The following is a 72089-nucleotide window of genomic DNA, read 5'->3' as shown; positions in this document are numbered from 1 at the left end:
ACACTGAAGATGACCAAGTTAAAAACAAAAGACCAAGTCCGGACAATACCGACTCGGATTAGAGAAGACAGTTGGGACTGAAGCACCGTGCAGGGTCACTCCTGGCACTTTCCAACTTCCCGAGAAGAACCACTTGTTCTTCTAGTTCTTGTTGAAGGTCAGGATGTCCGTGATCAAGGCCTTAATGGTTTCCCTCCAAGTGGAAAAGTACCACCAGTCCTCATGGAGAGGGTTGGACTTCACTTGGTATAAATGGAGGAACTTGCTCACTGTGAGGTTGGGCTAGCCAAGCTCGGACCAAAGGACTTAACATCTGACTAATGCTCTCCATGCATTGGGAATCAGCTGCCTTGGAGCCAACCCCAAATGTGCGAGCACCCGCCTTACTATTTTTTGCAGAGGGAGTCTCAGGCTGCATTAGAGGGCAACTTAGAAGATGGTCACTGCTCCCTCAGGAGGATTGTTTGGAAGCTCACCTGGTGAGGGAGCTCGGAGTACCACATAGTTGGATATGTGGTATCCTGACCTGATCCTCACTAGGTCGTCCTCCCTGAGGATGGATTCCTCAGGTCCCTTCTCCACGCCCTCATCTACCTCATTAGAGGATTCGACCAACCCTTCCTCTTCGAGCAAGTCTCCCTATGTCCCAGCTGACCGTTTCACCGGGGTCCTCTCTAGCACCCGCGATTCTTGCGATGCTCGGAATTCGACTTCACTCATCATCATCAACATGGACGGCGGGTTTGACATGGGGCGAAGATCACTCCCCCCGCTATCAGTGCTGGAGGCCCCCTCCTGAGAACTCGGTGCTTCCGACATGGTAGATGCTTAAAAAAGTCGAAAACTGTTGAATGGGAAAGAAGAAGAAAATGGAGCGGGTGAGATAAGAAGCGGAGCTCACCGGAGGAGTAATGCTGTTGGTAGTTTAGAGCAAAATGGTCATCAAAAATTGCTTTTGCCAAGGTCAAAGTGAGCCGGGAGCAAAGGAAGGAGTGCAAAGGAACTCAATTCGGAGATTAGGGTTTCCCTTTTACAAGGAGGCCACGTGTATGTGCATTTAATGCCCTCATTAATGCGCGGCCATACAAACGCCCCCTCGACTACCCCATTTCGACATGTGGCACACCCCACTCGCCGCATGCGTCCACTACCGAGGACGGGCCGCGTGTCACCTTCCCATTGGTTGGGCACTGAAAAGGAGGCCTAATAGGACACGCTGCCTCGTACAACGGCACGCCACCTCGACAAGTATTGTATCATGATTACTGATGTGCCTAGATCCTTGCGCTTACCGCCTTATTTAGCATTAGCGACGGGATGATCCGACCTGACTGCGTCTGACCTACTTCCCAAGCCTATTTCACCGATTTGAAAGTAATGGGGGGCTTACTGTTATGGGAAAAAATGGATCGACCTAGATAGGAAGATCGGGTCGAGATTTGGCATAGCCCAATGCATAACAGAGGACAAGGAATCCTACAGCCGAGTTAAGGAGAAAGCTCGGTTCAACATAGGTCGGCACGACCAAGGCTATCAGGACTCATGAAGAAGTTGGAGGCTACAAAATTAGACATCACAAAGACCTTCTGTAAAGATGTTCTTCCTTATTGAAAGGATAGGTTGGTAGCCGGTGAGAAGCTCATCCGACCTTATCTGCGTTCGTAGTTCGACCTTATCTAAGGGAGCGATCTGAAGTCTTCTCCGAAGATCATGGAAGTTAATCCGCGATAAGCTCAGGATCTTGAGATCTCTGCTAAGGATCTCAGGAGACTCCCCATATGTTATGAATCCTAATCCATCCACAGCACATACCTATTAAACCGGGCGGATCCCTCTACGTCGCTATTCCTCCTTAACTATAAATAGGGGGATCTCCAATGGTGAAAGGTACACGCTCACTTACAGTCTCTACTTTAAGACCATTTTTACAAGACCCAAATTCCTGACTTTGGCATCGGAGGATCCCCTGTGCTAGCCAGGGTCTTCCTTGTTTTGCTCTTTGTGCAGGTACTTCAGGGTCCAAGAAGGGTTAACCAGAAAATTGCATCAACATTAATGGTTGGACACATATTGTTTGCGACACCCTTTTGCAGAAAGTTCCATATGCTTAGAAGCTAGGTGGGGCCCATTATAATATTTATGATAAATCCATCATGTGCATCCATTTTTCTAGCTTATGTTAGGGAGTCCGGATCCTCTGTTACTAGGTAAACAGAGATTTCCTGTTATCCTAATCCTCATTGTTCCACGTCACCACTCACTTAAAAAATAAAAAATAATAAAAGAAAGCTCCAGACACCAAACCATTATAAAAAAAATAAAAATAAAGGAAAAAAAAACAGAAAAAGAAAACAGGAAGGGAGGGAAAAGAAAAAGAAGAGAAGGGAGAATCTCATCTCCTCTCTCTCTTCTATTGGGCCGTTTTCCTTCCTTCAGAAGATTTACGAGGTTAGTATTTGAATTTTCATATATTTTAGTTAGATTTTCCTTTAAATTTAGACTCCACATTCTTTAAAAAGATTCACTGCTTTGATTCTTCTCTATCATTTCACCGCCTTTCGACAAAATCAATACAGTTACCCTGTAGTTTTTTCCAACCAATGATGGATGGAGTATCAACAAAATTTTGACAGGGAGATAATCTTAACTGTCTGATTTTTTTTTCCATTTTCTACCGGACCACTCACTTTTTTATTCTTAACCATCCATTTGGTAGACTTTGATTGGATGGTTAGGACTGCCTTAATTAGTGTAGTTTTAGAGATTAGATATGGTTCAGTTAAAAAGGAACCAACAATTTGAATAGTCTGGATTGCTGTACCGGTACCACCATGTGATGGACAGGGAACCAGATTGGGTGGTGAAGCCAACAATAACGGGACGGCTTCGGTGGATCAACCAAGGTGGGTGGGACCCTTACTATGGGGCTCACAATGATATATGTGCCTTAAATCCACACTGTCCAACCATTTTGACAGCTCATTTTAGAGAATTATCCCAACAATTAAGCTGATCCAAATATTCAGTGGACCACACCATATAAACAGTTTTGATTAAATCCCAACCATTGAAACTTCATCGATTCCACCGGATTGTTTATTTGACTTCCAACCTGTTTATAAGGTCACAGAGACCTTCATCCATGCAAATATCATCTAGATCCAAAGCTTTCATGGCCCACAGGAAATTTTTAGCGGTCAATTACCATTGTTTCGTGTACTATGATCCATCTAAGATTTGGATTTTCTTCATTTTCGGATTATGCCCAAAAATGAGCATTTAATACAAATGGATGACATGGATGTAGTCAAATATATCACTGTGGGCCGTACAATCAGGGATCCCACCCACCTCGGTGGATCCAGGGATTCACGGAAGCTGCACCCTTTTGCCGGTTCATTTTACGCGTGAGCCCGTAATTGAAGCGAGTCTGGATCCTCTATTATCTAGTAAACAGGGATTTCCTGATTGCCTAATCCTCGTTGCTTAAGGGCGAGTTATTTTGGTAGACGGGCCCCAAATGATTCATGGCAAACCTCTTCGGGAAGATTTTTACAAGGTTGTGTTGAATTGCCCCAGCCAGACGGATATCATTCGACTTTAGGCGAAGTTGGAATTGGCTCATTTGTTGCATGGCTTTGAGTCATGGAGTTTTTAAAACTATAACTCAACACCATGAAGACTGTAACCATAACTCTCCATCAATAATTCAAAATCAAACCCTTCTTTATTTTTTATTCTTTACATGTCTTGGGACGTACTTAACAAACATAACAAATGGTGTAAAGCACCTTATCTTTGGTGGGCCACAAAAAGTCCCTCTCATGCCCATCTATTTTATACATTCATTCATGGAATTGATATCTCCACCCACCTTAATTGATTTGATTGTGCTCACTTGTCACTTTGTGATCTGAAATATTACATTTCCATTCTCAAAGAATAGAAAATGGGCATACAAGAATATTAAGCAAGGTAAATTGAAATATTTCGAAACTGATGCATTATAAGTTACCTTCCAACCACTGATAAGTTCCAACTAGCATTGTGTCTCAAAACCCAACCTGTCCCCATATGAAAGGAAAATTGCATATCTTTAGCAAGAATTGTTTAAAGAGTTGTCGCATGTCAATTTCTGTTTCTATTGGATTTGGATGCTACCTTGTTTCTTTTAATTTTTATTTTTTCTTATGCTAGAATATGGGCTTCAGTATGTTATGTTACATGAGTGCTTCAACTGGACCCTGGTACCTGCATCAAGGTACAGGTATGAGTGGTATGGCTCTTTTGGGTCCTCCCAAAGGTTCATATTCTCTTGTTGCTAGTTAAAATACATCACAGAGCTTTCTTATATTTTCAGCAAGATCCCTTTGTCGGGGGAGTCTGGATCCTCTGTTACTAGGTAAACAGGGATTCCTGATTGCCCAATCCTGATTGGTCCACGTCGCCACTCACTTTTTAAAAAAAAAAAAAAAAAAAACTAAAAGAAAACTACGGACTCCAAGTCATTATAAAAAAAAAAACAAAGGAAAAAAAAAACCAGAAAAAGAAAACGGGAAGGGAGGGAAAAGACAAAGAAGAAAAAGGGGAGAGTCATCTCCTCTCTCTCTCTCTCTCTCTCTCTCTCTCTCTCTCTCTCTTCTGTTGGGTCGTTTTCCTTTCTAGCGAAAAGGCGAGAGTTGTAAAAATTGCAGAAGATTTACGAGGTTGGTAGTTGAATTTTCATATATTTTAGTTGGTTTTTCCTTTAACTTTGGACTCTACATTCTTTAAAAAGATTCACTGTTTTAGAGAAAAGCGACGGCTGCTTCCGTTGGCAAGTTGTTGGATTCTTCTCTGTCATTTCGCCACCCTACCATAAAGATCACATTGCACAAAAATCAGGCTCTGAGTTAAACCGTAGATTGTTCATTGATTCCATCAATGTGGCCCATCTTATTAGAGGGCCAGCCAGATTTTTGTGTAAGCTGATTTTCATGCTGCGGCCTACCGTTTTTAACGTTACGGATTTCCTACGACCAGGAAAAAGCAATGTCCTTTCGGCTGTAGCTCATCAATTACTCTATATGATGGTCCAACGGCCAAGGATTTGCATACTATTGCTAAGGCTTTTTGTGTAAATAAGGCCCACTGATTGAAATCCCTACCGTTGGACTGATGGGTCTCGCCATGGATGGTGGATCCCCCAAGTCTCCCTGATGGAATATATCTGAATCCTTCTTTAATTTGTGGCATAAATGGTTGGGAATAAAGCAAATAGATTGTCCACATTTGATACAAGTATAATAATTATTTTATTTTATTTTAGTCCGGATCCTCTATTATTTGGTAAATAGGGATTCCCTGATTGCCTAATCCTCTTGCTTTTGGATGTTTTTGCCCATAAATCATTTTACAGACTGTAAATGATTTGTAGCATTTACAGGCAAAAAGTTTGGATTTCATTTACAGGCTTGATTGGTTCTCCATTTACAGGACTTAAATTTTTTTTTTTTTTCAGGCTATCCAAATGCACACAATCATTTACCTATAAATCATTTACTGCTTAAATCTTGTGCCTGTAAATTATTTGCAACTTAAACCATGCCATAAAGGAAGGATGTCTCCTCTTAAAATGTTCACAAGCCCACTTTGATGATCATTCTAGGACATTCATTAGGCCATTCAAAGCTCTAGTGGACCACAGATTATATAGGATTTGGGGATGATTTTTATCGATTGCTCTTAATGGTGACCCCGTAGATTTATTTAAAGAGTTTTTAGATTTATTTGAAGTGTTTTATGTTAGATGACAGATTATATATATATATATATATATATATATATATATATATATATATATATATATATTATGGTTCAACAGTTATTCAATGAAAAAGGAGAAGGTTGCATTCAGGAACCCAGATGAGTTTTACTTTAAGATGATCAAAACAAGAACTGTAGATGGAATCCATAGAACCGAGCAATATATATATATATATATATATATATATATATATTGGGAATTGTTATCGGCACCCGTTTTCACAGAAAGTAACCCATCCTCCCAATTTTGGTTCTAGTTCAAAGTTGTATGATCGTGTAACCAAAAGTGGAATAGATGGTGTATTTATCAGTTAAAGTGGCCGTAAACAATGGGTCCATCTCCCTCCTTTGATCATACTAACTGATGATCTTTTTTTAAGAGTGAAGCTAACAAAAACACTTAAGAGGAACTCATGCTGATGAAGACACAAGATATAGGATACGTCCTTCAGAAAGTTCAGAGTGAGAAGAAGGTAGATGAATGTTGTCATGTAGGGATTTGAATGCAGTTCAGTACATGTTTTATCTCGTTTTTGGTTAGTTCAGTTGACAAAGCTTCGTTGTTTGCTGCAGAAAATTAAAAGGCTAAGTTCCATGCTACATTCTCTTGATAATCAGCTACTAAACAGGCATGTTTATTATGCTGAAGATAGGTATGACCTTTCCAACAATTAGTATGCAACCTTGAGAAATAATATTTAGTTCCATGCGTATATCACTACCCAAAGCATCTATATTGTTCCTTTTAGAGCGTTTTCTTTTCTAATGAAGTAATGGTAAGCAACAGGGCATACAATTTTTGGGATGTATTTGTGAAACTTGAAGCTATTGTATTAATACTTGCAATATGTTGAAGATCAATCATTTAATACCATTGCATGCAGGGCACAATTGTATGCTACATGGTTCCTCTACTTCGTATTGTTGTTCAAGGCTTGGTCTGAAAATCAAGAGGAGCTGAAAGCTTTTCTGTATTTGAGACAACCCAATGGGGTTGAATATATAGAGATTATAACCATCTATATAAGGAAAACAATAAACTTAGAATCCTTTACCTATGGAAATAAACTATAGAAGGTATACTAGGTATACAAGGTATGTTAGTTGTCTAACATCCCCCCTCAAATTAATGCTGGTCATCGACAAGTAATAGTTTGCCAACTAGAAAAGAGTGACGTGTAGAAGTGAGGGACCTGGTGAGACTGTCGGCAATTTGATCATGGGATGCAACATGTGGAAAAAAAATGATCCCAGACTGAAATTTCTCATGGATAAAGTGACAGTCAACTTCAATATACTTCGTCCGTTTATGAAAAATCGGGTTAGAGGCAATCTGAATGACACTAAGATTATTGACATGGAGTGGAGTAGGTCGTCAACATAGACCAGAACAATAACAATTTCGTGAACAGTGGAGTGCAAAAATAAGGATGGGTCATGACCACTTTGAGTAAAGCCAGCACCTGTAACAACATCGTGAAAGTGTGGAACCATACTCGAGGTGCCTGTTTGAGGCCGTACAGGGCTTTCTTTAGGTGGCATACCCTATTGTTAGGGATTAAAGAGCCAAGAGGAGGTTTCTAATATACGGTTTCTTGGAGGTCTCCATGAAGAAAGACATTTTTCACATCCATCTGAGCAAGTGACCATGAGTGAACAGAAGATATAGCCAGAAGAGTACGAACAATTTTCATCTTGGCCACAGGAGCGAAAGTCTCATCACAATCAATTCCGTATTCCTATTTTTATCCCTGAGCGACAAGTCGAGCCTTGTATCGATCCAATGATCCATCAAACTTGAGCTTGACAGAATAAATCCATTTGCTACCAATTAGCTGTTGGTTAGCAGGTTGAGTGACAATGTCCCACGTATGATTATCATTCAATGTCGCAAGTTCTTCTGTCATAGCCTTCTTCCAACAATCATGAGTGGCTGCTTGAGAGTATGAAGTAGGAATAGAAACAGTATCCAGAGTAGCATTCATGGCAGACATAGAGCATATCAAGCGATCAGGCGCTCGATGTTCACGAGTGGAACGACGTATCGAGGTGGGTTCAGGATCTACAACAGGTATAGTAGGTTCGGGTTGAGTAATAGGTATTGGATCTGTAAATGTCGACGTGAGTAAACCTGCAACAGACGAAGGAGAGTACTTGAGACAAACGAAATTTCTAGAAAGACGGTTAGACCAGGAGAGTTTTGAGTGTGCGGAGGAGGAAGAGATGAATGAAAGCAATGTGTTCAAGAAAAATAACATGTTGTGAAACCTGAACATGACGAGAAACCGGATCATAACATCGAAAACCCTTCTGAGTTTCCCCAAATCCCAAGTACATACATTTGACTGATTTTTGAGATAGTTTGTTACGTTCACGTGAAGCCAGGTGAACATAATAGAAACAACCAAAAACATGAAATGTGGGATATGCAGGAAGTAAGCCGGTGAGAACAAAGTAGGGAGATTTACTGTTCAAAACTTTGGTTGGCATCCGGTTAATCAAGTAGACGGAATGTAACATTGCTTCCACCTAGAAAGAATGATGAACACTCATAGCTGTCATCAGGGTCTTGGCAGTTTTAACAATATGATAATTTTTTTTTTCAGCCACCTCATTCTGTTGCGGAGTATTATAATAGGTGGTCTGATGAATAATCCCATGACCTTGAAGAAATATACGAAAATCGGTTGAGAGATATTCCCCTCCTGAGTTAGAGCGGAGAGTTTGAACTAGAACCTGAAATTGAGTCTCCACGATAGAGTGAAATAACTTGAATTTTTCAAAAACTTGTGACTTCAATTGCAGAAAGTAAATCTAAGTGTAACGTGTGAAATCATCAATGAATATAACATAGTATCGTAACCCAGAGAGAGACATAATTGGTGAAGGACCCCAGAAATCCGTATGCACAAGTTCAAACATAGAAGATGATTTTGAAGTGCTTAGAGAAAAGGGAATATACTTACTTTTTGAAAGACAATAGGAAGAATAAGAATAATCCAAATCATTTTTATTAAGAGAGATATTCCCTAACATGCCAGACCAAATTAACTGAAGTAACTGATCGGAATGTGGATGACCCAGGCGAAAGTGCCACAGTTTTCACAATTTATTTGCCGAACAAATATCTGATGAAGATGGAGAAAAGAAACAACGATCCGGAGTGACAGATGAATCAAAGTCTAGCATGTACAGACGACTATGCCACCTACCCATCCCAAGTACCTTCCCCGTTGCCAGATCCTACACAAAATAACAATTTGGAAGAAATATGATTAAGTAGTTATTGGATGTGAGTTGACCAACTGAAATTAAATTGGAGGAGAGGTTAGGGACATGAAACACATCACGAAGGGTGAACTGGCGATGAGCAAAAGGAGAGAAAGTTAATGATCCAACGGACTGAATAGGTAGTCTAGTGCCATCCACAGTAGAAATAGCCTGATTGCCAGTGTAGGGATGAATGTCATGAAGATGGGATACATCATCGGTCATATGATTGGAAACACCCAAATCAAAGAACCATGTAGAAGATGGGGATATACCTGACATACTGACCGCAGAAAGGGCCTGAACGTTTTGCTGGAGCATCGCAGGAGTCAACGGAGATAAAAGACCTTCAACAGAAACAGTAGATGAAGAATCACTAACAGACGGTTTGAAAGAAATAGTGGCAACAGTAGCAGAAAGAGACGACCACGACCACCATGTTCATGGCTGAAAGAAGATACATAGGCACGTGTACGGCAGTCCTAAATACCATGACCAGTCCATTAATAATAAGCGCACCATTCCTTACATTGAGCGACAATATGACCCACCTTGTTGCACCCGTGACAAGTCAAAAGAGAGGAAGCAGAACCATGTTTTGGTGGAGTGGTGGATATAATAAGCACCATATCAGATGAGCCCGAAGTTGAGGAAGGAAGAGAGAGAACTTTTAATTGTTGTTCCTCAGCCAATAAATCATTAATAACCGAATTCAATGAAGGAGTAGGCTTACGGGTCAAGAGAGCAACCTGACAATGCTTAAATTCCGGACGTAGCTTCATAAGGAATTGACGAACTTGCATACTCTCGCACATAGTTTGAAATATTTTAAAGTCATGAGGAAATGTTGGATCCATCATAGCCATCTCTGTCCAAATTGTGATAATTTTGGAGTAAAATGATTGAATACTGTCGTCACCTTGAGTAAGGTTAACGAGATCCTGTTCCAGGTGGTATAACCGAGCTGCATTACTCTGTTGATAAATCATCTGGAGATGTTCTCACATCACCGTAGCAGTGCGATGAGGTATGAGGCCAACAGTAATGGAGCGATCGACCGAATCGAGAATCCAAGTAATAATCCGTCCATTGTTCATTTCCCAATCAGCTAATTTATCGGCCTCTGTGGAAGTGAAGATAGTAACAGATCCATCCAGTAGTCCCCACAAACCATGACCCTTGAGGAAATTCTTAAAATGGATGGCCCATAGAGAATAGTTGGTACCATTAAAACTACAGCGTGGGGCCTCTGTATGTGATTTGTCCATTGATCTGAAGTAATGGAAAGCACAAAAGAAGGTCTTAGATGTACCGCACAGTAGGAGATACCCAAGGGATTGCAGTTTTTGGATTTGGCGGAATAGCAATAGCAACAAGAGCTCTGAATCGAGAAAAGATAGATCAAAATAGAGGGGCGTTGGATGTGGAACAGAGAGTGCTGAATCTGGATCTGGAACAGAGGGGCGCTGGATCTAGATTAGGATCTAGATCGAACCAGAGGAGCGCTGGATCTGGAACAGAGGGGAGCTAGATCTGGATCTGGACGAGCAGAAGAGAAGAAGGGCAGGAGCACTGGATCGGACGAGCAGAGGGGCCGAACGAGAGCAGGTGCACCGGATTGGACGAGTAGAGGGGTCGGTGCGCTGTATCAGACGAGCAGAGGGGCCAGACGAGTTTAGGTGCACCGGATCTAGACGAGCAGAGGGTCAGGAGCACTGGATCTGGACGAGCAAGGGCCGAAAAATGCAAGGGAGCAGAGGGGCAGAGGGGCCGGGCAAGCAGAGGCAGTCGGATCTAACAGGTGGTGCCGATTTTGGATCAGTGAAGCTTTAATACCATGAAAACCAAGAGGAGCTGAAAGCTTTTCTGTATTTGAAACAACCAATGAGGTTAAATATATAGAGATTACAACCATCTATACAAGGAAAACAATAAACTCAAAATCCTCTACCTATGGAAATAAACTATATAAGGTATACTAGTTATACAAGGTATGTAAGCTGTCTAACATGGTCTAGTAGTCTGTGAACTACTGAAATGAATCTGCACTCCTACAAGCTGGGTGCCCTGTGCAAGTGGTTGGAACTGTTTAGGATGTAGGTCCCACCATGAATGTGTCATGGGAAAAGTATGGGCTGCCACAGGTGAACCAAGCCACTTAATTTTTGGGCAACCAAAAGCCTACAGAGGTCAACAGTTTACATTCATGTCTGTTATTTGAATGGTTAGGATAACTTCTATGTGGAAAGTATATGTCCTCTATCAAATCGTACCGTACATGTAACGCCCCGGTTTTCAGGACCCGAGTATATGACCCGTGTCCCAAAAACCCGAGTGTTAACTTTAAAGGATGGTCGAAGTCGAGTGTACATTTTTTTTTCCTTCATCAGAGTATGTAAATGAGCGTAGTATAGACAAATCGACATAAAGGAAAATTTCATTATCATTCAAATTTACAAGAAGCTGCCCATAATGACTTATACAAACTAATGTCTCTAAATTTAACAAGTACAAGATTTACAAGAATTTAATACATGAAGAATGACGGAAAGCATATAAATGTCAACAGCAAGATCACGTAGCTCTTCCAGGTAAATACAACCATGCATCCCTGGCGACCGTACCCTGCTCCTCATCAAGTCTAAACATACATATCACTAAAGCCACCTGTATTACCTGTACGGTTGTATATTTGATGGATGAGTGGCCAACTCAGTGTGAATTCCCCTCAAGATTACACACCACTGCATTAGGTAAGAGATAGTATAAAACATCCAGACAACCAAAACAGAGTAAATGCAGTCTTATTAGGTGCATGGATGCATGAATGCAATCATCGACCCGGGTAAATCATCCGGACGGTCGGAGCCCCAGGAAAAACATCCAGACAGGCAATGGGGTCGTCACCCAAAGATGTGAGTGGTCATCAGCGCAACACGCAGCGTAATCGTATGGGCATGAGTGATCCAAGTCATCATCATAAATCGATCGGCTGGTCATTAGCGCAACTCGCAGCGTAATCGCATGGGCATAATGATCCAAGCCGTCGTAGTATGCTATGCATGCATGATTTGCCAGCCCATTATTAGTCCAATTGCAATCAGCCATTTTAGAATAAGCTCACGGTCACTACGGGGAGCACAGGGCCCAACGTAGGCCGACGGCTCAGGCATAGTATCCCATGACTACCATCCCCGGCCCATGAGGCTACCATCTTGGGATGTTTAATGGAAACCTGTCGACTAGTGGCCAATCATATTACAGTATATGGGGCTTACCATCGCATGGTTGCACGGTATAAAACATCGAAACCATATAGAAAAAATACCAGAACAAAGCCACATAGGGGGATATCAAACAAGCCACATAGGGCAATTATCAAAATAGGCCTCATAGGGCGAGTGTCAAAACCATGCGATAAAAGACCATCCTTGAAAACCATTTGGACACAATAACCCTGGATGGTAGGCCCACATCAATGATCCATTCAGACCACCACTCAATAACCACTAAGTCGAAGGTCCATTTTAATCACAACCAGTCGGGTTACATCCCAAGTATGGGTGTACATTTATAGGTGGGGGTTCCCCACTAATGTCCCAGTTTAAAGTCCATAAGTAATACATAAATAATCCACAAGCATGAACAAATATACAGGATGAACATTAAGCAGGTAATATAGCAATTCAATTTCTACCAGCTAATACATGTGATTATAAGAGAGAGATATCAATTATAATTTTTAATAAAAACTATAACTTAAGCTAATGAGAAGATGGAAAGCTCAAGGGGAAGAATCATCACCTTGTGAGTCGAATTGCCAACGCCAACTAGGGCTGCTAGGAAGCACGTGCACCCTTAGAATCGAATCCTACCATGAATGGTGAAGTTGTACGTAAGATCAATGTTCTACAAAGTGCCCATGGTCTAGATTATTATAACCTAGGGCTTTGATTACTTAGGTTTTTGGGTTTCATCCTAGGGTCTAGTCCTAAGAGTTGTACTATGATGTATGTGTGGTTTAAACACAATGTAATAATATGGTTAATCGAAATTTGATGTTAATGATATGGTTAATATTTGCGCCCCTGGTATCAATAAGTATTATAATGGGAACAAAATAGGGTAGTCTATTATTAAAGATAATCTTCTCAGGTGATGGGTAGCATGCTAATATCATTAGAGTTAGTTCAATAATTATAAAGTATTTATTAACATGGGTGTTATAATTATCATTAGCTAATGTAGCAATAGTAATCTTTGTAATGATATCATTTAGTAAAATCCACTATTCATGATAAATGTTTAAGAATGGTTAATAAAATACTACCACTTAATACTTGTAAATCTGCTTATAATGACTAGTTTTAGTATAACAACCTACTAATGTCCAACCATATATAGTATATTAATAATCCTAATAACATTGGAAATGGTAACAATGTTAATGTAATCATTAGAAAATAATTGATAATATTAGTACTATGATTAATATTAGCTAGGATAAAGATGTTGTAGTTATGTTCCTACATTTAATAGACTTATGGAATATACTGAATTGGTTAGGCCTTACCTTGCTTGGCTACTCACGACCCAACACGACACTAGACCCAGCTGCGTTAAATCTCGACGGTCTCTAGGGTGCGGCTGAAGTGGAATATATGCATCCTGGCATCTCGGATTGTTGAATGGTGCGCAAGCTGATTTAAATGGGAGTGGTTGGTTCCATCAGTTGAAATCAGCGGGGTCATGGTCAGTCAGTTCGGCATCTCCATACGTCGAGAGAGAGTTAGCTCAACTCGAACCCAAACACGATCCGTGAACCGACGACATCCAACTCGGCTCACACAGTGATCGAAACCCGCCTTTCTGTGACGTTGCTGGACACTCCGACCCATGTTTTGATGGCAAGATAGCTTGTCATAAGCCAGACTCGGCCATTTCCGACTTGACTCAGCTGAGTCAGACGCAACCCGACTTCTCCCTCTCTCTCTCTTCTTCCTCTCTTCTCTTTTCTCTTTCTCCTTCCCCTCTTCTTATTCTTTCTTCTCTTTTCCTTCCTTCCGTTTCTTCTTCCTTGCTTCCCTTCGAGGTGGAGTCACAGCTAGCAAACTGCTGGACTCACAGTATTGGCCGACACAAACAGGAACCGTTCTCCTGTCTACCTGCTCCCATCTCTCTCTCTCTCTCTCTCTCTCTCTCTCTCTCTCTCTCTCTCTCCTTCCATCTGATGGGGACCCGAATCTCATATGGCAGCAGGGTTGCTGCCCTGGATCAGTCCTAACTTAGTTCGAAGTCAGCAGCAACCCGTGCACATGGCCAGCGACTCGGTTGGGCCAAGGCACTGTGACGAACTGCACCCACACACCTACTCCTTCCTTCTTCTTCTTTCTTTCATTCACTTCCCTTTCCAAATGGAACGTTCAGCAAGGGACGTCAGGGTCGGCCTGACTCACACTCGGTGCGGCTGAACGACGGGGAAGACGACATGCCAACAATGGCAGATTTCAAACGGAGGGATCTTCTTTGAATCCGGTTCCAGTGGAGGCTCTGGATTGACGGTGGGGAGCTTCTGAAATGGAGAGGTCGAAGCTTTGAGGGGTTTTAGCTGGTGGGTTCAAAGGGATAGGGAAACGACCGGTTTCTATGGTGTTTTGTAGAAGGATCGAAGAAGGGACGCTTTCTCTCCCTTTTTGTAGGGATACCAATGCTGTTAGGTCCGTTGGATGCAAAAGAAGGGCTGGGATCTAATCCTGGTTTCTAGTTTCATGGAAAACAGCCAACGGGTAGGTGGTTTTTGGAGTTGGTTCTCCACCGAAAACCCTAACACGTGAGTGGTGCGTGGGTGGTCAAGACCCGTCCGAAATAGAGGTCTATGATTGGACGAGAAATCCTCACACGGATCGCCCTCCTGGCGAACTGAAATGGAAACGGAAGTTTTCCGTTTTTTGAAGGAATTCACAGCACACAGCTTGTTTGCACCCAGGTTTGTGCCTGCATGTGTGCCTGAAATCGCGTGACCCAGGGGGTGTTTTGGTCAGGCGTGGACCCTCTGTCAGATGGACGGTTTGGATTTCTCAACTGGAATGAGATGGTGGCCCACGTATTAATCCAACATGGGAGGAAAAACACACAATTGAGCCATTTTAAATGGCTGCAGGTGGGAAGTGTTTCCCATTTATGGAAACCGTCGGGTCAGTGACGTTTGACCGAGCCCCTTGGCTCATTGCACGGCTGGTGCTCCTGCACTGTGTACACGTGCAAGGAAATGTGGGGTCCACCAGTGGATTTGATGAATTCCACACCGTCCATTTGGTTTTACGGGTTTAATTAGGACCTTGGACCAAAGATGGGGCGGACCCAAGGTTTAGGTGGGCCATACTTTTGGGTTTCACAACCTAATGGTGGATTCTCATCAATATAGTAGTCAGATCACTCCGAAATTGAGCGTCGATGGTTAAAAGACCTAAATGGGCCACTTGCAAGCTCACATCATGCATTGCTAACCAATTTTGTTGCTATTGCCTATTGCTTAAAGTCTCATATAAATTTGGTTTTAATATTAATATACTACGTTATACATGTATATAAATAAAATTCATAATATTAACATGCTCCTACATACATGCTATTAATCACATATTTATTAATATGTAATTCTTAATATTACATTATAAATTATACATATGAATGAATTGAAGATTATACGATATCATGTTTTAATTAAAATTATATTTGTATTTAATAATGTTGTGAAATTATTATTCCTTATGTTTATTTAATATAATATTATTTTTATAATATTTTTATATATATTAAATACGTACATATCATTTTAGCATGAAATTTTCAATCTTTACAAAGTACATATACTTCATAGTTTATATATTTAGGTTGCATTATTTATACATTTATATTAAATTAATTTATATGGTAACACTCGAGTATTGTAAAGTACGGGGTGTTACAGTACATCTACATGCCCCAACTAGTGGATTGCAATTCCACCTAAACAGTCAGCAAGGTAGAGAGTATAGAGAGTGTAGTGTGTGAGTTATCTAGGGTTCAATCCCTGGTAATGTTACCTTTATATTAAAAAAAGAAGAATACATTGGTGGAAGATAAGAAAGTAAGTAATTGGTTGAAGAATGTTCCTTTCTTCTCGATGCTTCTTATGAAATCCATGGTGGATTGTCTCCCTCTCCATTGGTGAAGGCTTGGAAAGCTTCCATGCCACCCATCCAAATTTTTCTTTGGGCTGCCATGGCTAAAAGGATCTTAACATTTGATAAGGAAGAGGAAAATGTGTGCTTTTTATGCAAGGGGGACGAAGAGGCTGTCAATCACCTCTCCATTCATTGTAAAGTTGCAAGGTGGATTGGCATGGGTTTTTAACAGATCGTGTATGACTTCATGGGTGTGAGAAAAAGGGCCGTTTTCCACTTGTGGCTCTATTATGTGGGATATGATGCTGCTTGGTAATTTTTTTATTCTTTATTTTATGTCATTTTGGTCATTTCTTTACCGAGCCTTTAGAGAGCAGCATAAAAAACCTTGGTAATTTTATCCAACTAAATTTGTTGTTGCATATCTCGAAACATTCATGTATGCACTGTAGTTTTGTTGTTGCATATTGTTAAATGAAGATGCTTTCTTGATCATTGATTTGTTTTTTCAATGTAGTTATCACTTATGATTGCATTTGGATGTGCCCCAAATTACTAGGTGGACCTTTCCGCAGAACATATCAAATTCCTCTCTAATAGCAAGGACCACAATGCGCAGTTGTTCTTTAATGCATTTATTTCTTTATGATCTTTGTTAGGGGCTTGTTTAAAAGCAATTTAATGATGCATCAACTAAATTTTGCAGGTTTCAAGAACTCTTAGTTTCTCTATAAAATAAGAAGGTAAGTCATTCAGTGGTGATTATCCATGTGATTTCTTGCTTTACTTGTTCTTGGATGCTTGAATATGACTGTAATCTCTTATGGAAGAGCATCACTACTTTATCTTTCATTATATTTGATTCTTGCACTGTTAGTTCATCAATAAGACCTCTTGAAAAGGTAACACTATTCCATTTCCCTTTTAAGAGGTAATCTGTTTACAAGTAAAAAGATTGTGCATTTGGCTAGCTTGTAAAGTGTTTACAATGGATAAAGAATTTCATACAGTTGGGAATAACTTGGATGATCTGCTTCATGAAAGTTGTTGTGCATGTTTCTTTTATTGTTGAATTCAGAATTTTTAGATGAGTTGATCTATCAGGGCATGCACTGGCAATGGTAAGCCATTAATAATAATATTATTATTATTTAAAGAAAATAGCTACGGCTAATAGCCGTAACCTTATATCTAAACACCGTAGACATAGATATTTAGCTATGGTTTTTATCCGTAGCCTTTGTCCCTTTTTTTGGTAGTGATTACTTTTGCTTTATCACTTAAGATTATTATTATTATTATTTTAACTTTTTGCTTTTTTTTTGTTATTTATTTTGAGGGTTTTAAATGAATGAAGATTGAAAACTGAAAATAGAAAAATAAACTATAATCTTCGCCAAAATAAACAATCATATCACATTTCTAAGTGAAATCACTTCACACTCATACAACCATATCATATCCTCAAGTGTAACCCCATCATATAGTCTATCAATCGTATCACATTCTCAAGTGGATCCACCACACCAACTGTTAAACAATCATATCATATCATCAAGTGCAACCACATCACATAGTCCATAAAGTGTTTCACATTTTCAAGCAAAACCACATCACACTATCACACAACCATATCATATGCATCCTTAAGTGCAACCTCATCATATAGTCCATCAACTGTATCATATTCTGAAGTGGAATGACATCACACTATTATCTCAATCATGTCGTACGCTCAAGTGCAACCTAATCATATAGTCCGTCAACCATATCATATCCTCAAGTGTAACCACATCACATTATCATACAACCATATCATATCCTTAGGTGTAAACTCATCACGCTGTCCATCAATTTATCACATTCTCAAGTGGATATATACCTCATCACACTATTATACTACCATACCACATCCTTAAGTACAACTCCATCATGTTGTCCATCAACTGTATCACATTCTCAAGTGGACACATCAAAGTCACACAATCACATATCATATCCTCAAGTGTAACCTCATCGCATAGTCCTTCAATTTCTTTCATTCTCAAGTGTAACATCATCACAATGTCGCACTACAATATCATATCCTCAAGCATAACCTCATCACATAGTCCATCAATTATATTATATTTTCAAGTGTAACATGATCACACAGTCACACAACTTTGGATTATCCAACATCATGACATAGTGCATCAACCATATCACATTCCCAAGTGGAGATCATTTATCACACTATAACACAATCATATCACATTCTTAAGCGCAAATAGTCCATCAACCGTATCACATTCTTCAATTTGGAACCACTTCACACTGTCTCATATACAACCTAATCACATGGTATATCAACTATATTATATTCTCAAATGTAACTACATCATACTATCACACAACTATTTCATATCCTCCAGTGCAACCTCATCACATAGTATGATGACCATCTTACATTCTCAAGTGAAACCATATCACACTGTTACACAACCATATCATATCCTCAAGCACAACCTCATCATATAGTCTATCAACCATATCATATTTTTAAGTAGAACCACTTCACACTATCACACAACTACATTATATCCTTAAGGGTAACCTCATCACTTAGTCCATCAACTATATCACATTCTCAAGTGTAACCCCATCATACTGGGGCAATATTATATCAACACCTTAAGTATAATCTCATCACATAGTCCATCAACTGTATCACTTCCACATATGCATGTACTTATTCTGATATAGATTTTACTTTCTTACATGGTGTCTGCCACTTCTTTCATTTATATTTGAAAAATTTTCAACCCTATAAAAAAACACAAAAAAGTATTTATCTTATCTACATTGGGACACCTTCTAATAATCCAAGTCATTAATCTCAACTAGTTATTAGTTCCAGTACACATTTCATGGGCTATCATGCAAACATCATACATCTTGCTCTTACAAACACAAGAACAAGCCTTGCGAAAGTGAATTTTTTTTTCTTTCTATGAAGCATTCCCTTAGAATTGTAATAGTAGTACATGGGTAAGGGAGAGTGAGTTAAAAGTAGATAAATTTAAATAGCCATGATAATAATTACTCACCCCAAAAAACCCTCTACAAGTTAACTTAGAAAAATAAAAGTTTCTATGCACATTTCAAATCCATTTAGAATATTCAAAATTTCAATTCCAACCCAATTCATAAATCATTCACCAATTACCAAGGCATTCGGTAAAAGGAGTCACTACAAGAAAATTGGCCTTTATTGGTGGTTAAAACCGCCGGTAAAGGCCTACAAAACCGTGGGTAAAGCCTTTCCCGGCGGTCAGGCAAGCACCAACAAAAGTGTCATCGGTAAAGGCTTTACTGGCGATTAGAGACTTTTAACGGTGGTTGTGCTGGACACCCCTATAGGTAAGATTTACCATCACTTTTATAAGCGCCAGTAAAGGCACTAATAGAACAGCCGATAAAGGCATGTGGAAGTGCCGATAAAAGGTTTGTATATGTGCAGACCAATGTTTATATTATTTAATTGTAACGTGCATTTTTTTTTTTACATATTTAAAATTTAAAAGATAATATTATATAAATTCCATTATTAATTTTGGTACCACACTCGAATCAGCATTTTCATAATTGTTAACTCCCGAAAAAGCACCTGTAGAAAATATGTTAGCTGTCCTTTGTAAAAACTAATATTGATGGAAGGCAGTTTCGGCCATGCATGTGACCTTTTGTCTATCTATTAAATTGCAGAAGTCAAGCCTAGCAATTCCTATAATTCAGGCCTAATCATGACCAGTAATAGTCGTAAAATGGGCATGTAACGAGGATTTGTGGGTTCCTCAAAGGAAAGATCCATCAAATCTAAGCTCGACCATAGCCCATCATTAGCCAGCCCTTAAAATAAATATTAAAATAATATTTACAATAACAAGTTAAATGGTTCCAAATACATTAAAAAAGAAAAAAGAATAAGTCTATCGATCCAACTCCCATTCATCCTAGCCTACATCCTGCAAAACAAAATAGTAAAAAGAAATTAGTTCCATCCCCCCACAAAAAAAAAAAAAAAAAAAAAAAAAACACTATGTACAGATATTTGTAATGGAGATCAAGAACTATGCTAGATATTTGACGAATAAACCACATCTACAAAATCAATGCCCTGATTTTTTTTTATTTTTTATTTTTTAAAATTTAGAAGGTGAAATTCAGTGCCTTGAATTTTTTTTGTTAGATGAGGATAAAATCCCTGTATTCACTAAAAATCTATCCACTAATCAGAGATCACGACTGTTGAGACAATGTAATTTTCCAAACCTATAAACATTCAGATGAGGCCCTTGATAAAAGTTGTCAACAAAACTACAAACAACTCAGGATGATAAATCAAACCTTGAAGGACTTTTGGGGAACAAAAATAGATGGTAGCAAAAAAAAATTAATTAAAAAAAAAAAAACTAAAGAGAAATGCATAGTTATCATGATGGTATAGAAACTAACTCATCATGCATTTGAAAAATAAAGGCATTACCAATCAAAATAAAATAAAACCATCATGTCTACATTAATCCCAATCCAAAACCCATAAAATCCTAAATTCAACAATCATCTTTGCAACTCATCAAAAACTTTTCTCATTCAACCCAAAATTCAAATAGAAAACACTCTAAAATCCTTCAACTAATGATAATTATAAACAGAACATGTTATTCTCAAGCATCCAACCAAAGTAAAACACAACCAATGTAACATACACTGCAATGGCATCTCATTGGGCTGATATTTGCTTTCTATAGTAAACATAAAGGTTGTGGAAACGAAGTCATCACTCAAATGCCAATTTCATTTTAACAAATGACCAGCAAAGGGGATTCATGCCTGTTCCAAGTGGCCTTGAGGGAACTTGTTTGTTTCTTAACTTCCCATGAAGTTGTGATTCAATGAATCAGTCCTATACTGTTAAATTGTAAGCCCCGTATCCTAGACCGTACCGTTCCATAGGCTTCCGCGATCTTTCCGGTCGAATTCCGGCAACCTTCGACCCTTGATCGGTATTTGCGCGCGACCTGGATTCTCGTGCCGTCAACCTGAGTCGACTCAACCCAAGACTCGTACCTTAGCGACCGCGTCGTCGCCGCGGTTCCGATGCCGCGATTCGCGCGCTGATGCGATACTCTGGTCAGGAGTTGTGGGCCAGCGTTCGGTGTGAGGAAATGCCGCGCGTGCGAATTTCGAGGGAATCTCTACAAGGTGTCACATCAATCAATCAATCCCATCAATCCCATCAAGTCAAGTACACATCACTTTTCACCCTTTCCCAAGCAAGCCCTAAAGTTAAAAGTTCTTACACAAACCCATACCTCTCTTACAACTTTTGCCAAAAAAGTCAAAAGTTCTTACACTCCCATCCCTCTCTCCCATCCATCACTCCATCACCCATCATTCTCTCTCTCTCTCTCCCTTACAAGTCTCTCTCTCATTTCAACTCTCCCTTAAGCAATTCCATACGTATGAGTCCTCCTATGGTGAGAAATTTTATTTGTGAGGCCCACCTTTCCTACCCCTAGATCTCTCATCTCAACCATCCATTTCTCATCTTCCTCCATCAAAGAGGAGCACAAGGAGCTAAGGAACCAAGGGAGCAAGAAGATCAAGTGGTGGGTGCCTTGATAGGGTAGATTTTCATATTTTTAAGATGGGCCAAGTGAGGCCAACCGTTCAATGGTTTGGATCTCACTTTGGACCCTAAGATGTGGCCAATGGCCCACATGGATCATCATGATCATTCCATGATGGGGCCATTCTCCATGGACCCCATCATGATGTTTACTTTCTTGCATATTTAGGGTCATCTAGACCGTCTAATTTAGTGGAGAAGGGATCTCCACCGTTGGATTAAATTTTAATGGACTCACATGTAATGGGACCCACTTGATGTATGATTTAGTGCAAGGGAGGGCCCATAGTGCCGGGGTCCCTCCATCACACGGTCTCACTCTCTATCTCTCTCCCTTTTTATTTTAGTTTTTATTTTATTTTATTTTATTTTATTTCGTTGTTATGATGATGAGGTTGTGTGGCCCACTTGAATGGACCCCACCATGTAGTATGTATTTGTTTAAGTGGGGCCCACCTTATATGTGTAGTAACCACACCATTCATCAGTGGTGGCCCACCTGAGCAGGCCCACCTTGTATGGCAGACCGTCCAGCGTCCCTGGACGCTGGACGTTTTAATGGGAAAACACAAATACTAGTTTGGTTCAACTTTGGGTGGCCCACTCATGTAGGCCTCACCTTGATGTATGTATTAAATCCACGCCGTCCATTCCTTTTCCAAGATTGTTTTAGGCGTTGAGCCAGGAGATGGGACCAATCAGACTTCCAGGCGGGCCATAACATGGCAAACAGTGGGCTCACCATTGAAACATTCCCTATTGCTTCTATACACTGAAACAGGCCCAATATTGGGCTTGTTTTGCTTGTCGTGAGGCATGGAGAGCCATTGGACGGAGTGGATTTGCAAGATGTGGACCCCACCTACAAAATCCATGAAAAATCTAAAAATCAAAAAAAAAATATAAGCCTCAACACAGCAGCTGTTGCTGCTGTGTTAGACGCAGCAACGCTGCCTGCGCACGCCGGCGCCCGGTCGGGCTACGTTCATGCAGCCACCCATGGCTGTGGCTGTGGGCCCCACCTTGATATTTACCTACCATCTAAACCATTCACAGGGTGGGCCACTATCTGACGTGGGCCCACCCCAAAAATCATCTTGATCTAAGACCCAGGTGGCCCACATCATTGGAAACAGTGGGATTAAAGCTTTACCTTTGAAACCCTTTTAGGGCCCACAGAAGTTTTGGATCAGGGTGAAAGTTGTTCTCACCCTTCATCTAGGCCCATGGGACCTTGTCAACGGGTTGGATGACATATAAATATTATGGTGGGCCCCACATGGAGCCCACAGTGATGCATGTGTCTATGGCCACCGTTAGCCTGGACGGTGGGGCCAGCAATGATGTAAGCGTTTTATCCCCACCGTCCAGGGACGGTGGGCCCGTGAGTGCGTGCGTGTGGCATGCGTGCGTGTGTGGATGTGCACGTGTGTGTATATATATTTATATATACATATATATAATATTATACTATATAATATTATATGTATTGTGTATACATATATTATATACTATATTATATATATATATATATATATATATATATATATATATATATTTTACTAGTGGGAGGCCTATTTCAGTTCACTTGTGGGCCATGATTGAGGCCCACTTTGATGTATATACAGGGCCCATGGGTCGAGGCCCATTAAAAATCTTTTGGGGCCCATGGGTTGAGGCCCTTTTGATGTACATTTGGGGTCCCATTAGGGTGGCCCATTTGCTACTCATAAGGCCCATAAGATCAGGCCCATTTGATGCACTCTAAGGCCCATGGGTTATGGCCCATTGCAATGCACATAAGGCCCATTGGTGTGGCCCATTGATGTGGCTCACTTGATGAACATGAGGCCCATATGGTATGGCCCATTTGATGTATTGAAGGCCCAATGGGATATACCTAAGGTTCATTGCAATGTGCAGTCCCAACATGATTTATGTAATGATGTTCACGTCAGGCTATGCCTTGGGAGCAATGGTGGTTTGACGTCCACATTGCAAGTATAGTGTGGTTAAATGTCCGCATTATGACTTTCCCTAAGGCCCATTGTTAGGCTCGTACGTCTAATGTGTAGGCCGCCTAAGCCCATCTTTGTTATAATTATTATCTATCCTATATAACATGTTTAGTTCCATGATTCATGACCATATGCATCATACGTATGCTTGATATGAGAAATGATTGATCATGGCATATGCCTTCGGGCAGATTGTTTAGGGGCTCCCGTACAGGGGGTGTTCCCCTACATGAGCGCACGATACGCGTAGGATTGCTGCATGACTGAATAGTGTGATTCATGCATTCGCATTGTGTGATATGGTTACTGTACGCCCTAGCGACATCAGGGCCGTAGCCTCCACAGACGTATCGTGGTTGGCAGGATTAGATACCGGAAATACTATTCTACATGGGGTGCGACAGATATCCCTGGGTGAAAGTCCCTAAACCCTTATGGTACCAGGAGGTTGCTCCAACGTCTAGACCGAGTGGATGCATGAGCGCTGAGTGCCGATTACCAGACGGTTGCGCTTTCCACTGTGTCGTGGTCGGTTGGAAGGGGGTGCGGCCTTACCCGCCCGAGAGTAGGGGGCAATGCTAGGCTGAGTCTGACCAGCTCGAGGAATGGGTCCGCTATTGACGAGCCGAGCCCGATATTGGCAGGTGGATAGTGAGGTCTTTTTCACTCACTTTATTGCGCGCGATGGGGCGGCAATCTTGCTTGGAGTGTACTAGACCCCGGTGATATCCCAGATTTTTGAGTTGTATTGACATGTGAACTTAGATGAGGATTTGTATGCTTGAGTTGCATTTCGCATTGCATGGCCTTGGTATGGCCGACATCATTCCTTGCACCGCATGGCCTTGGTACGGCTAATGGTATTCTTGGCATTCATCAGCATGTTCCGCATTACTCTGATACTACATAGCTGCATTACTACCTTGAGCATACACTTTCACCACCCTCTAAGCTTTCTATAAGCTTATGCACGACCGTTGCGTGCAGGTGACGTAGGACCACAGCAGCGCTGAGGCTTGGGCGCGTAGCTGATCTTTTTGGAACTTTTGGTCGATCATCATTGTATTTCCCTTATGCTCATTGTACTTGTAAAGTTTTTGATTATAGTGGAAATGTGATGGAGTTTTTGGTTGTTGTTTGTGGGTTATGCCTTTGGTTATGCTTATTACGATTCAAACTAATGTTGAAAATCCTCCTTATAGCATCCCAGGATCGGAACCTGGCGAATGGGCGCTGGGAGCCGAGAATGGGGTTCTACGGAGGCTGTCGGCGCCGGATTGGGCGATCGGGAATTTTGTGAGCCCGGTTTCCGAGTTTGGGGCGTGACATAAATGCTTTTCTATACATGTTGGGTTAGTATGGGCAACATTTTCAAAAATAGTTTGGGTTCCAAGTATATTTTCCCTATCAATTTATGCTGCAGCAAGAGACTGAACAACTGGAAATTACCATTTTGCATTCTCATATTTCATCATGTAATCTTTGGTATGGAATGTGAGAAGTTTCAAGAACAACTAGGAAAATCTAGTTGACAGGGTCAATCAAGATCATTTGATTACTGGTCTAACAAATAAAAGGTTAAGAAGAGACAAACAGTCCACATTCATCGTATTATACAGACAAAAAAGATCCGAGATTGGCAATTAGGACCTTTTTGGGTTTAAGTTAGTTTTTTAAAATAAATTAGAAAATTATTTTGAAATACTTTGTTTTATTAAAAAAAAATATTTTTTATATTAATTTTATATATTTATTATGGGAATATTTTTAAACACTACCGGTGGACCCCAATTATTGGGAACCATTAACTTAATAGGATTTGAGGTTGGGTTGACCCATTGTGGGCCTTGGGGCCCACCTAATTTTTTCACCCAACCCGTTGTAAGGTACTTGACCAAGATGCGGTTAAACAAATTTCATCCGATAAACCTTGGCCCAAAAATTTCAATAAATTTCAACTAGTTTCACGCCGGTGCGGCGAGTCTGGACGTATTTGAGTTGGGCCCTCTTTGGATGGGCCACTCAGATTCCTTAGTAATTGTAAACGAAATTTTGGATTATGGAAATGTGTGGGTTTTGGTGTTGGGGGTAGCCTTGGTTGCTTTAGAAAATAGTTAAAATTTTTAATTGGGTTCTTAAGAAATTTGCGGCGGGGCCGAAAGGTCCACTCGCATTGTCCTATGGCCATAGGAAACAGTCCATTTGGACTATTGTGTACAACCATCGGGGGGTTTAATGGGAAAACCATTTTAAATGTTTGGGCCCGAAGTATTTTCCCTTTCTTTAACGGCAAAAAGAGTGGGAAGGAATATTTTGGATTTAATTCATCATAATGGGTTAAAGTGAATCAGGTTAAACCAAGGAAAATTTGCATTCCAACAAGATCATTTGAACGGTTTTAAAAATAAATTAGAAGGGGCCAGGTCCACCAATATGCTATGGATAAGTCAAATTAAGGTGGGCCCCTTTAAAACCCAAAAAACCTATCATTGCCAAGATAAAGGGATTATTTCAAAAAAAAAAAAAAAAAAAAAGAAAAAAATAAAATAAAGGTAAGAAAAGGAAGTTGGGTTTGGCCCGTGTAAGGAGGAACCGAAATGGGCCCTCCCTAAACCTACAAATTGGGCCCATTAACACTATAAAATTAACCAAAGGTGGAATCCCTCCCCCAAATTAAATGGTTTAGTTACCCTAAGTGGAAAAAATTAAACATCAAATGGGTCATGGAGAATGGCCCAAATCAAAAGGAATATATCCAATTCCCAACCCAAACATAGGGCAATAGGTCCAAACCTTATCTTGGCCCACTTATCTTATAAATAGAAAATCTACCCTATCTAGGCACCCACCACTTGATCTTCTTGCTCCCTAGGCTTCCTTGGCTCCTTGAACTACCCTTTGATGGTGGAAGATGGGAAATGGATGGTTGAGATGAGAGATGAAGGGGTGGGAAAGGTGGACCTCACAAATAAAATTTCTCACCATGGGAAGACCATACGTATGGGACTTGCTATGGGAGAGTTTGAATGAGAGAGAGACTTGTAAGGGAGAGAGAGAGAGAGAGAGAAGGAGATGGGTGATGGAGTGATGGGGGATGGTTTGGGTTGAAAATGGTAAAAAGAGGTATGGTTGTTGTTGAAATTTGGAAAAGAGGAGTGGTGAGGTGGAAAGAATGGTGGACTTTTGTAAAAGGTGGTGATGGGTTGATGTACTTGAGGTATGGGGTGCTTTGATGGTTGATTGATGGGACTAATAGTAGAGATTCCCTCGAAATCCGCAACGCGGTGTTTCTTGGAATAGACCGATCGGCATCTTCTTGCACAGGTATCGGTTCAATGCGCAAGTCACGAGCGTTGGAACCGCGGCGGCACGCGGTCGCTCGATATAACTTTCGAGACTAAGCGCGCGTCGGTGCGCGGACTGGCTTAGATCGTGTGCAAATACCGAATACGGTGCGAAGGTTGCGAATTTGACCTGGAAGGACCGCGGAAGCTAACGAGACAGGACGGATTAGGACACGGGTCTTACGGCCACTGAATGAAGAGGAAAAATAAATTTCACATTGATCTAAAACTTTTGTGACCCTAAAAAGGGTTTTAATGGTAGACGTTCAATCCCCCACTACTTTTTGCAGTGTGATCCACTTGATAGTTAGATTTGTCTTACTTTTCATCTCAAGCCTTAAGACGAGCTCGCCAAATGGATGGACGGTTTGGATATAACACATACCTCATGATCAAACCCACAGAACTTGTTAGGTAGTTCTTTTATTAGGAAGTATATCTACTTGATACGATGGGTCATTTCTTATATGCCTATGTTTGGGCTATATGATAGGTGAGGAACTTTTTGTTTGTAGTGCCCACCTGAATATTTGTACAGTTTTTCCTTACATGTTTAGATTTTTATAGATGGTGTACTCTCACTTTACAAAAAAAAAAGGTATGATTTAACATGTTTGTACAATGAAATGACTTGGATTATTAGAAGGCGTCCCAATGCAGGTAAGATAAATAATTTTTTGTGTTTTTTTTATAGGGTTGGAAATTTTTCAAATATAAATGAAAGAAGTGGCAGACACCATGTAAGAGAGTACAATCTATATCAAAATAGGTACATGCATCTGTGGAAGTGATGCGGTTGATGGACTATGTGATAAGATTATATTTAAGGCGTTGATATAATATTGTCCCAGTGTAATGGGGTTACACTTGAGAATGTGATACAGTTGATGGACTAAGTAATGGGATTACCCTTAAGGATATGATGTGGTTGTGTGATAGTGTGAAGTGGTTCTACTTGAGAATATGATATGGTTGATAGACTATATGATGAGGTTGTGTGACAGTGTGATATGGTTTTACTTGAAAATGTGATATGTTCATCATACTATGTAATGAGGTTGAACTGAAGGATATGATATGGTTGTGTGATAGTATGATGTGTTTACATTTGAGAATATGATATAGTTGATATATAATGTGATTAGGTTGTATATGCATATGATATGATTATGTGATAATATAAAGTGGTTTTAGATTGAAGAATGCGATATGGTTGATGGACTATTTGCACTTGAAAATATGATATGATTGTGTGAGAGTGTGATAAATGATCTTCACTTGGGAATATGATATGGTTGATGGACTATATCATGACATTGGATAATCCAAAGTTGTGTGATAGTGTGAGCATGTTACACTTGAAAATATGATATAATTAATGGACTATGTGATGATATTACGCTTGAGGATACGGTGTTATTTCCCTAATAGAAAGACATTTCCGCCATGGGATGTAGTCTTTGAAGTTTGAATGGTGACGAATTGAAGGTATCTTTGGGATAGGTATTTCCATATGATTGCTGAAATAATTCGGACCATGTGGTTTATAAGAATTCAAGAACCAAAGAGCATGAATCACAATCCATGATATGATATGCATGGAACTGAAAAGGGTATGCCATTTTCGGGAAAGATGGTGAGCCTACAACACATTTTCAATCATAAAGTCTTAAAAGAAAGAGTAAAGTACCATATTAGAAAAATATTGAAAGCTTCGTGTTTGTTTTCCATCACCATAAATTGTCAAAGGCTGTTTACGAAGGGCCTATAACACATATCTCAGCATGATTAAAACACTGACATCTTTGTAACAAAAATGCAGCTACAATGGCTGCAACATTTCCCATCTATGGATTAAGAACAAAAAAAAGGAAAGAAAGAGAAAAGAAAAAGAAAAAGAGAGAAAAAAAAAAGGTAGAAGAAAGAAGACCATAAATGTATAAAAGTGAGATTGGACTTTCCTCCAAAAAAGGATAAAAAACGTGCGAGCAATACCTGCAGACATGCAGCAAATGTGGGGTGCTTGAAGATTCACAGTGGCATGCATGGAACATATGGGGCACTTGAAGATGAACATTGGCACATGTATGTGCAGGATGGCACATTTTACAATGTGAGGTGATCAATGATTTATGAGGCACATGTCGGGCTCTTGAGGATGTGTCATGGCACATGGTGCACATGAGGTACATGTGGGGCATCAACACATGGTTCGGTGGCAAGTTGAGTGTGGTCCTATCATGTACGTTATTGGGAATGTGATTGGATAAAAGTGTTTCCTATGTGCACTTTTTAGAGATTGTGAGTTGTGACAAACCATGGGTAGTTTCTCCAACAGTTACCTAGCCAAATAAGGTTCTTACTTTTCGAATATGAAAGGAAGCAAGCAATATGTTTGTTCAAAAGCAAAAATGTTACTTGCCAAACTTAAGGAATGCTTCTTACTTTTTGATTTTTTTCGGGGATATCCTCAGAAGTAGGTAACTTTCCCCTTTGCAATTGTGATTGTATATCTTTAGCCTCTTCCCTGAAAGTAAAGAATACATTTGACGGACTAACCGATGAGGTTACCCTTAAGGATATGATGTAGTTGTGTGATAGTGTGAAGTGGTTCTACTTGAGAATATGATATGGTTGATAGACTATATGATGAGGTTGTGCTTTAGGATATGATATAGTTGTGTGATAGTGTAATATGGTTATCGTATTATGTGATGAGGTTGCACTGGAGGATATGATATGGTTGTGTGATAGTATGATGTGGTTACATTTGAGAATATGATATAGTTGATATACCATGTGATTAGGTTGCACATATGCATATGATATGATTATGTGACAGTGTGAAGTGGTTCCAGATTGAAGAATGTGATACGGTTGATGGACTATTTGCGCTTGAGAATATGATATGATTGTGTGAGAGTGTGATAAATGATCTCCACTTGGGAATATGATATGGTTGATGGACTATGTCATGACGTTGGATAATCCAAAGTTGTGTGACAGTGTGATCATGTTACACTTGAAAATATGATATAATTGATAGACTATGTGATGATGTTGTGCTTGAGGATATGATATTGTAGTGCGACAATGTGATGAAGTTACACTTGAGAATAAAAGAAATTGAAGGACTACGCGATGAAGTTACACTTGAGGATATGATATGTGGTTGTGTGAGTGTGATGTGTCCACTTGAGAATGTGATATAGTTGATGGATAACATGATGGAGTTGTACTTAAAGATGTAGTATGGTAGTGTGATAGTGTGATGAGGTATATATCCACTTGAGAATGTGATATGATTGATGGACAGCGTGATGAGTTTGCACCTGAGGATATGATATGGTTGTATGATAATGTGATGCGATTACACTTGAGGATATGATATGGTTGAAGGACTATGTGATTAGGTTGCACTTGAGTGCATGACATGGTTGAGATGATAATGTGATGTGATTCCACTTGAGAATATGATACAGTTGATGAACTATATGATGAGGTTGCACTTGAGGATGCATATGATATGGTTGTGTGATAGTGTGATGTGGTTCCGCTTGAGAATGTGAAACACTTTATGGACTGTGTGATGAGGTTGCACTTGAGGATATGATATGGTTGTGTGAATGTGAAGTAATTTCACTTAGAAATGTGATATTGTTGTTTATTTTGGCGAAGATTATAATTTATTTTTCTATTTTCAGTTTTCAATCGTCATTCATTTAAAACCTTCAAAAGAAAAAACATAAAAATAGCAAAAAGTAAAAAAAAAATAATCGTAGGTGATAAAGCAAAAGTAATAGTTACCTAAATAAATTCAAGTAACAAAATTTAGTTAAATAAGAGGTCATGTCAGTTGGTGAATAAAAGATCATGTTTAGATGTTGAATTGAATTATATAGGATACTGTACATCCCAAAACAGCACCAGCCCCGACCTGTCGAATACTAATTAAGGCAAGAAGCATCAAAATCAAACCCAACAATTAAGATGACAAAAATTGCAATTCAACACCTAAGCTTGGAGATGTGATATTCTTTATATAAATATGTTGTGTTTGTAAATCATCAAAAGTAAGCACCGACTCAATTGAAGAGCCTTAAGAGCCTCCAACAATCTCCAAACTTGTCACTTGTATGACTTCAACTTCCTTGATCGTTGTCGCATCTTAAAGGTAAAAATTTAATATGTAAACAACATTCCATTACATTCATAAGTAGAATTTCAATATGTAATTTCATCAATTTTCAAAATTGCTGTACATGAATTCTTGAAGACCCACAAAAAAGAAATATGCCTCACATATCGTATAATGCACTTAAACAACACAAAATGTACATTAATTCAAGTGGGCCCCACAAAAAAAAGAAAAGAAATGGAGTTCACCTTCCTTGCTATCGTATAATGGACCTATAGCTGCACAAAATGTAGATGAACAAGGACAGGCCCCACCTATCGTATAAGGCATGTATATTATACACAATGTACATTTGTTATAAACCAAAAAAGAATAAAACAATATAGCCATTCTGAATTCTTCAAACATGCCAAAATCTGGGCATCCTTCGACTTGAACAATGATCCTTATCATAACTGAATTACCCTCCTGCAGCATATAACGAAGGAGTTGTTGTTGGTTGAACTTCTTATCTGCATAAGCCCATTCATAACTGAATTGCCCTTCCGTAGCATATAATTGAAAATGAAGTTCACCCTCATGAATATCCCATTCATAACAACACACCATTCCAAATTCAAAGCAATGCCTGAAAAAAATGAATGAAAGCAACATATAATTACACATTTAATCCACATTTTGTATATTTGGGTTATACACTTGGAGATTTATATATTTACATTGTACATGAGAATGAAAAGAGGTTTAAAGATAAAGATGATAGGATTTTAACGATAGTGTGATTAGGTTGCACTTGATCATATTATATGCATTTATATAAATGTGATGCATTTAAATTTAGGAGTGTAATGAAAATGAAGGTGTGTGTGAGTTGGTTACACTTAAGAATGTGATGTAGTTGTAGTATATATTTGAGTTAGAATATGTGATGGGATTACCATTGAGAGTGCGATGTGGTTGATTGTGAGTATAACTTGGTTCCACTTTAGGATGTGAATTGATTTTTAGTTAGAATGGTCCCATTACACTTGACAGTATTATATTGGTGATGAAGTGTGTGTTAAGGTTAAACTTAAGGATGTGATATGGATGGTGGAGTGTGATTGGCTTACACTAGACGATCTGTTGTGCATTATATGGAAGTGTGATGTGATTACACATAAGGGTGTGATGAGGATGGAGTATATGATTGTACTTAGGGGCTAAGATATTTTAGGAAAAATCTGAAAACGGTTTAAGAAAATATTAGATACGATGAACCTTACCATATTTTATTTCGATAAAGGTCGTTGTTCCTCTGTTCCAAATTTTGAATTACTGCCTTTTACCATGAACTGTTGGAATGCACCAGATGTAATGGGATACTACACAGTCAACATTCCATAAATTTCGAGTTAATTTCATTAAGATATAATTCAAATCAAAGTTCAAATTGAATAACTACTACTTTTTTAATTACTAAAATACCTAAGTTTACATATGCATATATTTTCATTTTACAAAACTAAACTATATTAGCTTTCCTTAAATGTCACGCCCCAAACCCGGAAATCGGATTCACAGTAATCCCGATCGCCGAATCCAATGCCGACAGCCTCCATAGTACCCCATTCTCGGTTCCTAGCATCCATACGCCAGATTCCGATCCTGAGATCCTACAAGAAGGATTTTTTTTGTACATTTAACTCGTAATAAGCATAACCACTAGATTACCTAATTCACAAAGGCAACATCATCATCACATATCCACTAATATAAACTTTGAATACAATGTTAAAAGGGGAAATACATATGTCAAAATTAAAGCTCCAGAAGTCAGCTACATGCTCCAAGCTCCACGTTACTGCAACCTAACATCACCTGCACGTATCTATCGTGCATAAGCTTATAGAAAGCTTAGAGGGTGGTGTAAGTGTGTGCACAAGGTAAGTGCCAAGTACGCAATATCAAAATAATCAAAGTAAGCGGAACTACTAATAAGTCCATGAGTCGTACAATATCAGGGTACACAATGCAAGTCAGATATGCAAATGATGAGTCAAAGCGAGCTCAATATTAGATGCCGAGGATACAATGCCATAAATCATATAATATCGAAATAAGCGAAAATATACTAACAAGTCTATGAGTGTCATCAGTCGTACCAAAGCTATGCGATGCAAGGCATGAGTACTAACGGCTATATCAATGTAGAAACATGGCAACCCAAAATGCTAAGTACTGTAGATGCAATGTAATATGCGGTGCGAATGAAATGACCAAGCTGGAGTGAAGTCGGGATGATAGTACGTAGTATCGCAGGCTATGGGGTCCATCACAAGGGACTTCTATCCAAACCAGTCTCATACCTAAATTTGGATAGTCAGACTCAATGTGGTAAACTCCTGATCTCAGGTTAGTCACGCGCCCAACCGAAATCCTGACCTTGCGAAGGTACACAACAATTAGTTGTGCACCACCAGCCCGAGTGGATAGTGAATGAACCAAATGCATGAGTATGCAACTCCTACTCAATAAGTCCACATATTAGTACGGTTCCTCTCTGAAAAATCACCGGGGTCTATTACACTACAAACCAGATTGCCGCCCCATCGCGCGCAATAAGGTGAGTGGAAGAGACCTCACTATCTGCTTGCCAATATTGGGCCCAGCTCGTCGATAGCGAACCCATTCCTCGAGCTGGTCAGACTCAGCCTAGCATTGCCCCCTCCTCTTAGGCAGGTAAGGTCGTACCCCCTTCCAACCGACCACGACACAGTGGGAGACGCAGCCTAATGGTATGCGACCCTCATGCGCTCATGCATCCACTCGGTCTAAACGTTGGAGCAACCTCTGGAACTAAGAGGGTTTAAGGACTTTCACCCTGGGATATCTATAGCACCCCATGTAGAACAGATTTTCGGTGTCCCATCTGGCCATCCATGAAATACCTGTGGAGGCTACGACCCTGATGTCACTAGGGCATACAGTAATCACAATACATAATGTAAGATACATGAGTCATACAATCCAGTCATGCATCGATCCTGCACGTACTATGTACTCATGTAAAATAATCTCTGCCTATCAGGGAGTCTCATAACAACATGCCTAATTAAATATGCAATGGTCAATCACATCTCATAACAACATGCAGATGATGCGTATGAGCATGTATCATGATGCTATGCTGCCACATACTCATAATTGGTATCAATAACCTGCATCAACAATCAGCCTCGACAATGTGGACATTTAACCAACATTGTCCCTAAGAAATGACCCACATAAAGCCTAACATATAGTAAACACATGGCCTCACAAAGGGCCTAATATACAATACCATGGGCCTCACTCAAGAGCTTAATACACATCATGATGGGCCTTTCACATGGGCCTGACATACATCACAATGGGCTCCATCGCCTGGCCCTCAAATGCATCACAATGGGCCTCATCACATAGGCCTCGATACTTGGCCTCGACAATCGGAATCGGCCTCGACAACCAGAATCGGCCTCGATACTTGGCCTCGATAATCGGAATTGATCGATAATCGGAATCAGCAAATCAGTCACCTCAATCGGCAATCAGTCACAACAATCGAAATCGATCGATAATCAATCAGCAATCGGTCACGACAATTGAAATCGATCGATAATCAAAATCAAAAAATCGGTCTCATCAATCGAAATGGCAATCGGTCACGACAATCGGAATCGATCGATAATCAGAATCGGCAACTTGGTATTGTCAATCGGGATCGGCAATCGGTCACGACAATCGAAATCAATTGATAATCAGAACGGCAAACCGGTCACGGCACTCGGAATCGACAATCGAAATCGATCGATAATCAGAATCGGTATCGGTCTCGTCAATCGGAATCGGCAATCGGTCATGACAATCAGAATGGATCGATAATCAAAACGGCAAACCGTCACGATACTCGGAATCGACAATCAAAATCGATCGATAATCAGAGTCGACAAATCGGTCACAACAATCGGGATCAATCAATAATCAGAGTCGGCAAATCAGTCACGTCAATCAGAATCGGCAATCGGCCATGACAATCGGGATCGGCAATCGGTCATGATAATTGGCCTTGATCGCTAATCGGTAATCGGCAAATTGGCACTGAGGCGGGGTTCATAGATGAATGGCCGATGATGGATCAAATAATATCGAAGGGGCCCAAGCGTTTGGGTAACCCATTGGAGAACGATGAGAATGGGCCTATCAAGGCCTAAGGGAAGGTCACAATGTGGACATTAAACCATCATTGCCCATCAATGTGGACATTTAACCATCATTGCTCCCAAGTAGTAGTTCACATAGAACCAAACATCATAGTGGACCCATGACCTTATACAAAGGCCTAATATACGTCGAAATGGGCCTCACTCAAGGGCCACATATACACTACATCGGGCCTCGCCAAATGGGCCACAAATACATTACAACAGGCCACATACCTGGGCCTATATACATCACAATGGGCCTAATCGTATGGGCCGGAAACATATCACAATGGGCCGCGGCATATGGGCCGAAATTACATTATAATGGGCCTCGCTAATGGGTCATAGATACACAATAGGTGGGCCCTTCACATGGGCCTAATATTCATCATGATGGGCCATGTATACGAGTCTCGAATGCGTCACAAAGGCCATGGCCCATGGGCCCTGAATACATCCCAATGGTCTCCTCTCGATACACCAAGTGGGCCATATTAACGGGCGCACACAAATGGGCCACAAATATATTACTTAAATGGGCCTTATGTAAGATGGACGACGTGAATATAAAATAGATGGTTGGTATGGATATAAAACAGATGCACGGTGTGAATTACAAAGGATGGTGTGGATATTATACATACACCATGGCAGGCCACATACAATAGGGTCCACCGTCCTATACACAAGGACGGTGTGGATATATACAACACATCAAGGAGGGACCCACACGTGTGGGTAAAACACTTGTAGTACGTGGGTCCTAAATAGATGAACGGTTGGATAAAACACATACTCCATGATCAGACCCACCTAACTGGGATGTTGGTCGAACAATTGGACGGTTAAGATGTAAACCAGATGAACAGTGTAGATGTAAAATAGGTGGGCGGTAAGGATGCAAGGCAAATACGCCATGGTGCAACACCATCTCAAGATGGATGGTTTAAATTAAAATACATATATCATGAGGTCCCACGCCCTTCAACTGGATGGACGACGTGGGTAAGAAACATATACACAGCGGTGTGGTACATACATCACGTGGGCTTCACAAGCAAAGATGGTGCAGATACAACGTTGCCTCATGGTGGGCCACTGAACATGCTGACATCATCAGCAGTAGTGGGACCCACAGAGCCGTTGATGCTACAATACAGCTATATATCTGGCATAGTAGTCCAGCCAATCTAAGTCCAAATAAAAGGTAGATCCCATGTGGGGCCCACCATATACGTATGATATGTATATAATGTATATAATATCATATTATACTATTATATTAATACTTTATTTTTATTTATATTATATGTATATATATACATATATCTTGTTGAAGATCTACAATGTCCAGTCCAGACAAGCTGAACGGACGGTGTGGATGAAACAAACACATCATGTAGGTCCACATGTAGAGCCCACAACAATATTTTATTTATTTATTATTATTATATTACTATTATTATTATAACAGGAAGTCCAGATCCATCCAGCATCTGGACGTATGGATCTCATTCCATACATCAGAGTCTCCACTGTCCAAGGTTCTTGATGGTGGGTTCACACGTGTAGAGCCTATGAACGGTAGGGATAAAACGCATACATCACCGTGGGTTCCACGTAGGGCTCACCTTAATGTTTATATGCCACCCAATCCGTTGATAAGGTCACATGGACCTAGGTGAATAGGAAAAACAAATTTCATAATGTTCTAAAACTTCTGTGACTAGAAAAGGGTTCCAATGGTAGACGTTTAATCCCTCACTGTTTGCTGTGATGTGGGCCACTTTAGTTCCCATGGACGACTGAAATTTTTTGGTTATCCCCATAATTGAAGGGGGCCATCAATTGGACGGTGGTGATGATCAACAGGCATCATGGTAGGGCCTGAGGTGGGGCCTACCCTATCGTTTCAAGCAGAAGGACGCTGCTTGCTGCAGCGTCCTCTGGACGCTGACAGCAGCAGTGTCAACCACCCTCTTTTTCCTTTTCTTTTTTGTTGCAGGTTATCATAAGTGGGGCCCACATCAGTAGAATTCACCCCGTCGGTTGGGTTCCCAGGCTCGAGACAGGCCTAACAAGCTCATTCTTAAGTGTATTTGATGCATATAAACATCACAGTGGCTCCCAACAGTTTATATCACCAAAACTACTGTTTTCATGATGTGGCTCATCAGAGATTCGGATTGGCATCATTTTTCAGCTCAACGCCTAAAATGGGGTAAGGAATGGGATGGACGGTGTGGATTAGTTCCATACATCAAGGTGAGGCCTGCTTGAGTGGCCCACCCCAAAACTTTAAAAAGGCTATATATTATTTTGTTTTGTTAGCTATTAGTACACGCCCGTGTTAGTACACACACTCCATGTTAGCCGTCAACACGTCCAGTGTCCAGGGACGCTGGACGGCATGGATAAACACAAGCATTGTGGTGGGTCCCACAAGGAAGTGGCCCACATTTCATCAAGGTGGGTCCCACATGAACGTGGCCCACCTGATTTGAATCAATCTGATACTTGTGTTTTTCCACCACCATAAGGTAGGGTCCACATGACTAGGATGGTTTGGATAAGACATACATCAAGGTGGGGTCCATCCGAGTGGGCCACACATCACACAAAAATGAGATAGAGAGAGAGAGAAGCACCCACCTATTGGCCGCCTTCTTGGTCTAACGGCATGCCCAACTCCTTGGCTTCGGCTTTGACGGCAGATGATGGAGATTGGATGGTTGGATATGGTGGTAGGGAGGTGAGCCACACATGACCTCTCTCCCATGGACGTCCACCTCTCCCATGGTTGCCTGGGAGAGGGATTTTTTGAAAATGAGAGAGAGATGAGAGAGAGAGAGAGATTGAAAGAGAGAGAGTGATGGGGTGAGTGAGAGATGGGATGGAAGGGTTGACTTTGAGGATAGTGTTGTGTACTTGGGGATGGGATATGGTACTTGACTTGATGGGTTATGTACTTTTATTGATTGATGGGATTGATTTGACATTTGGTAGAGATTCTCTTGGGATTACAAACACACAACGTTTTCTCGAACTGATCGCGGGTCACATCTCCTGGTTTGAGTATCGCAACAGCGCGCGAGACGCGGCGTCGGAACCGCAGCGATGGCGCGGTCGCAAGGGTACAAGTCTCGGGTCGAGCTGACTTTGGAATACGGGACACGGTTCGGGATCGCGCGCAAATATCGGATAAAGGTCGAAGGTTGCCGGAATTCGACCGGAGGAACCGCGGAAGCCTACGGAACGGTATGGGCTAGGATACGGGTCTCACAATTAATGTTATTCATTACCTGGAGTAATTCGGTAAAGTTGAAATTATCAAGCATATGAAAATTTGAATCAACTTCATACTGAATATATGGATGTGGTTGATCCATGGAAGGAAACAGCTGTGGTTGACACCAAGAAGGAGGGAGTTGTGGTTAAATCTGTGCTTCCGGTATATAGTACGTGGTCATGGAGAGAGGCCCGACATTATTATATCTCTAACATAATGTACAAGTAAATATTAAGTTCATTGAAAAATTTTAATTTTACTATAAAATAAATTTTCATTACTCTAAGGGTAATCAAAATGCTACCTGAGCAAATGGAGATTGAACATTAAATCGTACTAATGTGGGCTATTTATTGGGATAGATTGGATTTGGTGTATCTCTCTGCTCTTTTTGTTGACGTCTCTTCGATTTTCCTCTCTCCAAGCTACTCTTAATTTTACGTCTACCACGACAATTCTCTTTTCTTTTAATTTCATGAGATTTTTCTCTTACTTCAATGATTTCAGTGTTTTTTCTTTTGATATAATAATTTTCCATTGCTTTCTTATGAGCTTCTTTTTTAATTTTAATGATTTCACTTCTTTGTTGCACATCATCATCTTCAAATTTTACCCGATAAGTTTGAACACCTTTTTCATTACTCAGGCTTTCAACATGTAATGAGGGTTCTTTTTCATTTTCTTTTTCTTTCAAAATCTTTTTCAAATCTTGCAACATCCATTCTAAATGCTTGTAAGCACATTCAAATGCTTCTTCACTTTCACAACCCATTATTGCCAATTTCATAAAATTGTAAAGTAAACTATTGTAACGACAGGATTGTGATTTCTTGCTTTTGTCAATGGAGTCACTTCCACAACTTAATGAGGGGAATGAAATTGAAGCAGCTTCTCGAGTCCACCTTTTCATGATGTACTTAGCCGACATATTTGTGAGGGTATGATTCGTAACTTTTAATGCATGAGAACACAAAATACCCATGAATTCAAACTTTCTACAGCTGCAAGTGATGGACTCGTCCATTGAGTCAACGGTAATAATGTGAAGACTCTGATTTCTTTTATTCAAAACTTGATATTTTCCGACTATACCAGACTCATCTACTTGTTCCACTATTTGATCAAGGCTATCACCAAATTCTGCTTAAAATAATTTGAAAATAGTTGGTGTATATACACTAGTTGCATGCTTTAGGATACTAACAGGAAAAGTTACAATTGGTGAACTTTGGGTCATTTTGAAATTGGCTTCTAATTCTGCATTTCGTCTATCAGCCACCAAGCATTCGAAATATTCAAAAAATCTGATTATATTTTGGCTAGGGTGTAAGTATTTCTTCAAATCTTTATTTAAACTTTCACAACGCTACATGCTCTTCATATCTGCATAAAAACTATTATTTCCATATATTAATACCCACTTCTCTTTTTCATTGAATAACTGTTGTAACCATATATTATCTATGAGATTATATTTCATGATCATTCTTTTCCACACTTCAAAAAATTCATGCTCCTCATCAAAATCATATACACATCTACTAAAATTATTGCCAAACAACTTGGAAGAACAAAATAGATACTTAGATGTTTGCAAGCATTCTGAAACATATGTCATACACAAATACGGTGAACCGTTCCAGGTAACTCTATTTTGATGGCATTTGACATAGCCTAATCCTGATTTGTGAGAATGATTTGAGGTTGTTTTCTACACATTGCATCACAGAATGTTCTAAACAACCATTTGAAAGAATCGATTGTTTCATCGTAGAGGAGTGCAGCACCAAATATAACTATCTGTTTATGATGATTAACACCGATAAATGGTGCAAATGGCCGTCCATACTCATTTATTTTATACGTTGTGTCAAAGTAAATCACATCTCCAAAATGTTCATAGTCTAAAATCATTCTTTCATCTGCCCAAATAATGTTGGTTATACAATCTTCAACATCAAATTGAATACAATAAAAGAACGTTGGATCTTCAGCTTGCTTTCTTTTAAAAAATATCAAAAGACCTTCATCATCAAATTTCTTCATTGCTTTCACCCTTTTCGTCCGTAAATAATTATTGTTATCTACCAAATTATATCCAACATTCTGTCGACCACCGACTTGTTTAGTCATGAAATCATATGTCGCTTTTGGCTTTATACCTGCATGATCACAGTTATCGGCAATTACTTCTTGAGTAAATTTTCGTTGTGATCTCAACAAATGAGCTTCTTTAGGAGATGCAAGAATATGATTATGATCAATCTTAATATGAGTAACATGATATTTTCCGTCAACTCCCAATCTAATTTTCATATGTGCCTCACAACCTGTTCTTGTTTCATCCCAATGATGCTTCACATTAACATCACGTTTATCAAATAAACGTTTACCTTCTTTGGAACAAAAAAAAATCTCATTTTCAATACACCTGTCTTTTTATCTTTTTTAACACTATGCTTTCGAATACTGAAACTGACTTTCCTTCTGAAACTATTGTAGAAATCATATGCATCTTTCTCTGTTTTAAACTCCATACCAATTTCTGGATTCAGTACCTTCTCATCCATGTCTAGATCATTTATACCAACTTTCACTGCTGAGTCGATGTTTATATCATGTCATGAATGAGGCATAGAATCCCCCAGGCATGGCATGCAAAAAAGTTATAAGAGCTCTATTTTCCATTGACCTATAATGTCAAGAGAAATTTAACATGAGGACTATGATTTTTAAAAAAAAGTTGTATAATATATATAACCCATCATCTAACATAAAACACTTCAAATAAATCTAAAAAATCTTTAAATAAATCTACGGGGTCACCATTAAGAGCAATCAACGAAAATTATCCCCAAATCCTATATAATCTGTGGGCCACTAGAGTTTTGAATGACCTAGAATGATCAATCAAAGTGGTCTTGTGAACATTTTAAGAGGAGACATTCTTCCTTTGTGGCATGGTTTAAGTTGCAAATGATTTGCAGGTGCCTGTCCTGTTTGACTTTAAGCAGTAAATGATTTACAGGTAAATGATTGTGCGTGTTTGGATAGCTTGTAAAGCATTTTAAGTCCTGTGAATAGATAACCATTTGAGCCTATAAATGAAATCCAAACTTTTTGCCTATAAATGCTGCAAATCATTTACAGTCTGTAAAATGATTTACGGGCAAAAAAGGCCATCCAAAAGCAAGAGGATTAGGCAATCGGAGAATCCCTGTTTACCAAATAATAGAGGATCCAGACTCGAGTTTTTTTAGACCAGCCTAGTTTTTGAGTTATATAATGAGCAGGACGTGGATCACCTGATGCATGGTTTGGATTCTTCACACATTAAAGTAGGCCCCACAAATTGAATTGAAATACGTCTGAGTATGTGATAATTCCCTATACTTATTATCCATACCATGATAAATGCTTGGCTTTTTTGGTAATTTAACAAAACAATTAGGGCAATTAAGTTGGTTAGAAAAAACAATCTAGTTCCCTGTTCGTCACATGGTGGTACCGGTATAGCAATCCAGACCATTCAAATTGTTGGCTCCTTTTTAAATGAACCATATCTCGAAAACTACACTGGTTAAGGCAGTCCTAACCGTCCAATCGGATGCTTAAGAATAAAAAAGTGAGTGGTCCTGTAGAAAATGGAAAAAAATCAGACAGTTAAGATCATCTCCCTGTTAAAATTTTGTTGATACTCCATCCATGGTTGGAAAAAACTACAGGGTAACTGTATTGATTTTGTCGAAAGGCGGTGAAATGACAGAGAAGAATCAAAGCAGTGAATCTTTTTAAAGAATGTGGAGTCTAAATTTAAAGAAAAATCCAACTAAAATATATGAAAATTCATATACTAACCTCGTAAATCTTCTACAAGGAAGGAAAACAACCCAATAGAAGAGAGAGAGGAGATGAGACTCTCTCCCTTCTCTTCTTTTTCTTTTCTCTCGCTTCCCGTTTTCTTTTTCTATTTTTTTTTTCCTTTGTTCTTTTTTTTTTTTTTTTTTTTTTTCATTTTTTTTTTCATTTTTTAATAATGGTTTGGCATCTGGAGCTTTCTTTTATTTTTCAAGTGAGTGGTGACGTGGACCAATGAGGATTAGGATAATAGGAAATCTTTGTTTACCTGGTAACAGAGGATCCGGACTCTATGTTAGGACATAAGCTAAAAAATGAGGAAGATGCAAAAGTCAAGTGGACTGCACAACAGGAAACAATAAGGATTGAGTGTCCATTGTTGAAACATTCATGTTACCACAAACGTTTTGGATTAGGCTAATATTTTTGTATTTTTAGTTAATCCCATTAGGAATGACCTTATGAATGGTTTGGATGGCATAAAAACATAATAGTTGAACCCTGGAGGTTTCAACAGCATGCATTTTCCCTACCCACTTTTCCCCATTATGTGGCCCACTTAAGCTTTGGATCTACCTCATTTTTTTGGCTCATGTCCTAACATGACATGGTGAAATAGATGGAAAACACTGTTTTATGGCCCCCAAAAAGTTTTTAATGGTCAACATTCATTCAACACTATTTATAATAATGTGGTCCACTTGAGATTAGGATATACCTCATTTTTGGTCCTATACCTTAAAATGATCTATAAAAATAGATGGACGGCATGGATGAAACACAAACATCATGATGGCCCCTACATAGCACTGCTGGTGGCAGGGGAGTAGCCAATCCGTTTCCTTCCCTACTGTACCTGGCGAATGTCCGTTTCATCACACGATTGCTCCTGGTGGGATCACGACCCCAACGCAAAAACTTCTTTCTGTGACGTCACCCCGTTTCGTCGTAGATCGTCATCCCAAACTTCCTAGAAAAAAAACCACCCCTACCGTCATCTCGAACTTTCTAGAAAAAATATTCACCCCTACCGTCATCCCGGACTTTCCAGGATGAAAAACTACCCCTATATTTCCGAGCCTACGAGAGCCCGCATCTGAAAACCAAACCCGTATTGAAAGGTTATTTTAGGGCATGAGATACGGGGCGGCGCTTCATGGGTGGGACTCTTGAATGGAAGGCTCACCATTATATATATGACTACATCCACGCCATCTATCCTAATTGAAATGTTATTTTAGAGTATGACCAAAAGAAGAGGCAGATTCTAATCATAGATGAACTATAGTAAAAAAAAAATAGTGGTGATTTACCATTTAAAAACTTGTCGGCCAGCTTTGGATGAAGATGATATTTGTGTAGTCTCTTCAACTAATTCTCTATGACTTTATCAATAGTTTGGATGGAAAATAAACAGTCAGGTTTAAGGTCGTACATGAACTGAGTTAGATTGGTTAGCTCAATTCAACTTGACTCGAGAAAGTTCGATTTAACTTAGTTTGGTACTGAGTTTGAGCAGAGTTGGGTTGATTTTTTTAGCTCGAAAAAATTTTGAATCAAGCTTGAGCCTGCCTAAGCTCAACTCGACTTGGATCGAACTAGTTCGATGACTTGCTTATTTTGATATTGATGTTGCTCATCAAGTGTTTGATGATATAACTCATTGAAGTGTCAGTTGGTGACGAGGAAGGTATGGATATGAAACAAATATCCCTGTGTCTTGATTTTGATGTTGCCTGGTGAGTATTTTGATGAAATACTTGTAAAACCGCTGCTGTCATTTTACATACAGTGAGAAATTGAAGGTGCACTCTATTTGTTTGTGAAAATGCTATGGCTCGATCTTGTCTTGAACTCGGCTTGAATTGGCCCGATCTACTGACCAAACCGAGTCGAGCTGACCAGTCAAGCTCGAGGACCGAGTTCGAGTCGGGGCTAGCTAGTGGCCAAGCCGAGCTGAGTTCAAGCTGGGGTTAGCTAGTGGCCGAGCTGAGTCTCGACTCGGTTCAACTCATGTACACCTCTAATCAGGTGGAATCCATGAACTTTTTAATGGTGGGGATTCAATCATGACTATTTCTCAAGGAGTGACCCACTTAAAGATTTATGTCAGCTTTATTTTCGAGATCATGCACTAAAATGAGCTATCAAAATAGTTAGACGGTGTGGATTTAAAGCATATACATCAATGTAAGACCCACAGTCAGGGATCCCACCCACCTCGGTGAATCCGGTGATCCACCGAAGTGGCGCCCGAGATACGGTGGTCCGCGTGGATCGCACACTGCATGCTAGTTTCCCATCTTGGTCCGCTCATCGGTCAGGTCATACGTGCACTCATGAATCCGTCCGTCGGATATTAGGACCCACCAGAGTACACACCTCGAATACACATGTGTCATAGTGACGAGGTGTAAGAGATCCGGACAAATCAATAGGTGGGCCCACCTTGAAGACAGCCTGGCCCTCAGATCGATTCCCTCATGGGTGGGCCACACTCGTATGATGACAATTGACCAGTTGAAAGAAACCCATTGACAATCTAATTCAACGGACTCAATCCACCTAATGAGTGGATCAGGTTGGATTCGAAATATGTCAACATTTAGCCCCACCTGATCCATGGTCCGGATCTCGCACAAGCTGCAACGCTTGCGCGTGTGCGTTGAAATCTCTTGTTAGCGCGAATAGCTTTCTCATTTCTGTGACGATTGCATGACAAATGAGAAATTTCCAACTGTAAACCCCATCTTTTACCCACCGTCTTTTCTACACACTCCCAAACTTTACTTTCCCAAACGAAATCATTATGTACGGACAAATTATTTTCAGACGCAAATATCCGTTGCACCATCCATTTGAAGAGTCAGGGACGCGAGCCTTAGCTACGGTTATAATCCGTACATATACGTGTACAGAATACTTAATGCATGGGTACTTTCACCTGAGAATAGAGTGTCCGTCCATAATTGTTAGTTTGGGAGAGTTTGGAAAAGATTGTGGGGAGAGTTTGGAAAAGACAATGGATAAAAGGTGGGGTCTACAGTTGAAAATTTCTCATGGCAAATAAAGGGAGAAGATTAGGTGCGGCCACGGTCTCACCGAAGTACCATACGGCCCACTTTGATGTATATATTCTGTATCCACACAGTATATTCATTTTTTCTGGATCATTTTAATATATAAGCCTAAAAATGAAGTAGATACAATTCTCAAGTGGACCATACCATAAGAAACAACGGTGATTGCCATTAATGGACCACATAAGTTTTGGATCAAGTTGATATTCGATTGATTTTTTTCCCTTCATCTAGGTTTTTTCGACTTTTATCAACGGGTTGGTTGAAAAATAAACATTATTGTGGGCCCTAGTGAGCTTTTAATGGTAGGGCGTTCAATTATTGCTGTTAGAGCCGTAAATGAACCTAGTTAGCTCGGTTGACTGGCTGGACTCGACTCAAAAAAGCTCGATTCAACTTGGTTTGAAATTGAGTTTGAGTCTAGCCGAGTTGATTTTTGAAGCTCGAAAAAATTTCGAGCCAGAGATCGAATCAACTCGAATTGAACCTTAACTCGAATTGGGATCGGATCAAACTAATTTAGTGACTCAGTTATTTTGATATTGATGTTACTCACCAAGTATTTGATGAAACGACTCAACAAAGTGTTGTTTCAGGTGAATATATTCTCCGTGGGATTGGCCAGCTGGAAAAAAAGGCATGGATATGAAATAAATCACTACCAAAAAATCAAACATTACATTATAAAGTATCCTTAGATCTTGATTTTGATGCTACCTTCCAAGTGTTTGATGAAATACTTGTAAATTGTTGCCGTTGTTTTGCAAACCGGGAGAAATTGAACGTACACTTCATGTGTTGAGAAAATGCCGCATAGACTCAAACTCGACTAGAACTGGCCCGAGGTGTTAGCTGAACTGAGCTGAGCTGGTGAGTAAGGCCCGAGCCGAGCCAAGTTCAAGCTAGGGTCAGCTAGTGGCCGAGCCAAGTAGAGCTTGGGTACGACTCGTGTACAGCTCTAATAGTTGTTTCCTGTAATACGGTCCACTTGAGGCTTGGACCTTCATTTTTGAGCTCATGCCCTAGAAGGCTCCCCAAAAATGAATGTACGACCTGGATATATAGTACGTACACCAAGGTGGGCCCCACTTGAGGCTTGGACCTTCATTTTTGGGCTCATGCCCTAGAAGGCTCCGCAAAAATGAATGTACGACATGGATATATAGTACGTACACCAAGGTGGGCCCCACAGTGAGAGCCGCACCGTCGTAGGTGAGGCGGGCACTGTGCGCACGAGGAAGGTTTCAACGGTGAAAGTCATCATCCACATTGTTTCATGCGACATACGGTCTACTTATGCTTCAATTTTGAGTTAATGCTCTGAAATGAGGTAATAAAATGGATGGACAGCGTGGATAAAACATGGTACGCAATCCACATCCGGGAGCAATCTCTATAATCATATGTGGTGGACCACTTAAATTTTGAATGGCTCAAGTGATGAATGGATTTGAGAAGATATAAACAACACCGTGGACCCCACCCATATTCGATCTGAAAGTTTCCATGGTGGCCGTTCTCTTACCCGAAATTTGTTATGTGGTCCTAATCGTGAGGGATGAATCTAATGGACGGCTCGGATGAAACTCAGACGTCACGGAGGGTCCCACACATCTCCTATTACAGTTACCATGCGTTCAATGCACGAGCTCTAAGGTATCCCAGCACCCGCAGACCTCATCTCCGAAGTCCGAAATACCCTTCCAAATTTATTGGACGGAAATAACCTCAATCTTTTGCCATAATCCCCGAACAACCCCTTTGAATCTTTTCTACCTTTCCCTTTCTCTTCTTCCTCTCACTCTGTCTCAAATGTCAAAATCATCTCTCTTCTCCTGCAATTGCAGGCTTCCATGGCGTTTCCGATCCTTCTTTCTCTCTCCGTTCCCTCCAATCCGAGCTTCGATTCGACTCGGCCACTCGTTCTTCAGCTCGTACGGTGATGGTGTTCCACGATCGACAGAGCTGAAATCGGATCCCGATCTGAAGTCCCGAGTCTCTATTTCGATTCTCTCGGTATGTCTTTTTTTTCTGCAAGAACCCCTTTCTCTAGCTCGATTCCAATCTGTTGAGTCAAATCGGTTTTGGAATTGATATGGCGACTCAGTCTCGTTTGGATTTCCGTTTCTGTTTCTTTTTCCATTTTTGGATTTTCAAGCTTTTGAATATCAGTCGAAGAAAAGAGTAACGTGTGGTTCAATTCCTCTCCTTTGTGCACGTGGCATATCGGTAGTATGATTGGGACTAGTGATTTATGGTCCACCACGTGGATGTTGTATAGATCAGAAAGTTAAACGTGGTTGGAAGATCCTAGCTGGGGCCCACCGCGATATTTGTGAGAAATCCACTCCGTCCATCCGTTTCTAGAGCTCATTTTAGGACACAGGAACTAAAATTAGGTGGATCCAAAACTCAAGTAGGCTACAAGAGAGGAAACAGTGTTAATTCAGTGAGCACTGTTTAAACGTTCCTAGAGCCATGAAAGTTTTGTATCAGTCTATACTTTTGGTTTTTTCAGTTCATCCCATTGTGAATGACCTTATAAACGGTTTGGATGGCAGATAAACATCAAGGTGGAGCCCACGAAGGTTTCAACCGTAGGAATTTCTTTCCCCAAATTTATCTCTCGTGTGACCCACTTGAGCTTTGGATCCATCTAATTTTTCATCGCACGTCCTAAAATGAGCTCTAAAAACGGATGGATGGGGTAGATTTCTCACAAATGTCATGGTGGGACCCACCCAGCATCCTTGCACAGGAACTTCTTGCGAAAGGCTTTGGCAGGAAATCCGCGTAAATGGGAAATGGAATTAGAGGTAAATGAATGGGTAGTAAATGACTTATTATTTAGTTGTGTTTGGATGGGCGTAAATGAGATGCATTTGAAATTTAAATATTATGTTTAGATGGGAGTAAATAGGGGAATCAAAATGCATTGGAGTTTTTTAATATATTTACATGAAGATATGTGATATCCTAAATCAGCTTTAATATTCCAAATTAGTGTGCATATCTGACGTTTAATAGAATGATTATAATAAGCCCATTAACATATATACTTTTCCCAAAAATGTGGAAATTTTGAGCCTTGGGTGGGCCACAAATGTAAGGATTACAAACAAGCAATGTGTTAGTGGTTTTTAACCATCAATTTAGATGGTTAACATTTGGACGGTTTGGATCATTCTATTGGTGTGATTTTAATTATGTAGCGGATAATTGGATTGTTTCATAGTATCATCACCGTGCCACATGTATGGCGGACATATATACCTTTATTTACTCATGCAACTTTCCCAGTGAGCTAGAAAGGTGTCACCCCATTTATTTCTAAATCCTCTCTCAAAAAGAGGATTTCATTTATAGGACCATTTACTCCCATCTCATTTCATTTCTATGCATTTACTCCCATCCAAACAAACCTCAAGTGTCATCTACCTCCATTTACTCCCATCCAAATGGCCCACTGTTGTTTGTTTGATTTTAGCTCAACTGTTTTAAATGTCAATTTTGAGATTGCCGATGGAATGGCTGGGATGGTTTTATTTCCTTGTTTTCTGGGTTAATCTATGTGGCGGGCCACTAGATTGATAGTCTTGATTGCTCTGGGTGCATGCTATAACGGAGAACTCCTCAAATCAAGCACAAGATCAATCTTATCCTGCTTATTAGGCTGAACATCTGTTATAACGGAGGACTCCTCAAATCATGCACGAGATGAATCTTATCCTGATTATTAGGCTGCACATTTGCGTGTAACAACTAGAAATTTTTTGTAACAGTTAGGCTTATTTTTAGCTTTCCCTCCTAGAATAGATTTTATATATTTCCATTCAAACAATTGTAAAAAATATATTCTTCCAAGACAACAATAAAAAATTCAGTGTCAATATTTTCAAACTTTATCATGGTATCAAATGAGCCTTCTTCCCACGAGAACTCGATCCCAAACACTAAAAATACCCATACTCCGATCACAACCCCACCATCTCCAACAGATATCCCTCTTATTGCTCTCAATATCACTGCCCAACTAAACGAAAAACTCACACCCTCAACCTTCCCTCAATGGCGTGCCCAGTTCGAAGCCCTCCTCATTGGGTATAATCTACTTGATTATGTTATTGGTGATAAACCCTGCCCCAATCCCAATGATCCCTCTATTTCCATCCTTCAAAGAACCCACTGGATAAGACAAGATAAACTTATCTTCAGTGCTATTTTGGCTTCGATGACCACCACCATAACACCATTCATTTCCATTGCCAAAACCTCCCAAGAAGCATGGCAAAAATTACACACCATGTATGCGAGCAAATCTCGCACTCGTGCAATTCTGCTTAAAGAGGAACTCACCTTGATAAAGAAGGGCAATCAGATGGTTCAAGAATACCTGCACACTGTTAAATCTCTTGCAGATGAAATTTCCCTCATTGATCATCCTATCTCTGAAGATGATCTCACGCTCTACATCCTAAATGGACTGGGAACTGACTTCCGCGAAATCGCAGCCCCCATTTGTGCACGGGAATGCCCACTCACATTCGAGGAATTACATGACCTTCTCGTAGGTCACAATACCTACTTGCGACGTCTTGAAGCCACATCTCAGTAGTTGGTCGCCTTTGCCAATTACTCCAATTGACGACCTGGTGCCACCTCTTCTTCTGGCGGTCACAACTCTAAGGGCTTCTCAAAACAAAATGGGTATGGCTGTAACAATGGATCTCAACAACAAAACTCTCCTTACGCCCAATACCAAAACAATGGTGGCCCACGAGACAATAGAAAAAACAAGTCCACTGGACAGTACCGTTACACCCCAAAATGCCAACTTTGTGATCAATTGGGTCACATTGCAAAATACTGTCCCCGTGTGCAGTTCTTTGTAGCAACGGCAAACTGTGCCTCAACATCACTAGCCCATGACACAAAATGGCTTATTGACTCGGCAGCATCCCACAATATCACTGGTGATTTGGCTAATTTATCTTTTCATTCTGAATAAGATGGCACTGACGAGGTTGTAATCGGTAATGGTTCAGGTTTGCATGTCTCACACATTGGTTCATTGGTTCTTCACTCACCCACCCTTAAATGACACCCTTTGTGTTCCTCATATACGAAAAAATCTTATTTCCGTCCATCATTTTACATCTCAAAATCATGTTTTTATTGAATTTTATCCTTCTTTTTTTCTTGTTAAGGATCAAATCACGGGGGCGGTTCTAGTCAAAGGTGCATGTGAAAATGGAGTTTACACCCTACTGGAGTCGATGGTGAAATCTTCTCCAAAAATTGTTGCAAACGTGCATGAACAAACATTCGTTGATGGGTGGCACAAACGTCTTGGACACCCATCTCATAAAATTGTTCATCAACTTGTCAACTCTTTTTCTCTTCCAATAATAAAAGAAAAAGTTTTTCAACTATGTACTTCTTGTTTAGTCAATAAAGCACACAAACAACCATTTCGGCCCACTAGTCTTCAAAGTCATGCACCACTTGACTTAATTTATACTGATGTTTGGGGCCCCTCTAATTCTGTTGGTATTGACGGATCCCGCTACTATTTGATTTTGGTTGATCATTTCACAAAATATATTTGGTTCTATCCTATGGAAACAAAATCTGGTGTTAGCACAATATTTCCTCAATTTAAACATCTCGTTGAAACTAGATTTCAATCAAAAATCAAAAGCATTTATTCGGATAATGGTGGTGAATTTGTGGCTTTGAAAAAAATATTTTTCTATCCATGGAATAAGCCATTACACCACTGCCCCCCATACACCACAACAAAATGGTGTTTCCGAGCGTTGTCACCGTCACTTAGTGGAAACAGGCCTCACACTATTATATGATGCTTCACTATCTTTGATATATTGGCCCCATGCTTTTTCCACTGCTGCATACCTTATAAATCGTCAACCAACACCTCTTCTACATAACAAATCACCATTTGAGGCATTATTTAAACAACCACCAAATTATCTCAAGTTGAAAAAGTTCGGTTGTCTATGTTTCCACTCACTCGGCTTTACGATACCAACAAACTTCAGCCCAAAGCCATTCCCTGTCTGTTTGTGGGCTATTCTTCAGCACAAAATGCATACAAATGCATTGATCCAAAAACCAAAAAAATATATCATTCTCGACATGTCCTCTTTGATGAAAACCAAAATGGTCCTCATGACAACCCAGAGTCTTCATCGTCCTCGGCAGCTGCTCCACTCATCAACGCCTCGTCTCCACCACAACCTCCGCCAGTGACTTCGGCAGGGGATAATACTTCTGCATTACCTCCAAGTAACGGCTTTGTTTCCTCTTCTTCTACTTTCCGAAATTTAGACTTTGTTCATTTGTGTCCTAATTTCTCTTCTTCGCATGACGGTGAGGCATCCTCATCAAATTCACATATGCTTCCTCTCCCCCATGACACTACTTTGCACATTGATTCAACATCTGTTCCCTGCGACTTGTACCACGAATTACCCACACCCGCTCCATGACCACTCGGTCGATGAACAACATCTATAAACCCAAACAATTGCATTCAAGAACCAAACATCCCATTCTAAATACCATTGAACCAAGTTGTGTGGGCCAAGCACTCCGTGAAACACACTGGAGAACAACAATGTCAGAAGAACTTACTGCGCTCATGCGCCATGGTACATGGGAACTGGTTCCCCCACCAAATAACTGTAAACTAGTGGGTTGCAAATGGGTCTTCCATGTAAAACGCAAAGCTAATGGGTCTGTTGATCGCTTTAAAACAAGGCTTGTCGCTAAAGGCTATCATCAATGTCTTGGATTGGACTACAAGGAAACATTTAGCCCCGTTGTGAAGCCCGCTGCTATTCGCACTGTTTTGACAGTTGCTGTTATGCAAGGATGGCCTTTGAGACAACTTGATGTCAACAATGCATTTCTGCATGGAGAGTTGACTGAAACCGTATATATGGTCCAACCCCTGGGATTCAAAGATGCCTCGAAACCTAACCATGTTTGCAGGTTAAATAAGGCCATCTACGGCCTCAAACAGGCTCCTCGAGCTTGGTACTCGGCGCTCAGATTGGCAATCATGAATCTTGGTTTTCAAAATTCGAAAGCGGACTCCTCTTTGTTCATATATCGCCACAATTCTGTTTTGTGATATTTATTGGTATATGTGGATGATCTAGTTATCACTGGCAGTGACATGCAATTTGTGTCTCATATCATTGACCAACTTGGAGTTCGATGCTCTTTAAAGGACATGGGCCACCTTCACTTTTTCTTGGGTATGGAAGTCATTTCTACTACATCAGGTCTCTTCCTCTCACAACACAAATATATTCGGGACCTCCTCTCTAAAACCAACATGACAGGTGCTAAGGAAGTTTCTACTCCGGTGTCCACAAGCACAGCTCTAAAGTTGGTTGATGGTACAACATCTTTTGATAGTACCGAGTTTCGAAGTGTCATTGGCGGTCTTCAATATTTGTCTCTCACCCGTCTGGACATTTGTTTCTCCGTGAATAAACTCTCACAGTTTATGCACAGCCCCACAGTAACTCATTGGGCAGCTGCAAAGAGACTCCTCCGCTACTTGAACCAAACAATCTTTCATGGCATCCACATAAAAAAAATTCCAGTTTTGCTCTCACAACATACTTTGATGCTGATTGGGTGGGCAATTTTGATGATCGTACATCCACATCCACGTACATATGCTTTCTTGGTTCCAACCCCATTCCTTGGAGTTCAAAAAAACAAAGAGCTGTAGCAAGATCGTTGACTGAAGCTGAATATAGATCCCTTACAAATGCAGCTTCAGAAACTATGTGGCTGCTATCACTATTCACAGAACTCGGGTTACCAATGAAAGATTCACCGAAATTGTTATGTGATAATTTGGGTGCAACTCACCTCAGTTTTAATCCAGTGCAGCATTCTCGGATGAAGCATATTTAGATTGATCTACATTTTGTTCGTGATTTGGTTCAACGTGGCATTCTCAATGTTCATCATGTCAACACTCAAGATCAGCTCGCGGATTTACTGACAAAACCATTGTCACGACACCGCACAGATTCTCTCAAAATCAAGATTGGCTTAGCCGATGGCAGCTCCATCTTGCGGGGGCGTATAACGGAGAACTCCTCAAATCAAGCACAAGATCAATCTTATCCTGCTTATTAGGCTGAACATCTGTTATAACGGAGGACTCTTCAAATCATGTACAAGATCAATCTTATCCTGATTATTAGGCTGCACATCTGCTTGTAACAGCTAGAAATTTTCTGTAACAGTTAGACTTATTTTTAGCTTTCCCTCCTAGAATAGATTCTATATATTTCCATTCAAACAATTGTAAAAAATATATTCTTCCAAGACAGCAATAAAAAATTCAGTGTCAATATTTTCAAACTTTATCACATGCCACTTGTATGGTTGAGGGTACCTTATGTACATTTCCTTTGTTTTGATACTGTGGAGCAAAAAATGTATTTCTTTTTCTTATGAATTCTTCTTTTATTTCATTAAGACTGTGATCTCTAGTCTCTATTCTTCTTTATCTTTTGCTGTATTTTATGATTTTAAAAAATAAAAATTCTCTAGTTTATTTTTCTTCCTCTTTCATCCCAATCAGAGTTCATAAGAAAGATGGATTTCCTTGATTTTTGAGTATTGAAGGTGGTTGGATTCTGTATGAGATTGTAAAAATAATGGGTTTTTAGCATAGAGTAAAAATTCTGTCTGAAAATTTTATGTTCTCTGGCAATTTGTTAAAGTGTGAAATAAGCTCTGAAATCACATCCTGATTCCATTGGTGTAGTGCTTCTTCAAGCCAGTTGGTAAAGTAGAGCTGGTAGAACCAGAATATGGTAGAGCCATCTCTCCACAGTGCACATTGCAGGGTAATGCATCAATAAGGACTGTCTCTCTTGTGGTTCATGTTACGGATGTTGTGTGTTTCAAAAATCGCACACATTAGACATTCCTAGCCATCATTTTTCTTCACTTTCCTACACTGAATGTTGACTGTTTATTTGCTTTGTAACCTTGCTCTGAAGGCCGCGGAGAATATGGGTATCCAATCTAAGTGTAGTTTGAAATCATCCGATCACCCTGCCATGTTTACTTTGGTGATTTGGCTCTACCATATTCAGGTTTGACCAGCTCTACTACATAATCTCCCTTTTCTTTGAATGAGAATACTGTTGGGGTTCCTTGGGATTTCTATGGCTCCACTGTATTTTTGGCACATGAAAAGCGGTTGCGTTCATAGTATGAATTCAGTGGCTTCTCTGAACTGTTGGCTGTCCTTGAAAGGGTTGTCATAGAATGCTTGGCCATGAGTTTGTACTGTACATTCAGGTGGTTTGTATGAGCAGGACCAATGGTTCGTTGATCCATACTGTTGATTTGATGGGCCCTATTGTCACCTTAAAAAAACCAAAAAGAGGATTTAATGGACCCTATTGTTAATGATCCATGCACCAAATATCACATAGATATGAAGATTGTAGCTATAGGAATATTTGGACCTTTTTTCCTTCTTCTTTTTTTGCTATATGTGAACTGTTTCTGTATTTATTCCTTGAAAGGCATGTTTGGGTATGTGAATCCAAAGGAAAAGAAAGGAAATAATAATAATTATTCTATGATGATTTCCATGAGAACTACTGAAACATGGTTGTTGTCCACCTATTGAAGGCTTAGGATTTCTAACCATCTAGGACATTTTGGTGCATGGTCGTCCACATTGGCCAGTAGTATTAACGGTATGGATGACTGAACCATGGGCCTCACATATACAAACTCTCAGCCTGAGCATAGTACAATACCTGCTATTGAGAAATGTGATGTGGTTCTTTCTTTAGTTTTTTTTTACTGTTAGCTTAGCTGATTTCTGAAAGCTATTTTTGGTAAATAAAAATATATTTTGAATGCTTTTGTTTTAGCATATCTCAGCAGATTCTGAAGGAATGTCAAGAGTTCTTACCTCTTTTGGGAAAGAACAAATGCTGCTACTTCAAAATAGTATTCATATAACCTGCATTGTAAAAGATTGAAAGGAAGCTTATTGATTGATCTCTCAACGAAAAGCAAGAATGCAGATATTGTAATTGAATCAGCAGAGCAGAGGCTTCAAAGGCAAAGTGAATCGGTGTTTTTGACGGACAATGAATGCAAACAGAGAACTTCAAAAGTAAGTAATCTCGATGTAAATTTGTCATATTTCATGATGGGAGATGATTATTGTTTGTGAAGCAATGGGTTTTAAGTATAGAGGTTACTGGTTGATACTTTATAGATATGTTTAAATTCAAATTTCACCAAGATATTGCTGTTTTTACTTTATATTTCTGTTTATTTATTTGTTGTTTCCATTTCACTGCCTTCTAAATTTAGAGCAGGTGATCACATGCATCTGCCATGGAACAATTTTCTTCTGTGGAAGTTGGGAATTCCCATGGATTCTTTTTTTTTTTTTTTTTTTTTTTTTAAATTTAATTTTTTTTAATTTTAATTTTTTAAAACCCTATGATATAAAGAATATTTTAATTTCATCCAATTCCTTTAAGATTATTCGTTGGAGAAATCTGTTTCAGGCTGACTCCAGTTGTTGTTTCCTTGCAGTGTTTTCGTCCATGATTTCATTCCATGCAAAGAGGATTTAGACACCTTTTATCAGTAGCTTGGTTTCCAATTAGAATGAAGTATTTATTTTCTGGAGGATTTATTTGCACTTCCATCTTGTCCTCTGTGCTGTGGAGCAGAAAGGAAGGATCTTAGCAGCACCTAAGGAGTGGCTAGATATTTAATTCTGTACAGATGGGTGATTATAAATTTTCCATTGGCCAAGAGTTCTCTGATGTCAAGGCATTCCGAAAGATGATTAAGGAGGCTGCTATTGCTCAGCACTTCGAGCTTCGGATAATAAAAAGTGATCTGATTCGTTACTTTGCAAAGTGTGCCAAGGAAGGTTGTCCATGGCGCATACGTGCTGTAAAGCTTCCCAATGCTCCAACCTTCACAATAAGGAGCCTTGAAGGGACACATACTTGTGGCAAAACTGCCCAACTTGGCCATCACCAGGCATCAGTAGATTGGATTGTGAATTTTATAGAGGAACGGTTGCGGGGCAATGTACATTACAAGCCAAAGGATATATTGCTAGACGTACAGAAGCAGTATGGGATTACTATTCCTTACAAGCAAGCTTGGCGAGCAAAGGAACGAGGCTTGACTGCAATTTTCGGATCTTCTGAGGAAGGATATTGCCTTCTTCCCGCATTCTGTGAGCAAATAAAGAAAGCCAACCCTGGAAGTATTGCGCAAGTGTTCACCACCGGGTCAGACCATCGATTTCAGCGGCTGTTTGTTGCTTTTCATGCATCAATCTATGGCTTTGTGAATGGTTGTCTACCTCTTGTTGGTCTGGGTAGTATCCAGTTGAAAAGCAAGTACCTTGGCACTTTACTTTCTGCTACGTCTTTCGACGCGGATGGTGCAATATTTCCATTGGCTTTTGGTGTTGTTGATGTAGAAACCGATGAAAGCTGGATGTGGTTCTTATCAGAGTTACATAAGCTGCTAGAGTTGAACATTGAGAAGATACCTCATCTAACAATCCTGTCTGATGGACAGAAAGGCATAGTAGATGCTGTAAAAAGAAAATTTCCTAGTGCATCCCATGGGTTTTGCATGCGCCATTTAAGCGAAAACATTGGCAGAGAGTTCAAGAATTCAAGGCTTGTTCAACTTCTGTGGAAGGCAGCTCATTCCATCACCACCATCGGATTCAAAGAAAGAATGGAAGAAATTGAAGAAGTTTCTGCCGATGCAGCCAAGTGGATTAAACAGGTTCCCCCTTCCCGTTGGGCGGTGGCGTATTTTGAAGGATCACGGTATGGCCATCTTTCTTCAAATATCGAGGAATTCAATAGATGGATTCTTGAAGTGAGAGAACTCCCCATAATCCAAGTAATAGAACAGATACATAGTAAATTAATGGCTGTGTTTAATGAACGTTACGTGAAAAGTTTGGCCTGGACATCGATACTTGCCCCATCTGCTGAGACACGTATTTCAGAATCAATCGCTCATGCGGGTGGTTACCAAGTACTTCGCTCAGATGAAGTAGAATTTGAAGTAATATCTGCTGACCGCTCGAATATCGTGAACATTGGCACCCGTTCTTGTTCATGTCGCGATTGGCAGGTCCATGGACTACCATGCTCACATGCTGTTGCAGCACTCCTCTCGTGTAGAAAGGACGTCTATGAATATACAGAGAAGTGTTTTGCTACCGCTAGGTACCGTGAGACATATTCACAAGCAATACATCCCATTCCTGATAAAAGTGAATGGAGAAAAGCATATGACGGTGAAGGGGATGAGGACACTAGACTGGTACGGCCACCCAAATTTCGCCGTCCCCCAGGACGCCCTGAAAAGAAGCGGCTATGCATGGAGGATCAAAATCGAGAAAAGCACACTGTGCATTGTAGTCGTTGCAACCAAACAGGGCACTATAAGACAACATGCAAAGCAGAGATCATCCAGAGGATAGAACAGTATTAGATATGTGTAATTTTGTACTTCCAATCTATAAATCTCCCTCAAATAGTAGTTTGTATGTACCATATTAAAAAATAGTATTGCATGTTGAAGGCGTGCCTGCTCATGTAGTGTACAGTGAGAAGCAGCAATGTATTTTAATCTATACCGTGTTTGAAGTGAACTTTAGGATTGGAGACAATCTTTTACTACTCTCTAGTCTCTATTCAGATTATCACTCGAAGCTGCTTTTCATCTTTCATCCATTATGCAGTTTTTGAAGCCTAACGTTGGTATTCAGCTTTTTGCTAACATGGAAAATGTCATTTATCTTGTGTGAGATACGCGGGCCTCATCTAAGTGATAAGTCGTTAAGTTTCAATTTTTATTTGTTTCTACTTAATAGGTCTGACTAGTGGTGCCATTTGCAGGTATATGCACATAGAGTGCTGCCATTTGGGTGCGAGAGGTATAGGGGTGTAACCCAATGATACTAGCACCGCCATAAGTTTAAGGTCGTACAAGGCAGATGTGCAGCCATGTGATATATCCACACCATCCGACCTCTCAATCAGATGTGTCATCTCAAAAAACCTTGGGACCCAAAACTCAGTGATGAGGACATCCAACCGTTTAAAGTTTATCATCGACGGAAGCGGGCCCCACAAGCATCACTATGGATAGGATGAGATTGAATATCAAGAAAAGCTTGTTGCAGAAATTTTTTTTTAGTTTCTTAATCTTATGTTAATTTTCTATTGCAGAAATTTCTATTTTTAGAAGTTCATATTTTTAAAAATTGCCATTTTTAGATATTTGTATTTTTAGAAAATTCTACTTTAGTTAATTTTCTATTTTTCTGATAATTCTAGTCTTAAGAAATTTCTATTTTTGTTAGTTTCTTTTTAGGTTGTTTCTAATCTAAGTAGGGGTATTTTGTTATTTTCTATTTATTTGCAAGCTCTATTTAAAGGGAATTAAGCCCTAAACATTGGAGTTGATTTTATTTTTTTGAGAAAAGAATAAAGCTATTGAGCTTTTTTACAGCCGGGTGTGAGACATTCCTCTTACTCCTCCTTCGTCTTCTACTTTCTTTCTTTGGTTAATTATTCTAATCTTCTTATTACTTCTTCTTTCTTCCATTTAGTTTATTTGCAAAAATTTGAAATTCTATTTGTGAATTTCCTACTTGGATTTATTCAAACATCCCCAACTGGTAATCCTATTTGATCCAACAGTTTGTTAAAAGATTAGATCATCACGTTGGATGGTTGAATTGACTCTTGTGAGGCATGAAAGTCCTATCATTCGTAGGACGCACTTTTTATATTTGAATCTTTAGTACTCTATGGTTGTAATGGATGACCATGATCGTTAATAATGATTGTAATAGATGACCATGATCATTGATGAGTTTTTTTTCCAAATAATTCTTATTTATGATGAATAACCATGCTGAAAATGATTGTTTATTTTATGTTTTATCTTAAATTCTAATTTTGCACATTTAGGATAGATCGTGTTGTCCCACATCACTCAGCCCAATCCAAAGGTAAGGTGTTCCACAACAAAGGAAAGGAGCTTAGAAGGAATGTCCACTGTCCCGCATCACTCAGCCCAATCCAAAGGTAAGGTGTTCCACAACAAAGGAAAGGAGCTTAGAAGGAATGTCCACACTTGAATTGTACAAGGTCTGCCTGAGTTGCAAAACAGCCTAACATTTTGGCCCAACCTTTCATCTGGACTGGATAAAGAGTCTTAATAGCCTTGACTCTATACACACAGCAGGGTCCCTCCACATTGATCAACGATGGGTGTTCTCTCAGTATGTTTCTTATGCTGTGACCCATTGAGGTTTGGAACGGGCTGGTTTTTGGGATCTGGGTTTTTTTTTTTCCTGAGGTGACACATCATATGAATGGGTTCGATTCTATGAAAACATCAAAGGGCCCATTATCTGTTGGAATATTTGGTTGAATTAAATAGACTATCAAAAATCGAGAACTAAAAAAGAAAATAAAATTTGAGAAAGAGGACTTATTGAATTGAGTCGAGGCGTGACGTGAGTCACTCGGCTTGAAATCGAATTTGCTCCCCTTGGACAGTGTCCCAAGTGCAACAGGTTTCCAGAGCAATTGACCTCCAGGATACAACGACTATGATCCGGTCCCAGTGGTGCATTCACTGTACGTGAGCTCGAACCACTTGCATTTTAACCTAAAAGTGCTAAGTTGACTCAGCAACGAACTTAACAATCAAAATTCATAAACCAAAATACAGAGAGAGTTTTATAAGAGGGGAAATGATTTTTCGTACTTTAAAAACAGGAACGAAAGTCCTTATATAGACTCCAAAGTAGTGCATTAAACATCTTTTTGAAAGGGTTAAGTTTGTTGGGTTTAAACCCAACAGATGCGACTAATCGAATAGTCGTATCTCACTAGTTTAAAACGAAAATGCGCAAGTGCGAGTACACTCTTACAAATAAAACGACTACCCATACACACACCCATGCGAGTACACTCGCACTTGCACCCACACACACACCCGTGCCCAGCCCGTCGCGTCACGCACGGACAAGGGCTCGGCTCGGCTCATCGCGCGCATGTGTAGTCAATGACATGGATTTAACATAGCCCCCCAGCGAAAAAAAAATCAAAAAATTTCAAACGTGAAGGGAAACCAAAATATTTGAAATCTAAATTTAAATATAAATTTTGAAACAAATACAACAATTCCCCACATGTTTCAAAATAAAAAGTCTTTCGGGTTAAAGCGTAATAGTTGTGCAATGGTACCGGTGTTACCATAGACTTGAACCGATATTAGAGTAACAAGACAGGTGTACAGGAATTAGGTGACACCATAGTCTTGAACCTATATCCTTTTAGTGTAAATCGCAAGTATATGACACTCACACAACTCTTCTTCTGCAAGTGAATTTATGGTTCGGTGCTTTTCGACTATATACCATTACCTGGATTTCATGAGTGTTCTAGAGAATTCGCCTAGATTCTCATAGGAAGCGGTCTCCACCTCCACACCCATATAGGTGAATTCTATCAAGTGTATGCAACAACTATATACACTACCAAATATATAACCATGGATCCATTAAGAGTTCTAAAAAACTTAAGGTTCTAAAAAACTCATTCTTCTGCGTTGCTACTCGCACTGTACATAATAGAAGGGGCTCATATATCTTAGTGCAATCGTCTACCTTGTGTCTTATTGTTTACCCATTGAATCTATCTCATGAGATCTTCACTTGTATTGGTTGGGTTGTCAATACTGACAGCTCATATATTGGGCTTAGCCTCATTCCCTTTGATGTATCATTGACTAATTTTTTATATAGTCTTTTAGTCAGAGGATCTGCTAGATTGTTTTTTAACCTCACAAAGTCAATAAATGTGACTCCATCATGCAACATGTGTTTCACTATGTTATGTCTGCGTCTAATATACATGTTTTTTCCATTATATATTTTACTATTTACTTTTGTTATAGCTGCTTGATAATCACAATGAATAGACACGACCGATACAAGCTTGGCCACAATAGTACATCAACTAAGAGATTTCTAAGCTACTCGGCTTCTGATCCAGCATTTTCTAAGGTAATAAACTCGAATTCCATAGTTGATCGAGTGATAAATGTCTACTTGGTAGACTTTCAAGAGACTGCTCTTCCACCCAAGGTGAAGACATAACCTCTAATGGATTTTATCTCATTTAAATCACTAATCCAGTTTGCATCACTGTAATATAGCAGGATAACTATTATAATATAAACTATAAGTCATACTTCCTTTTAGGTATCTCAAAATCCTAAACAAAGCATTCCAATGCTCTTTTTCAGTGATATGTGTATATCTACTTAGTTTTTCTACTACAAAAGATATATCTGGTGTAGTGTAGTTTGTTAGATACATAAGGCTACCAATTATTCTGGAATACTCCAATTGAGACATACTACTACCTGTATTCTTTATGAGAGTCACACTGTAATCGTAAGGTGTACTGACAGGTAAGCAATAAAAATGGTTAAACTTTTTCAGTAACTTTTCAATGTAATGAGATTGTGATAATACAATAACACCATTTTTTCTGGTTACTTAAATACCCAAGATTACACTAGCCTTTCCTAAGTCTTTCATGTCAAATTTAGATGACAAAAATTTCTTAGTCGTAATAACTAATTTAATATTAGTTCAAAAAATAACATGTCATCAACATAAAGGCACATATATAATAACATAATCATCTCCAGATATTTTACTGTATACACATTTATCGACATTATTTATATGATAACCATTTTATTTCAAAACATTATTAAAATTTTCATGTCATTGTTTAGGAGCCTGTTTTAGACCATATAGAGATTTAATTAGTCTACATACTTTATATTCTTTACCTAATATCTTATAACCCTCGGGTTGCTCCATATATATTTATTCTTCTAAATCTCCATTTAGAAAAGCTATCTTAACGTCCATCTGGTATACTATTAGTTTATATATGGGAGCTGTCGCTATTAAAACCCTGATAGTTGTAATTCTAGTTACAGGAGCATAGGTATCAAAATAATGTATTCATTCTTTTTGTCTAAATCTTTTTGCTACCAACTTAGCCTTAAACTTATCAATAGTCCCATTTAGTTTTAATTTCTTTCTAAACACTCATTTATAGCCTATTGGTTTGTTTCTAAGTGGTAGGTGTACAAGTTCCCAAGCATTATTAAATATAATAGATTCTGGCCCCATTCATCATTTATTGCTTTATTCCAAAAGGTTGCATCTTGAAAGTTATTTGCTTCTATATAGGTTGTAAGATCATCTTCTACTAAAAAGGTGAAAAAACTATCTCCTAGTTAGTTTTTTTTCTAACCCTAGTATTTTTTCTTGGTTTTATCTCTTCTACTTCTTTCTTGTAAGTATTTTTACTTGTAGACGAGATATCTGATTCATTAACTTCTTCTATTCTTATAGATTTAGACTTCATAGAGAATATGTTCTTAAAGAACTCTGTATACCTAACTTCTATAATTGTATTAGGATTTAGAATATTATCTTTAGTTTTTAAAACTAAAAACTTATAGGCTGTACTGTTTTGTACGTACCTTATAAATATACAGTCGGTCGTTTTAGGGCCTAACTTTTTTTTCTTTATTTCAAGCAATCCTACTTTAGCAAGACACCCCCACACTTTAATATATTTATAACTAGGAACATGATCCTTCCAAAGTTCGTAAGGAGTTTGTTAGAAGATTTAGAAGGAATTCTATTTAGGATATAACAAGCAGATAAAATTGCTTCTCCCCATATATTTAAGGATAAGCCTGAATTATTTAATGTAGCACTCATCATCTCCTTTAGAGTTCTATTCTTATGTTCTACTATTTAATTCTATTCTGGTGTATAAGCAGTTGTACTTTCGTGAACTATTCTACTTTGTTCACACAATTCTCATACTCACATCCTCTATCTGTTCTAAGTCTTTTAATTTTTATATTTAACTAATTTTCAACTTCAGTTTTATACTTAGAAAAAATATATAAAGCTTCATCTTTACTCCTTAACAGATAGACTCTAGTGAATTTCGAATAGTCATTTACAAAAGTTATGTAATATATTTTTTCTCCTCTACACATGTGATTTCTAAAATCACATAAGTCACTATATATCTAAGTCTAATAGAACAAATGATCGTTCTATTCGTTTAAAGGGTTTTCTAATGAATTTTGATTCTACGCATGTTTCACATTTATCGAATTCTTTATTAGATATATTAGGTAATAAACCTAATCTTTTCATTTTCTTCAAAGATACTACATTCACATGACCTAATCTACTATGCCATAGATAAAAGAGTTCAATGATATAAATAGAACTGGATGTCTTCTTATTATTATCATTGGATACATCTACAATGAATAAACCATCACTGCAATATTCCTTACCAACAAAAGTTTCATTCTTAGTCATTACAAGTTTATTTGAATCAAATACTAACTTGACACCAGCTTTATTGATGAGCGAACTGGAGACCAAGTTTCTTCTAATATCAGGCACATGTAGGACATCATTCAGTAACAGAGTCTTTTTAGAAGTGAGTTTCAGAAGTACTTTCTCTTTCCCTACAATTGGAGATGTTTTAGCATTACCCATGAATACATGTTCATCATCTCTTGATACTTGGTAGGAGATCATCATGCTATGATCCTTGCACACGTGCGTAGTTGCACCAGTGTCTAATACTCACTCTAAGTTGTTTATAAGAAAGACTTCTGACACCACATCTACTACCATATCAGACTCATTGTCTATTTCTGTAAGATTAGCATATGGCTTATCTTTGTTTTTCTTAAACCTGCAGATTTTAATATAATGTTTAAGTTTTACACAGTTGTAGCAAATTTTTTTTTTTTTTGAATTAATTGTTTGTATTCTTCTTTTGAGCCTACATTCATTTTCATAATGTCCAGGTTTGCCACAGTTAAGACATTTGCCTTTTTCTTTATTATTATTTTTTCGACTTGATTCCACAAGATTCGCCTTTGAATCTATCTCATTTCCATTTCCTTTTTGGTCCTTGATTCTACTAGCCTCCTCTATTTATATGTGTACGTTAATAGTTTTTAAAAAAACACTGTTCTTTTTTATGTTTCATTTTATTCTTATATTCTTTCCAGAAGGGCGGTAACTTTTCTATCAGCGCTCCTGACAGAAATGCTTCATCCAACTTAATTCCTTTTGTTAACAGTTTGTAAACTAGATTTTGAAAATCATAAATTTGATTTGTGACAGGTTATTGTCTATCATTTTATAATGAAGGAAATTAATGATTGCATATTTCTTAGCATCTGCATATTCTATAACGTACTTCTTTTCTAAAGCAATCCATATGTCTTTAACAGACTCGTAAGAAGCATATATATTATATAGTTTGTTGGAAAAAGAGTTTAGAATATAATTTTTATAATTATTTTCATCTGCTGCTTCAGTTTGATTTGCTGGATCTATAGTGAATGATTCATACAGAATGTATGAAACTTTAAGGGTGGTTAGTGTGAACATCAGTTTCTGTTTCCACTATTTAAAATATTGTCTAGCGAATGGTTCAATTTTAGCTAATTTGGCAGAAGTATTTACTGTTATGGTAGCCATAGTATATGTAATTCAACATTTTGATTTCAAGATTATTGGAATATTTGGTTGAATTAAATATACTATTAAAAATCGACAACCAAAACAGAAAATAAAATTTAATGACTTAGCAACGAATATAAGCACTCTTTTGAAAGGGTTAGGTCTGTTGGATTTAAACCCAACAGGTGTGACCAACCGAACAGTAGTATCTCTCTGGCCGCACCTGTTGTTGAGGGTCAAATATTGCATATCAGACCCCAGTTATTGCCAGGATTTACAAACATAGTATTGTTTAACGGCCTGATTTAATCATGTTTGTGATGCAGGGTGTATTCACGAGCTTGGACTGGAAAAGGGTACTAAAAGCATGGATTTAACAGTTTGAAGTCACCAAGGCAAGCGACGGACTCTAGGAGACCAAGATCGACAGATTTGCACGCTAGGGATCCAAGAAAATCGAGGAATTGAAGCTCAAGTGGCCTGAAAAGTGTCCAGAATGCAAGATCATAGGGTTCCCACCATCCGATCAGTTCAAAACTCCATACGTGGCCTGAGGACCATAAATGAACCGTACACGTAAAATTTCATCCATTGGATCGCTGTGGAATTGGCCCAACGGACATATCAGCCCATAAAACCATTGATTTTGGGCCCGCTTGCTATCTAGATGTGCTTGAAAATTGGTCTCAACGCGTTAAATGAGCTGACAATACGGATGGACGGAGCGGATTTCTCACGAACATCTCCGTAGGACCGCATGTGCATCATGTGTGCATGGTACACAAGTGCACCAGCCGTGCACTGAATTCCTCAAAGTCGGTCAGCGCACGCTGACCGACGTCTCCCTCTCCAACTCGAAGTCGTTCCTGCGAAAGAAACAGAGGTTGCGGGTGAGTCTTGTGGGCCACCACCGTGATGCAATGGACTGATCCGGACCGTCCATCAGAAGCCCTTGCCCCCTATCATCCTCGCCTAGATGGCGGAATTTCAAGAAACATCGGAGGCCGGCTGTTGATCGTCAAAACTGAAGGTAGACGGTGGAGAGATGTGATTTGATGGACCGCACTAAACCCAAGTAAAAGTAACCCTTCGTGACTGAAATTTCGAGAGGAATTCAATGGACGGTTTGGATTTCTCAAGCGATAAGGTAAGTGGGCCCCACCGAGAGTCCAGCGCACGAAACACGCAAGCCCTGTTTACAGCGCGGCCGAAACCCGAACGCTGCGGGCTGTTTTGTATCAACAGAGAGGATCAGTCCGACGACCCGGACCGTCCAAAATCATCCCAAAGTCGGACTGACCAGAGCCAAGGAGCCCAAATGGCTCAGATCCTGCACTTGGAGCCAAAAGGCCTCTCCAGACACGATCTGTTGCTGTTTTAGATGCGGCGGATGTTGCAGCTGCGTAGGATTTCCGCAGCGACTCCACCTACGGAAAGGAGGCTTGCAGACCAACCTCTCTACTGCCCTTGGCAGCTATAAAACAGAGGGAAAACGAAAGAGAAAAAAAGAAGAGAGGGAGCGGGTGGAGGCTGAAAATGTGAAGACAGTTGGGTGGCACGAAGGCTGGACGTGGCTGGAAGCTTCACGAAGACTGGACGTGGCTGGAAGCTTTGGCTGGAACAGGGATGGAAGCTTTGGCTGGAACAGGGGGCTGAAAACGAGAGAGAAAGAGAAAAGATAATAAGTTTTTTTTCTTACTTTCTTTTATTTTTCGTTTTCTTTTTCTTTTGATTTGCTTTGAGTTCAAGCCATTCATGTCTAGCTGAACCTCTTAGTTAGGGATAAGAGGTGAAGCCTGTAGCGTGATGGGAGACTGTTATTATGCCTTTTAGTTATACTGAATTGAATTTTGATTTAATTTTATTATGAGAATATTTGTAGTCTTTAATGGCCTGTTATGACTGACATTACAATGGGTTTGCAATGGCTTTGAGTATTTCCTTTTCCGTATTTTGATTGTGACGTCATGAAGCCCTGTTGTTCGCCATTGTCTCCTGGGCATTGCTGGATGGCGGTATCCTTCCTAACCTTCACAATCATCTGATTGGTTTGTAATTGGTTTAATTCTGTTGTTTGCTCTGTCTCCTGGGCATGGTTTGATGATAGAATCCATTCTGATTCATATTCCTTTCATCACATGAAGACTAAATCAAGTAGGTTCAGTTTGATTTCCATGAATTTTAATGCAGGCATAGATCTCCCTGATCCCTACAAGTGGATCCTCTGAATCCCTAGTTTCCTTCCTCTGAATTCCTTAAAGTTTTAGATAATTATTCTACAATTATTCCTTAAAATTCTATTTGGTTAGATCGCATCTTAGTCTAGTTCTAGTTCTACTTGGTTTCAGATAACGTACAGGTATCAGTCCCTGTGGATTCGACCTCGGTCTTACCGAGTTTATTACTACATCACAACCCTATACTTGGGGAGTGAACAAGTTTTTGGCGCCGTTGCCGGGGACTGACGGTTACGTTTTTCTGAAATTAATTAGTTTTAGAATTAGGTTAGGATTAGGATTTCACTAACTTTAGGTTAAAGATTTTTATTTTATTTTATTTTTAGAAACTAACTTGTTTCCATGTTTTGTAGGATCCTGACATAAAGTTTCTAAATTGGTAATTCCTTCCTAATTTCTCTACTTTTTCTGTTTTTAGAATTAAGGTTTAAATCTTAGAAATTTTCTAACTCTAGTATTTCTCTATTTGTAGGAAATAGTTTATTTTTAGAAACTTTCCTCTTTTGTTTTTAGAAACTAGGTTAGTTATTTCCCTTTTTAGAGATTAACCTTCTATTTTTGTTCTCTAGTAACTTTCTAATTCTAACTCTTTTAGAATCTAATTTTTTTTTCCTAATTTTCTACTTATAGAATTTTTGTTAGAAACTAACTTTCCTATTGTGTAGGCCTTTAAGATAGGAATTTCTAATTTGGTAAGTTCTTTCTCTCTACTTTCTATTTTTCATATCTCTTTTTAATTTACTTCCTAGTTTAGGACTTTTTTCCTTTTTTAAGGTTTTCTAATTCTAGACATTCTCTGTAAGAACTGATTTGTTTGTTTTCTTTTGCAGGTCCTTAACTTAGGGGCTTCAATTTGGTAATTTCTTTCCAACTCTCTCTCCTTCTTTTTAGATTTTCTTTTCCTTTCTTAGGATTAGGCTTTAAATTTGATTGAGGGCTGTGAGTGTTTCATGCCCAAGTGGGCCTGTGACAACACTCGACGTCTCTTGACTGAAGGAGGATTGGTTGAGGGGTTGACTATCTATCGCAGGACTAGACACCGCTCGAAATCCCCTGAGTTAACTGAAGTTATGGCTGAAGACTAACCTCCTCTACTTCCACCCAGGGTGGAGGATACCCAAGATGAGAATGAGGTGCATCAGGCACCCCCGCCTCATACTTTACGAGATTATCTACAACCGGCGGGAGTGAGTATGCCCTCATGCATGATTTTCCCTGAAAACACAGGACAAATGGACATCAAGCCAGGAGTTATCCAACTCCTTCCCAAATTCCATGGACTTGAATCAGAAAGTCCATATTTACATTTGAAAGAGTTCGATGAGATTATGGCTACATTATGTTTTCCTAATGTATCTGAGGATACAATTAGGCTGAAACTCTTTCCTTTTTCCTTAAAAGAGAAAGCTAAGACGTGGTTACATTCACTGCGTCCTAGATCCATTGGCACATGGAACGACATGCAGAGGGAATTCATAAAAAAATTCTTCCCACATCATAAAACGATTACCCTTAGAAAAGCAATCATGAACTTTGCCCAAAAGGAAGATGAAACATTCTTCCAATGTTGGGAAAGGTTCAAAGATTTGGTCAGTTCATGCCCACAACATGGATTTGAAACGTGGCGCATTACAAATTTTTTCTATGATGGACTGACATCTTCCATGCGCCAAATGGTCGAGACAATGTGTAATGGAGAGTTCATTAATAAAGATGTTGACGAGGTATGGGATTACCTCGATAGTCTCGCTGAAAAAACACAATCATGGGACTATTACCCAATGGCGAACACCACGTCTAGGCCGACTCAATTAAAGGAGAAAGGTGGATTATATCTCTTGAAAGAAGAGGATGATCTCAAGTGTAAAGTGACTACGCTCATAAGGAAAGTTGAGGCCATGGAAGGAAAGAAGGATAAGGTTAATGAAATTGTTTGCGGCATCTGTGATTGCAACATTCATACAACTGAAAATTGTCCTACAATACCTGCCTTTCGAGGAGTGTTGAATGAACAAGCTAATGCCGTAAACAACTATCAAAGACCTTTTACTGGACCTAACTCCAATACGTACAATCCTAGTTGGAAAAATCATCTAAACTTTAGTTGGAGGAATGGACAAACAGCTACCCCTCAAGGTTTCTTCAATCAAAATCCAAATCAAGTGAAACCTCAAGAGGAACTGGTTCAAAATTCCATACAAGAGCTGGCTCAGGCAATGCGGGGAATTACAGATTTTATGTAAAAAATAGATTCTCGTATGACGGTTATAGAAAAGGGGATGCTTCCTGCACAACCTCTCCCCAATCCTAAAACGCAGTACGAGATCAATGATCCCAGCTCTTCAAATCAGATGGGGCACGCTAAATCCATCACCACTCTTAGGAGTGGAAAGATCATTGATAAAACTCTTCCGGTTAGGCCCGAAAAGCCTTAAAAACCAGAAGAGGATAACAATGATGGATCCAGTGATGCTCCACAAAAATTAGAACCGGAACTTCTAGAGAAGCCAGTTACTCCGTTCCCCCAACGGTTGGTTTCACCAAAACCTCTCTCTAACTCTCAGGATATCCTAGAGGTGTTGAAACAAGTGAAAGTCAACATTCCTCTACTTGATGTCGTGAAACAGATTCCTTCATATGCCAAATTTCTGAAAGACTTATGCACGACCAAAAGACGGAAAATTATTCAAAAGAAAATCTTCTTGAATGAGAAAGTGAGTGTCATCCTGAAGCAAGACGTGCCACAAAAATTCAAAGATCCCGGTAGCCCAACCATATCATGTGTAATCGGGAACCATTGAATTGATCATGCACTTCTTGACTTTGGAGCGAGCGTAAATCTGATTCCCTACTCGGTATACAAACAGTTAGATTTGGGTGAGATAAAACCCACCCTGACCACACTACAACTTGCTGATTGCTCTGTTCGTGTACCAAGAGGGATAATAGAGGATGTGTTAGTCTAGGTCGATAGATTTTACTACCCTGTAGATTTTATCATCCTGGACACCGAACCCATCAATAACATGAGCACTCAGATTCTGGTTATTCTTGGTCGCCCATTCCTTGCCACATCAAATGCAATTATCAATTGCAGGAATGGTGTCATGACTATGTCTTTTGGAAATTTGACATTGGAGTCAAACATTTTTTTCAATAACGGCAGCAACTCAGAGGATGATGATGATTTCCGCGACATTAACATGATTGACTCTTTCGTGGAAGATACGACACCGCTGACCTTATCCTCCGACCATCTAGAGACATGCCTGGCCCATTCCCATGATTTTGATGATGACATGCTTAGGGAGACGTGCGCTTTGCTTGATACTGCACCAGTACTTGAAGTTAACCAGTGGAGGCCACAGTTTGAAGAATTACCACAAACCGATGTAGTGCCTCTATCGTCTAACCTCAAGCCGCCGAAGCTTGACCTAAAACCTTTGCCCTCTGATTTGAAATATGCCTATTTAGGTCAAGATGAGACATACACGGTGGTGATCTCTGCCCACCTAGAGAAAGAACAGGAGAGTATGCTCATATATACTCTCATTGAGCATAAAGGAGCCCTGGGATGGACGATAGCGGACCTCAAGGGAATCGATCCCTCGATTTGTACTCACCGCATATATCTTGAGGATAAAGCAAAAACCGCTCGGCAACCACAACGTAGACTAAATCCAAACATGAAGGAAGTGGTTAAGGCCGAGGTTCTTAAACTATTGGACGTGGGTATCATATACCCTATATCTGATAGTCAATGGGTGAGCCCAACTCAAGTGGTCCTTAAGAAGTCCGGAATCACCATCGTAGCCAATGCTAATAATGAACTCGTGCCAACTAGAGTCACTACTGGTTGGAGAATGTGCATTGACTACAGGAAGTTGAATACCGTCACGAGGAAAGACCACTTTCCTTTACCATTCATTGATCAAATCCTGGAAAGGTTAGCTGGTCATTCCTATTACAGTTTCCTTGACGAGTATTCGGGCTACAACAAGATAGAGATAGCCCCTGAAGACTAGGAAAAGACCACATTTACATGTCCCTACGGCACCTTTGCCTGTCGAAGGATGCCATTCGGACTATGTAATGCCCCTGCCACCTTTCAGTGATGTATGCTCAGTATCTTTTCTGATATGGTGGGGCAATATCTAGAGGTCTTCATGAACGATTTCTCTGTTTACGGTCCATCTTTCAGTAAGTGCTTGGAAAGTCTTAAATGTGTGCTGAAAAGATGTGAAGAGAAGAACTTGGTACTTAATTGGGAGAAGTGTCA

The 72089-nt window shown here is 39.5% G+C and overlaps 1 protein-coding gene and 1 non-coding gene across 7 annotated transcripts; one reads left to right on the top strand and one right to left on the bottom strand.

Moving 5' to 3' along the window:
• The first annotated feature begins 47522 nt into the window (after positions 1-47522).
• On the top strand, positions 47523-59409 carry LOC131218838 (uncharacterized). 6 transcript variants are annotated; one of them, XM_058213683.1, is made up of 3 exons: positions 47523-47881; positions 55964-56066; positions 56498-58632. In XM_058213683.1, exon 3 carries the CDS (start codon positions 56693-56695, stop codon positions 58442-58444), a length of 1752 nt encoding a protein of 583 aa, XP_058069666.1. In that variant the 5' UTR covers positions 47523-47881; positions 55964-56066; positions 56498-56692; the 3' UTR covers positions 58445-58632. The 6 variants fall into 6 exon arrangements, with proteins under 6 accessions (XP_058069666.1, XP_058069664.1, XP_058069663.1 ...); XM_058213681.1 differs by having other exon boundaries at positions 55832-56066; XM_058213680.1 differs by having other exon boundaries at positions 55829-56066.
• Positions 59410-69318: 9909 nt separating this feature from the next.
• On the bottom strand, positions 69319-69425 carry LOC131219619 (small nucleolar RNA R71). Its single transcript, XR_009158269.1, has one exon. It is a non-coding gene; the product is annotated as a small nucleolar RNA R71 (small nucleolar RNA).
• Between the last annotated feature and the right edge of the window lie 2664 nt (positions 69426-72089).

Source organism: Magnolia sinica, chromosome 11 (assembly GCF_029962835.1).
Source record: "Magnolia sinica isolate HGM2019 chromosome 11, MsV1, whole genome shotgun sequence".
In the NCBI taxonomy this organism is placed as follows: Eukaryota; Viridiplantae; Streptophyta; class Magnoliopsida; order Magnoliales; family Magnoliaceae; genus Magnolia; species Magnolia sinica.
This window is presented reverse-complemented; position numbering and strand designations above follow the sequence as displayed.

What these genes read in the sequence shown, in the direction of transcription:
- LOC131218838 (XM_058213684.1), top strand. Translation starts at nt 56,693, where the DNA reads ATGGGTGATTATAAATTTTCCATTGGCCAAGAGTTCTCTGATGTCAAG.